At 47.8% G+C, this 72,089-nt stretch overlaps 1 pseudogene; it reads right to left on the minus strand.

The window, feature by feature from the left end:
- Positions 1–35,372: 35,372 nt before the first annotated feature.
- LOC138452860 (14-3-3 protein beta/alpha pseudogene) lies at positions 35,373–41,131 on the minus strand (annotated as a pseudogene).
- Between the last annotated feature and the right edge of the window lie 30,958 nt (positions 41,132–72,089).

Genomic DNA, 72,089 nt, shown 5'->3' on the forward strand with positions numbered 1-72,089 from the left:
AACTTTGGATCTCAACTGGGCTCCTTGGAATGAGTGAGAAAGACCCGTCACATTGCCAGCTCCTGTCAGGCCGCAGTTAACACAGGCCAGCCTTGTCAGCGCACACTTGTGTTCTTGCGCATCTCAGCCCAGATCGAGGACTGGGCCAAGCAGGGTGCTGTTTATTCGGTCATCTTGCATCATGTGCACTAGTGTGTTTCCCTGAAATGCATTTGAACGCTGTGGTGCTAACCACATCGCATAGCATCAACAGCCCATACTTGAGCCCTCCTTCCAAGAATAAGTATACCCTGGGTTAACACACCCTTAACCCTAGTGTCTACTTCTACCTCTTCCTAATGTTTGCATCCTACCGGCTCCCCCATCAAAAAAGCAGAGGGGCCACTTTGTTTGAGTGCAGGAGTGTATTTACAGGTGATTGATATCCACGTCATAGCCTCAGGTTGCACACTGTGCTGCCTTCCTAACTATCCGCATTGAAGGGAATCAATTGATTTATTGTGGGGACCCTCCTAATCACCGCTCTCTATATATTTACATTACATCTGATTTTACCCACAACTGTTGAACTTTTCTTGTTCAGCCGACTATCACCACATTCCTAACTTTTAAATTTACACTTAACTTCTTCAAACTCTACTTTTTCACACTTTTACTTCTTCACATTTCACACTTTGGTTCTCATTATGAGCTGTCTGGTCTGGAAATTATGCGCTGTAACAAAGTATTACAGCACCTTTCCAGACAGTCAGACTCCAATTCTGCTGGTCGATCAGACCCCTAAAGGCAGATAAATGCCTGAATCACTGACACCGGTAATAACAGTGACAGAGATTCGGGCTGCCCCATCCTATGGAGCACTATGGGAATTACCAGCTGGATAGAGGAACTCATAACGATCCCCTTTGTCTCCCTTTGTTTTATAACTCTTTACTCATCTTTTGATTCATCACATTTTAATTCCCTCTTTGCTTATCATGTTTTATTTCTTTGCATTTTATGTTTTTGCTTTACATCGCACCCGACCTTTTGGAACTGAAGGGGCATCCAATCCCCGTTTGCCCCTTGCCCTTATATGCCAGGGCCTCCCAAAGGGTGTTGCTCGATCTAAGCACTGATGTTTTAAACTTGGGGCTGAGCAGTACCCTTGTGTTTCCTGGCAGTACTTTCCTTGAGGGATGTACCATGTAACTCCACTGTGGCAAACCTCTATAATACAAAACAAGGAAATAACATGCATTTATTTATTTAGTTATGTATTGCATTTGTTAAATGCCCAAACACAGAGGTATCACAGCGTTAGTTACATAAGAATACTTGTTACAAACAGTTTGGTTACATGAATCAGAAAAACACATAAAACTGTATATCAGGTGCAAGGTGAAATTTGGACATTAGTCAAATTTGTCAAAGAGCCACATTTTCTTGAAGCGTCAGTCAGTATGCTCCCTTCGATTGTGTTCTGGCAGAGTGTTCCAAAATGATGGTGCGACTACGGGGAACCTGGAGCCACCCGCCCTTTTACTCTTATAGCGAGGAACATTCAAACATGTGCTGGTGCATGATCTTAGAATTCAAGGTAGGACATTTTGGGTCACACTGTTATTCAAGTAAGTCGGGGCATCCTTCTGGATGAACTTGTGAGTAGTGTTAAGGGTTTTAAAGAGGATCCTTGCTTTGACAGGGAGCCAATCTACTTATTTTCTGATGTGGGAGATGTGACCCTTGTGTTTTGGACTGAGTGCTGCACGTAACGCTTTGTTCTGGAGCAATTGCAATTTGGCAAGGTTTGTTTTCGTGGTGCCCAGCAAGAGAATGTTGCAGTAGTCTACTTTTGAAAGGATCAAGGATCGTGCTAGGGTTAAACAGTTCTGGGGTGAGAGGAATTGTCGGTTGAGTGATATACGTTTTGTGGTGTAGGCTGTGGAAGATGATGGGTGTCTATTTTTAGGAGAATTCTCCAAATGTGCTACTTTCCCTCACCTTTTGAGACCCCAAGCAACTTTGCTGGATTTCTAGGATTTTATTTTTTACCTGGAAAGAGTTTGAGCCTTTTTCCCCACTCTTTCATGTATTTTGATGTGTGTTTTACTTTTGTGTTCTTTGGTTGTTGTGTTTTAAACAAACTCCATGGCATCATCTTTGTCTGTGTGTCACACAGCACCTTCGGTGCAGTGGCACAGGGGGTGTCTTTCAGACTCCCCAAGGTTTACATACCTTCCCTGGGACTGACTACTGTCTCCCAGGGCATGTAAAGTTAAATTGGATTTACTAGCCTCTTTAAATTTACTGACCCAGCACACACTATCTTACTATTGAGTGTTGGAGGGGTTGCCTAGCTTCCCCTGAGTCAAAACACTCATGTAACAGTAAAATGTTACCCTTTCTTACTTTAAATGGCTGGTGGCAGTGCTTTAGATCAAATACCATGATTTTTCCCTACCGCAAACAACGTTAGCTTAAAATAGGGTCAGCCATGTTTTTCAATATGGCGCCCAAGACCTATCTGTAAAAACAGACTCCGGTCACCTTTTTTTGCCATTTCTTTTAGGAAAGGTCCTTCTTGTGTTTGTCTCTGCGCGCCAAACCAGGTTTGGGCCCTTTGTTCATTGGCCTTTGGCGGGCGTCAGTGCTGAAACCCTCCTCTGGCGCCAGGGTGTCTGGAGTGGACAGGATGTGAGGGAGGTGCCCGAAATTCCCGATGATTAGTCTCTTAGGAGACCTGAATGCACTCTGGCGTGATTGGCCGGCTGGCTGTCCGGCAAGGACAGCCACCCTGCTGTGTGAGTGACAGCCAGACTGGAATGATAGGGGGAAACTGATTAAGAGCAGGTCTCTGGGACTTGGAAAGCGGAGTCGACCACTGGAACAAAAGAACCGAAGAGGAGAGGAAGGAAGAGGATGACTGCAACACCTGGACGACCGCTGAAGCCCTGATGCAAGTCTGGATTGCCTGAAACTCTGACAACAGAAAAGCCCTTCAAGGATAACTTCTTCCCTTGAGTTTGGTGGGAACAACCAACTCGCAAGCCACCTGGACACCGTCCTATTCTGGTCGAATTTTCATCAGAGTGCTGTTGAAAACCAGATAGCCAGAGGGAAGGAAACCAGCTTGTGGAATTTAAGGTACTCACACCTTAAACTGACGTCTTGCTACAGCTTTTGGCTTCTTCCCTCGGCAGTGCAGGAACCTCCCGACGTCCTCCTTCTTGTGCCCACGACTGAAGATCAGGAACAGCGAGATTTGCTCGAACTACCAGGAACAACTGCCTCAGCTACAGCTTTCTTTTTTGACAAGGTACTGTGCAATTGCGGTCCGGAAATCTTTTCGGCCATCAAGAAAGTGCGCAAAACTTTCCTCAACTAAGAAGGCTTGTCCTTCCCTAAACATTCATCAACCTTTTTGCCTAGCCAAATCCTTTAAGAATCCGTGGCAAAGACTTTTTTTTTTTTTTAAATGTATTTTTATTTTATCTCAACCAAACAACATTACAACGAAACATAAATAAAAACACTTCAAACAACAAAACCAAACAAACAGAAAATAAGGCACTGCAATCCCCATCCCTCCCCCCTATGAGCCTGTAGAGTGTTCGCCATCAGTGTCCGTTCCGTGCGGTGGGGCCTCATCGCTCTCAAGTCCAGCCGAGGCCGAACCCGCACAAAACAGTTCAGCTAACAACAACTTCCATGCCATGAGAGAGCCTATTTCTTCCCCATCGCCTGCCATACTGCCATCTTGCCACGCTGTCGTTTCAGCCTCCGCCCATTTTTGGAGATCCCGCCACCAGACCTCCACTCGCGGCTTGTGACATTTCTTCCACTCCATGGCTATCCTACGTTTGGCAAGCACATAGGCCAGGTCTTTAAGTTTATCAACATGTCGAAGCTTGCGCGCCCTGGGATACCCTCCCAGCAGACAAGCCCACGCCGAATCCACCTTAAGTGTAACACCCCTTCCTGCCAGCTTCTGCGCCACTTCACCCCAATAAGTTGCAATCACTGGGCACGCCCAGAACATATGTATCATGTCCGCATTCTCTTCGTTACATTTGGGGCACGCCTGGCGCCCACTACCTAGAAATTTGGAAATTCTGAGGGGGGTCATATATGCCCTGTGCGTAATATAGAGCTGTATCTGCTTGAACCTGGCGTTCCTCGATACCTTTTTATGGTACCCCAGGGCACGCTCCCACATCCCATCCGACATCGGGGCCCCCACCTCTGCATCCCACTCCAGTCTCAGGTGCCCTAAATCCTTCCCAACCTTTGTCATCAACATCTCGTACAACCTAGAGACCTCGTGTCCGCCCTCTGATGCGTCATACACCGTCTCCAGCGTGGCATCCGGTTCATCGGCCAAAGTAGTTTTGGGCCACATGCTCCGGACCTCCCGGGCCACCCTGTGATATGTTACATATTGACCCCTGTGTAGTCCCGACCCTGCCTCCAGTTCATCGAACTCCATCAGGGTCCCCTCCTGCCAGATGTCGCCCATTGTAATCAATCCCACTGACTCCCAATACGTCCGGATAATAGTTCTCAGCTGCCCGTCCTCCTTTGCCAGGGCGATCAGAGGGAACTGCGGCATACACGGCGCGGGGTCACCCATCATTCGACAGGCACGCCGCCATATGTTCCTGCCAAGGGCCAGCATCTTAGGACGCTCTCTCATCCATGAGCCTGTCACCCAAATCACCTCTCGCAGATAGAAGGGGGAACAGTCTTTCCCTAGCAGCCTATGTTCGGGGGTCTCTTCATCTGAAAGCCACTTGGCCACATATTGCAGTTGCGCCGCGATATAATAGGCCTCAAAGTTCGGCAGCTTCACGCCACCTTTCTCGTAAGAGTTCTGCAATTTCCATAATGCGACCCTGTTGCGCGTGCCGTGCCACAGGAAATTCCTACACACGCTATGCAACCTGGCGAAAAACTTCCTAGGTATCATATACGGGATGTTATTAAAGTAATGCAGGAGCCTGGGCAACACCACCATTTTAAGCATGGCTCCGCGACCCATCATTGCTAAAGGCAATCTTTCCCAGAACCTCATGCACCTCTCAATCTTTCCCACAGCTAGTTCAGTATTATACTTGTGTTCTTCCTCAGTCGTGTGATACACGTCAATGCCCAAGTACCGGAAGGAGCTCGTTGCCCACGGAATCCGCAGCACCGGCAACCTCTCCGCCGGTATCCCCACATAACTGCCCAGCGGGAATAATACGGATTTCTGAGGGTTAACCGCTATGCCGGACAACCAGGCGTACCTCTCCAATACCTCCAAGATATACTGCAAGTTCTCTTCCGGGTGTTTCAGGTATAACAGCATATCGTCTGCATACAGGGATATAAGATGGCACTCTCCTCCCACCTCTATGCCCACCGGATCATACTGCTGCCGGAGGTAAACTGCTAAGGGTTCTAGGGCCAGTATGTACAACATTGGGGACCAAGGACATCCCTGCCTGGTACCTCTGCCTAACTGCCATCTGTCTGACACTACTGCACCCGTACGGACCCTAGCCAGAGGCGCACTATATAATAGCTCGGCCCACCTCATGTAGCATGGTCCCAGTCCGAACTGCCCCAAAGCCGCCAGGAGCCATGGCCATCGGACGGAGTCGAACGCTTTAACCGCGTCCAGCGCCACTATTGCCATTTCGCTGTCATCACTGCCCCCCTTTTCCACCACCCTGTGAAGGCGCCTGTGATTGTGGGTAATATTCCTGTTCGGGACATAGCCCGTCTGATCAGGATGGATCAGCTTGCCTATTACCCTCCGCATTCTGGCCGCCAGGACAGCTGTTAGGATCTTGCTGTCCTGGTTCAGCATCGACAGGGGCCGGTAGGAGCCACAATCATGTCCCGGTTTATTGGGTTTGGGGAGCGGTACTATAATCGCCTCCCTGAGTGATTCCGGCAACCGCCCCACCTCGAACGCTTCATTAAACATCTCCAGCATGGGCGGGAGCACCTCCTCTCCATACGCTTTATAAAATTCTCTGGGGAACCCATCTGCTCCTGGGACCTTGCAAGTGGGCAGCTGCCGCACAATCTCCTGCAGCTCCTCCAGAGTGATCGGAGCATCCATCTCCTCTCGCTCTTCATCACTTATCTTGGGCAGGCCTATGTCTTCAAGTACTACCTCTATATCCTCCCGGCTTCCCCCTCTCGATCCTCATATAATGCTTGATAATATTCTGCGAATGCTCCATTCACCCCTTCCTGGGTGTTCTGCTCCACTCCCTTTTCAGTGATAACTGATCGGATCGGGGATCTTGGGGTCTCGCTCTTATACAGCCAAGCAAGAAGTCTGCCCGTCTTGTCTCCCCCGGCATGCAACCTCTCAATATACTTCTTGTAATTCAGGTTACAAAGCCTGTCCCAATGTTCTGCGCACCTCTGTTGCAGTTTAATGACCTCCTCCATGTCCGTTCCCCCCTCCCCCAGCTCTCTCTCCAACTCAGTCTCGGCTCTACGCAGATCTGCCAGGACTCCTCCCATTAATCCTTTGGATTTAGCAATGGCAACCCCCCTCATTACAACCTTAAAGGCCTCCCACAAAGTACCAGCCGACTTGACGCTGCCTGTGTTCGTTTCAAAATAAGCAACAATCTCCTCCCTCACTTCTTCTCTGAAGACTGGATCCCTGAGCGCTTCCGCCCTGAGGCGCCATGTTGGAATACGCGCACGTGGGGGACAAAGCTGCCAACGCATGACCAGGGGCGGGTGGTCCGAAAGGACTCTCGCCCTATAGTCTATCTGGTCACACTCCGCAACAATGTCCGGAGTGGCGAAAAAGTAATCCAGCCTTGTGTGTAACTGGTGCGGGGCCGAGTAATGTGAATATTGCCTCACGCCAGGGTGTCTCGTCCTCCACACGTCTGCCAGGCCAAGGTCTACCAGCAACGCCTGCAGTACCCTAGCCGCCGGGCTGGGCCTGTCCACCCTGTCGTCTGACCTGTCCTCTTTGGGGTCTAGTACACAATTAAAATCCCCTCCCCAGATCACAGGACCCCCCATCCCCTCACCCAGTCTAGTGGTCAGTGTCCTGAAGTATGTCGCCGTGTCACGGTTGGGGGCATAGGTATTTATAACGCACACTACTTTATTTTCCACAAGCCCCCTTACCATGACCAGCCTCCCATCAGACTCCACAACCTCCCCAAGTAGCTTAAACGGGACATGTGGTGCAACCCAAATCAGCACACCTCTAGCATAGGCAGAATATGTGGATCCAACTACAGTCCCTCTCCACTTTCTCCCCACCAGTTCCAACTTATCCCGTGTCAGATGTGTCTCCTGTAACAGGGCGATGTCTATCCTTTGTCTTTTTAGGTACAACATGACCTTGTTACGCTTAAGATAGCTGTTGAGCCCTCTAACATTCCACGTTAGTATCCTAAGGTCCCCCATGACGCATCCGTAGCTCCCATCCCTCTCCCAGGACCACTCGCCTCCCCCCTACCGCAAGGGCCCCCATCCCCAGTTTCTCTCCCAGGCTCATATAAAAACTGACCCACCCCCCTAACCCCCTTAACCCAACCAACTGCCCAGCTCCATCCCTGGATCTCAGGCATCCCTGTGTTCGGTTCTCTCTGGAACCCAAGTAGAGAACCCGACAGGGTGTCACCCCACACACAGTGACTAAACTAAACTCAAACTGGGGTACAAAGACCAGCCCTCGGAGGCTCCCCTCCCGCACTTCCGTATCCGTGCACACGGACCATGTTTCAAAGTCCTAACGCATACACTACCAAACAGAGTCATACCGACTATATTCCAGTCCCAATGTTCATAGCCCAACCGGGCCCGCAGCATCACTTATCTCTTCCCGTTCCATCCGCCGTCCGCTCATCTGGCTCCTGAGGACAGTTTTGTGCATCGAGCCATTCCATGGCCTCCTCCGGAGTGTCAAAGAACAGCATCTTAGTCTTGAAGAAAACCTTCAATCTAGCCGGGTAAAGCAGCATATACTTGTACCCTGCTGCCCGCAATCGCCTCTTGACCGCCCCAAAGTTCATGCGACTGCGCTGCACTTGCAAAGTGTAATCGGGGTAAGCAGTAATGGTCGCCTCTCCTCGCTGTATGGTGCCCCCCTTACGAAAGTGCTCAAGGATCCTTTCCCGATCCCGATAATTGAGGATCTTGGCGATCACAGGCCTGGGTGGGTTCCCCGGCGGTGGTCTTCTACTCAAGGCCCTGTGCGCCCTCTCCACCGCAAACCCCTGCGACAGGGCTCCCCCAGTGATCTCCTGCAGCAGCAAGTTCTCAATAAACTCCGTGGGATTCTGGCCTTCAGCCCCCTCCGGCAGGCCCACGATGCGTACGTTGTTTCTCCGGGCACGTCCTTCCGCCTCTTCAGCCCTACTTTCCAAGTTGCCCACCCGCTGCACCAGGGCATGGATATCGCGCTTATGTGCAGTGCAGTCCGCTACAGTAGGGCCCATCTCCTTTTCCAGAGTTTCCGTGCGCTCAGCCAGGGCTCGCACATCCTGCCTCAGGAGGTTCACGTCCTCCTGCACCGCCCCAACTTGTAGCCTGGTCTCCCACGTCGCCTTCAGGTCCGCGATCGCAGCGAGAACCTCCTGGTTCGCACCACCGGCGGCCATCTCCTTGGTCTGAGCCTTATCCTTGCTCCTGGCACCCTCCAGGCCGGGCGACGTCTTGGCGTATTCGTCGAGCGTGGGCTGTTTATTCTTCGCCCTCAGAGACTTGTTCGACATATCTCCAGTCAGGAGCGTCCCTCCAGATGGGCAGGGTCGCGCTGCCCCCTTCGTACCGCTGAGAGGGCGCACGTATGTTGTGGTCCCGATCTACCGCTCCTTTGTCCCCTCATCAAGCAGCGGCGGCCATTTTGTCATCCGTCGAGGTCTGGCCGCCAGTGCTTTATTCGGCTCTTAAGTATCCGTGCGCACTACGAACCCATATAAAAATGTGTCCTCGCGTGCAGCCGGACTTCATGTACACAGTCTTCTAATTTTCGCCAAATCACAGCGGTCCTTGCGCGGTATCAGTCGGATTATGTACGGATCAGCGGGAGCTCCCGTACAGGCACGTCCTTTCACATGGCTACCAAGCCACGCCCCTATCCGTGGCAAAGACTTAACCATTACATACCAGAACTGTGCTATCCTATACAAAAGACTCTGAACCATTGACTTTGGCCCAGGGCTATTGAGAAGAATTGCTGGTTGTATTTAACTGAAACCCTTTGCCCTGTCTATGAATGTATTTGGGCTGTCTATTCTCATAACCTTGTCGTTTCCCTCCCTTATTAAGTATCTGAAGTGCCGTTTTGCTCACATTTCATTTTTGAGCTAAACTTGTTCAATTACTTACTGGTTGGATTTTTGTGGTGTATTAGTGTGTCATATTGAGCTGCTTATGCTAGTGTAATGTTTTAGACTGAGTAAATAAATGTATATTCTTTTACCAAGAAACCTTGAGTAAGTGTTTACTTGAATCACTGTATTGGTTGGTCCTTTGTGTAACTTGTTCTACTGCTCACTTAAACTCTTGAGCTAAGTCTGACTACTCAGCCATCGCTACCACTTTACTGTGTAGTGCAGGCTTGTACCAAAGGTGAAATTGTGCCTACACTTGTAGTCCTAATTACCTGTAGTGTTCCCAAAGGATACTGCAGGTGATTCTGCCTAACATTTATATGCCTAGTCATGGATAGGTTGGCCTTGAGGTAGACATCTAGCGTTTTTACCTGTTTCAGGACTGGGATGTGGTGCCATCAATGTATATGGCAGAATAGCTGATATCTCATGATTAAAGGTGGGCAGGGTGCCCACAATGAGAATTTTGGTTTTCTCATCATTAAGGCATAGGCTATGGGCGGCCATCCAGTTTTGGGTGATCACGTAGATCTTACTGATGGTGGTGGTGTCTTGTTTGTAGTCCCCTGTAATGGGTATCAGTATCTAGGTGCCATCTGTGAAATTTGTGTAGATAATTTCCATGGCGTCTAGGGCTCTGAATAATAGTTTTGTGTATATATTATAGAGAGTGGTGAGAGGCAAGAGCCGTGAGGGACCCCCAGTGGTACTGCAATAGGATCTGCCGCCTCGTCACCAATGAACACACTAGTGGTACCTTCACATGAGAACAATTTGATCCAGAGAATGGCTTCTGGGGAGAATTGGACATTTTGAGTGAGTGCAAGACAGAAATTGTCATGGTCTACCAAATCAAACGCAGCGCACAGGTCAAGTACGAGTAAGATACCTATGTTACCACAGTTTCGGATGCTATCGATCTGAATTTTTAGATCCAGTAGTGCTGTTTCCATGCTGTGTTTGGGGCAGAAGCCTGATTTTCGGGCTCCCGGAAGGTGGTTTCTTTCCAGATAATGTTGGATTTGTGTGTAAGCTACTCTGTCAATTATTTTAAGTAGAAAGGTAACAGTGGTGATGGGACGGTAGTTGGTAGGGGTGAGTGGGGTCAAGGGTGGGTTGCTTGAGTAGTGGAGTTACCCAAGCCGATTTGATGTTTGTGGAGATTGAATTGGAGGTAAATGAAGCGTTAATGAAGTCTGTGATAATGGGCACTAGGGCTGGTGCACAGAGATTAACCAGCCAGGCAGGGAAGCTGTCGCCTTTGAAGGGTTTGAGCATTAAACATTATGTATCCCCAACGCATGAATGCTCTGTCATGGGTGCATGGGTGGGTACATGCTAACTAGCAGTGGTGTACCCCGCATGTCATGTATATGGGACCGAGCACGCTATTTGTTCATGGAGCGTTCAGTCCAAGTGCAGCTTCAAGTACTGAACGTGTAGTGTGTGCCTTAAATATACTGTCATCATAAGCACTTCATTTATCAGTGCTTATGATGACAGTATTTGTAACCAAATAGAAATACCCAGAGTGGGTAGGTCCATGTGCCCTGATGGCTACAGCCAACTGGACATGTCTTAAAGGTACCTGCATCACATGCTCCACGATGAAAGTGCTGCGCCCGAATGTTCAGCTTCAGTTGCCTCTGCCTTTTATCTTCCAACCACGACCCAATCCTCTGAACTCTCCCAATGCACACACTTACCTCCCGCCAGCCTCCCACAACATCCACTCTTCCCTTCCCCTGCTGGCTCACCTTCTATGTGACAATGGCTGCCATTTAAAGGGAGAAGGGACAATGGGCCTCATTACACGGTAGGCGGTGAGCCATGGCGCTATTAGCGCCATGGCTCATGCCGGTAAAATACCGGCACCGCCTTGGCGGAAAGGGGATTTACCGCCCCATTCCAAGGTTGGAGGGGCGGTAAATCCCCTTTCCGCCATTGCCCTTCCCCATTCCCATTTCTGCCCCATAGGGCTCTATGGAAATGGGGAAGGCGCTAATTACGGCACCGCAATTTTGCGGTGCCGTAATTAGCTCCGAGGTCCCTTAGCAGTTTGGATTTTAACGCCTGCAAGAAGCAGGCGTTAAATCCTCCAACCCGCAAAGGGACCTCGTAGTACAGCGGTAAGGGTTAACGGTCACCGTTGCCATTAACGGTGACCGTTAACCCTTACCGCCGTCCGTGTAATGAGGCCCAATGAGTCTTCGCCCTTCGTCCATGGTGGCCATCTTGTTTTGCATTTCTTGAGAAAAGGAGCTCGGGACGTTGGGCAAAGCAGGCTCTGGGTGGCTTAGAAGGCTGAAAAAAATTGTCTGAATACTTGCCAAGAGCAATTCCAGCGGTCAAGATTCATTCAAAACCTTTCACCCTTTAGTTTTGCCTAAGTCACCCGAGTGAAACCTCTATCCCCAGACATGGGTTCCAAGTCTGCTGTGCCTCGAGAGCCAAGTTAGCACTCTCTAATGACACCCAATGAGGTACAAAACATGTTTGGGGAGGCAGATCAATTCCAGTGCTTATAGTTAATTCAAAACCTTACATACATCAACCTTTGGTTTTGCTTAAGTCACCCTACGTTAGATGGGTATGCCCAGATTTGGGTCATGAGCCTTTTGGGCATACAGAACCAAACTACACATCACTGATGATGCTAAACATGCATGGGGTTGGTTGTAGTCTTGTGCAGAAGAGCGGCCACTCAGCAGTTCAGACTAGACTGCCCCTTTTTTGCTGGGGCCATTTCTGATTTGCATTTGGTCTTTCCCCTTCTGTAATTGATTGGCAGGGCGAAGAATTATGGTCTAGAGGGTTCCCTAGATCATTAACAGTGTTTATTACTAGTTCAAAGCCTTCCAATTACTGACGTTTAGTTTTACTTAAGTCACCCTGAGTGGGACAGGTAGGTCTCTACACTGGTCCCGAGCTTGCTGGGCTTAGAAATGCAAGCAGCTTTATGCAAAAGGGATGTGACCTAGTAGTTTGTACTGAACTGCCCTTTTTGGGGTGGGGCTAAGCCTGATTTGTATAAAATCTTTCCTTTTCTGTAGTGGCGTGGCAGCGTGAAAAATGATGGCTGGAAGGTGTTGTATGTGGTTAAAAGGGACGCAGCCCCTTTAAGAAAATACACACACACCAAGGCGGGAATACGGCGGAAGGGGAGGGACAGGGGAAGGAAAAAGTTAGTTACGTTGTGAAGGAGAATAAAGAAGGTTGACAGAAACCATCGCTCTGTGCATCTGTCGTGTGTATGAATGCTAATGAGTGCTGACTAACCTCAACAACTGGCGACGAAGCCGACACGAACCCTCGTGTGACGGCGGCAGTGGAGGGCCAGTGAGCCCAGCAGATCAGGTGGGCCCGTGCGCCCGGCAGTGCGAGCGACCTCGCAGACCCAGTGAGGAGGGAGGGCCTGTGTGCCCAACGTATTGCGGGGGCCCGCATGCCCAGCAGACCAGATGGGCCCGTGTGCCCTGCAGGTGAAAAGGGCCTGCGTGCCCAACGTCTTTCGAGGGCCTGTGTGCCCAGCTGTCCAGGCGGGCCCGTGTGCCCTGCAGGTGGAAAGGGCCTGCGTGCCCGTAGAGCAATGCGGGCTCGAGCGCCCAACCTCACGGGCCCGTGTGCCCAATAGCAACCGGCAGCTGCAGCGCCACTTGGATCGGTGCGCAGGGGACCGCTGCTGCGACACTCCGACTGCGCAGCAGGCCCGACTGCTACATCCCGTCCGCAGGAAGGAAAGAAGAACAGACCGCTACGGACGCATCATCCACCAAGTAAGGAGTTCTGTCATGGGGCCGGAAAGGAAAACAAATAAGGGATTAAGTATTCCCCGCGCTTCTCACGCCATAACTGCAGCGCCATCAAGCACGGGGCCCAGCAGCATAAAACCCAGCGTCTCCCACTAGTGACGCTGGAAAAAGAAAACAAAGAGGAAAGGCAAAGACCCACGGCACCAACAAAACCCGGAGCCCAGTAGCTTAAACCCTGCGCCTCCCATTAAGTGGCACTCAAAAAAACAAAGGGTATAACGGTCAAGCAGTTGAATACGGTTGGCCCTACTCTGACCAACCAACAGGAAGGAAATAACGTGTGAGAGACACAAGCACCTAGTGCATGAAATAAATGGCCCCACAGTGCCCACACCCACGCCAGGCGCCACAAGCACACGGGAGAAAGCAGTATCCCTTGCTCCAAAGTACGAAACCCACCACCTCGCCCCATTTAGCCACTGTCACTGAAGAAAAACTAAGTCCAGTGCCCACGTGACACCAAAGACGGTGCCATCATGTCAGCTGCAGACCATTTGCACTGAACCCACATCACGACCAGGGTCAGCGATGGGAAGAGTGGGTAGAAGAATTTGAGGACTTCGTAGGTGCCATTGGCACACAAGAACCCCCTAATATACTAACCATTTTGCCAACGTCGCTGGGAGAGAAATAAAAAACATCATACGCACGATCCCTCCACAGGACCGCACCACTTACTCGAAGCTCCTACAAGCCATCAACAAGAAACTTGTCATATCACCCAATCGTGACTATGAGCGGTACGCTTTCAATGAATGTGGTCAACTCCCTCATGAATCCATAGGAGAATTTGTCATCCGCCATCAAAGAAAGATAACTAAGTGCGACTTCGGCAACTTTAGCGATGACGAAGCAATAAGACTACGCATAATAGAAGGGTGCATATCTTTGATGTTTTGGAAACACCTCCTGAAAAAGTCCCTTTCCCTAAAAGAAGTATTGGACTTGGCCAGAGTTTACGAAAGAGTTGACATCCAGGCCGCAGCTATTGAAAATCCAAAAAAGGGCGACATCATCGCAGCTGTAAGCCCTTATATCCGATACCCGAAGTCGCAAAACAGACCAACTCCCAGATACTCCGCTCAACAGACTCAGAGTGACCGTCAATGCTACTGCTGAGGGTTTGAGTGCCCACACAGGGGACTGTGCCCTGCCATCGGCCAGCGCTGCTTAAGATGCGGAATGGAAAACCACTTTCAAGTGATGTGCAAGGAACGACTCCCCGAAGGGAACTTCATTCGCCAACGAACAGCCAGCCGCACAACGGAGATGCACATGGAACAACAACGCCCTGTCGAGAGAAATGCAACACACCCCATTAACTCCATTAACTCCTACCAACGCCCGAACACTGTGAGGTCACAAGAAGGGCTACAGATTGAACCGGACAGGAAGGATCATGAACTGTATGACACCCGCCAACGAGACCCAAGGCAAACACCGGAACATGGAGCGACATACATGAGGGACCCCCTGCCACCTCATGAACAAGACATGGTCCCCTAAACCAACTCCCCACCAAGATATCAGCTAGGGGAAAGCGAACAAACTCAATACCTGCAAGACGGATATGATAGGGAATACGTCTGACTCCTCAGCGTCGACGTTGAAGACACCTCAGCCCCCAGGGTAACGATACAAATGGGGAACACCAGTAACAAATTTGTTGTGGACACTGGAGCGACGGTAAACGTCATGAATGAAGACCTGTACCTTGACATCGCCCCTCTATACTCTTTACGAGAATCCAGAACACACATCTTCCAATGGGGAGCGGCCCTGCCAATGACCTCCAAGGGGCAATTTCAATGTGACCTGACACATTGCGACCTCACGGTGACATCCACGATCCATGTCATAAAGAGCCTGTCCATAGATCGCTGCCTCCTCAGCTACCGAACGGCCAGTGCCCTGGCACTGATTGACCTCCAATATGACCAATCGGAAGTAATAAAGGGACACCCCTCAACACGAGAAACCATCATGGCAATAACATGCTGAGCCCTGAGGAAAGGAGACCTCAAAGACCAGTTCCCCCAAACTATTTGAGGGAGTAGGAATGCTCAAAAACTCGGCCATCAAACTACACATCAACCCCGACGTCACACCAGTGCCACAGCACCCCCGTAAAGTGGGCTTCCACCGCCAGGAACAAGAGTCAAAGGAGATCCAGCTCCTCCTCCTCAATGACATCATAGAGAAGGCAGAAGGACCAACGCCATGGGTATCCCCTATAGTGATAGTGCCCAAAGACAACGGACGTCTGCGCATATGCGTTGACATGCGCATCCCAAACACCGCCATCCAAAGGGAGAGACACCCAGGCCCAAGCCTGGAAGACATGCTTATCAGGCTGAATCAGGCGAGACACTTTTCAAAACTAGACCTTAATCAGGGCTACCACCAGCTCGTCCTGGACCCAAACTCAAGACCCATCACCACCTTTGCGACGCATGACGGGCTGTTTAGATACAAGCGACTACATTTTGGTATATCATCCACTGCAGAGATCTTTCAAGAGAAAATCAGACGCCTGATATCGTCTGAAAGTAATGCCCTAAACTACAGTGATGATATCCTGATCTTTGGGAAGGACCAAGAACAGCACGACAAAGCCCTAATAGCCATTTGCAAGAACCTCCAGGAAGCGGGATTGACACTAAACAAACTCAAATGTGACATCAACAAGACCAGCCTCAGATTCTTCGGGCACATATTCTCAAACAAAGGAATAACAGCTGACCCAGACAAGATAAAGGCCATTACCAACCTCCAAGCACCCATGACAACGGCGGAACTACGCTCCTTCTTAGGAATGCGCTACCTCCCGAACTATGCTACGATCACCGACCCACTCCGCATGCTCCTGAAAAAAGACCAACCTTTTGTCTGGGACACACATTGCCAAGCTGCGTTCACAACCATAAAGGAAAGTGTCACCAACAACCGCCAGCTGGCATACTTTCATCCAGAGTGGCACACCATCATTGCGGTAGATGCTAGTCCAGTGGGACTCGGAGCCATCTTCGCCCAGAGTGACGCTGAAGACAACGCTCGACATGCGGTGGTAGCATATGCCAGCCGCGCACTATCACACACAGAAAGGGCTTATTCGCAAGCCGAGAATGAAAGCCTCGCTGCAGTATGGGCCTGTGAAAAATATCACCACTTTGTCATTGGCCGGAAATTCACCCTCGTGACGGACCATCAGGCACGCCTCTCGATATTCGGCAATCCCAAAACCAAAATGCCGCCCCGAATAGAACGCTGGGGAATAAGATTACAAGAATATGATTACGTGATCATCCACAAACCCGGGGGCGAAGCCAATCCAGCGGACTACCTGTCTAGACACCCCATGTTAAACAAAGACGACGCCCTGGCCCACGAGGCCGAAGAATACATTTCCTATCTGTCCTCAAATGCTGTGCCACTGACGATCTCAACAGCAGTATTTGAGGAAAGAAGCAAGGCTGACCAAACGATCACAGCCGTCGTTTCACTCACCGGCTCCAACCAATGGAGACAGCGCCAAAAAAGAGGAAACCGAGGGGAGGAAGCAGACAAGAAAAATCTCGACCGGCTAGCCAAAATACACCGAGAACTGATAGCCACAGACCAAGGCATACTACTCCGAGGAAACAGACTAGTAGCTCCGAGAGACCTAAGGAAGACCCTAGTAACACTAGCCCATGAGGGCCACAGGGGGATTGACAACACAAAAAAGATCCTCAGGGATCACGTCTGGTTTCCATACATGGACGCAGTGGTTGAAGACATGCTGATGCACTGCAGACCATGCCAACTAGCAGCAAAGGGGTCAACCCCGAACCCCCTCCAACCAACCACACTTCCAGCAAGGCCCTGGCAAAAAGTTGCGATGGACTTCTATGGACCCCTAGAAGAAGGTGGATACCTGTTGGTAATCATCGACGAATACTCAAGATTCCCATTTGTGAAACAAATACCATCAACATTATTCAATGAAACAACACCCATAGTAGATGAACTATTCAGTGAGTGTGGCATCCCCAACATTGTCAAGACAGATAATGGATCCCCGAGTTTGCTAGGTTTGCAGGCCACCTAGGGTTCCAACACCAGAGGGTCACACCGCTCTGGCCCCAAGCCAATGGGATGGTGGAGCGGTTCATGGCCACCATCAAATTAACCAGACAGAAAGCTGCAGTGGAGCAGATACCGCAGTATGCTCAGAAGCTACAGGAATACTCAGCACGACGGGAAAGCCGCCAGCCGAGCTCATGGTGAGATACCAACCCCGAACACGCATTCCACGGTGGGAAGACTACACACCAGAAGAAGACACAGCCATCAGAGAACGAGGCGCCGAGAAGAAGAGGAAGGCCAAAGAGTGGGCCGACAAAAAGAGGAGGGTGAAAGAACCCCAACTAGAGGTAGGACAGACTGTTCTAGTCCGGCAAACTCAGCGTAAGAAAACAGACACGCGCTACAGCCCAGAACCCCGGATCATCACAGCCATCAAAGGACCCATGATCACGGCGACGGGAGGACCAGGGGACATCACCAGAAACTCCTCATTCTTTAAATGACTATGGGCCTCATCACGAGTTGGGCTGTATTAGCGGCTGTGATACCGCCAACTGTAATAGCCCTAGAACCGACCGGTCCGGTGGTATTACCACCGGATCACGGGTTGGGCCTTAACGGTAAATCCCCATTCCTGATTGGGTCCATTGGATCCAATGGGCAATTTCCGGTGCTAATACTGCGGGCTAATACAGCCGGCTGTAATACCGCCGAAAAAGGGGATTTTCACCTCCAGAAAAAAGCTGGAGGTAAAACAGCCGATTTAGCGCCCAACTCATGATAGGGCCAGCCCTTAAATGCGGTGGTAATACCGTTACCACCGCATTTAAGGGCTACAGCCCAACTCGTGATGAGGCCCTATATCTTGAAGAGCCAGAGACCCAGGAGACAGCGATCGAAAACCCAAGCGAGGAAGACGAAGTAGAACCCCCAGTTGAAGCAATTGGTGAAAACAGGGAATCTCCGGGCAGATCTCACCGAACAGTGAGGAGACCAGCGAGACTCATCGAACAGATATAACCTGGCTTTCATGTTAAGCACGGGGGAGGTGTTGTATGTGGTTAAAAGGGATGCAGCCCCTTTAAGAAAATACACACACACCAAGGCGGGAAGAGGGCAGAAGGGGAGGGACAGGGGAAGGAAAAAGTTAGTTATGTTGTGAAGGAGAATAAAGAAGGTTGACAGAAACCATGGCTCTGTGCATCTGTCGTGTGTATGAATGCTGATGAGTGCTGACTAACCCCAACAGAAGGTTGCGTAGAGCAATGCTAGCATCAAGCAGTTTTTCTCACTTGCTCCGTGTACCTGGTGTTTCTCAGACGTCCATGATGGCCGCTCTCTAGGCGTCTCTCTGAAGCGTGAACTGATACAGGGAGTAACCACCTCATGGATCTGAGAGGGCAGCACTACACCGCAGAGGGAGTAGACTCCCTGCAACACGGCCTGTAGTACACCCCTGTTTTACATGGTACAGGAACAGTGTGAAAACTGGCAAGGGGCACTGAAGAGATGGTGTGCAGCAGGAAGGCTTAGGAACCAACAGGAGGTCAGAGGTAGTGGTTCAGGAAGAAAATTAAGGACTGAGTACTGCGTAGCAGATACTGAGAAGCAGGCAAGGGCAGCAAGAGGAGGGTTAGCACTGGGCACAAGGTGAATAGAGTGCCCATACTAACAGGCAGGAGCAGGTAGTAGGAGGGAGCAAGCAGAAATGAGGCAAGGCACAAGAGAGGGAGAACAAGGAGGGAAAAAACACAGCCAGTCGGCAAGGAAACAAACAGCCTAACCAAAGTGTTAAGACGCTCTGAATGGATGGAGAGAATCGCTTAAATAGCGGCAGCCAATGGGAAGTCACGGTCGACTTCGAGCGTCTCCATCGTTATGGGGACACCCAATGCACGGCTACCGCACATACATGAAGCGCCCCTAAGGGGCCGCCCAGTTTAATGAAGTTGGGTGCGTTCCCATCACATCAAGGTGACGGAGTGTGAGCAGTCCTCCCAGAGCCCCAGCACCAGAATGAGACCATGGGCAACCACTTCCATCGTGGGTACAGTCTCCAGGTAAGGCGTCATGAGCAGTGCTGATATCTGGGTCCCGCCCATGTCTGCGTGACAGCTAGTGGTTATTATTAATTCAAAAACGTCAAGCCATCACCCTTTAATTTTGCTTAACATGAATCAGGTACATTTAGTATCCTCATCACACAGTGTTAATTACTTCATCATAAGAGCAAACATATGTTATAATGGTTAATCAGGATTACTGAATTCCAACACAGATATTAAAGTATAGGCAAATGCTGAATTTTATGATTGTCATTTGATCAGGCTTGGTCCCACTCCAAAAGGGCCAGTCCAGGGGATGCTTGTGGTCTTGTGCAGAAGGGATTGATTGATTGATTGATTTTGTTATTTATTATGCGCCTATACACAAGTATAGGTCCGATAGCACAGCGAGTAGAATTCGAATCCAGGCAGGGCCAAACTCAGCCGTTCATCCTTCCGAGGTCGATAAATGAGCGCCACACCGTGGGTAATAATAAGCAGCGCTCAGGTACCTGAGGGTTTGTAGTGCTATATAAATGCTAAATTATTATTATTATTAAGTGTTTCAAGGCACAACAAGGCAAGGGAAGGGGAACAAGGGGAGGACAAGACAATGATCTTACTAGGCCTTGTGTCTTTGAGATCGTGCAAGTGTGCAACAAGAAGTGCAGGGGAGAGGGTACAGGGAGAAGTGCAAACAGAGCAGCAGGGCCCTGAGTTAAGTGCTGAGAGGCTGGGACCCCAAGGGGCAATCCCAGCCCAGTAGTGTAAGATTAGCCAGGAGGCAGTGCAAGTAAGGCCAGGTGGTAAGTGCAGGGGGACTGGTCAGGGGGTGGAGGGGTCTTGTGTCCTGTAAGACTCGGAAGACAACCAGACAGCCAGTCACCAGATGGAGCAGGAGCAAGGGAAGGCTAGGAGTTTCTGGAATTTAAGGCGGCAAGGCAGAGAGAGGCAGGGAGGCCATTCCAAAGGGAGGCACCTGCAGAGGAGAGAGTTATAGCCCAAATCTCTGCTTGGAGATGCGACTCACCTGCAGATAGTTAGAGGTAGATAAGAAAAGGGCTCTAGGAGGAAGGTATTTAGGAAGAGAGAGTTGAAGGTAGAGCAGACCACTGCCCCAAAAAACCTTGTGGACGATGCAGAGGATCTTAAACTTGATCCTTGCAGCAACCGAGAGCCAGGGGAGGGATTTCAGAGCCGGAGAGATTTGGTCCCTGGCTTGAGGCCAAGGATCAGTCTTGCAGTGCTGTTCTGGATGAGTTCAAGATGGCGAAGAGTAGAGGTAGGCAGACTGAGAAAGAGGCTGGTACAGTAGTCCAGCCTAGAGAGAACCAGAGCTCTGGAGACAGTGAGCTTCTGGGGGAGACCCACTTCCAGCTGTACCTTTGAGGATGTACTGATCACTCCAAGGCTTTTTGCCGCAATAAAGGGTGATGGCAGGGGGCCCAAGCAGGGCAGCCAGAGTGAGAGAGGGAAAGCGGGAGAAGGGGTCCCAATGAGAAGGACCTCATTCTTGCTGTCATTGAGGCAGAGATCGTTAGAGGCTCACCATGACTGAATATCAGATAGACAGTCAGGGATGAGCGAGGAGGAGGAGGCTGAGGGTAGCCTGAAAGAGAGATGCGTGTCATCCACATAACACTGAAAGTTATAGATGAAGGTAGAGATCCGGAGGGACAAAGGGGCCAGATAGATGTTGAAGAGCCATGGGGAGAGGATAGAGCCCTGAGGAACACCACATGCAAAGAGAGAGGTGGTAGAAAGGAGCCAAGATGGACCTGGGAGGGTCGATCCAGGAGGAAGGAGGTCAGCCAAGCCAGAGCCTGATCCGAGATGCCAAGGGTTTTGAGGAGATGAGTAATCAGGATGTTGTGGGTGACCGTGTCAAAAGCCGAGAAAATGTAGAGGAGAAAGAGGACTGAAGGAGAGCTAGAGTCGAGATCTGAGAGAAGACCTTCACGGGTGCTCAGGAGTCCAGTTTCTGTGCCTTTGGCTGCTCTGAAGCCAGACTGATGGTTATGAAGACAACAAACAGATTCAGTGTGGAGGGTTAGCTGGGAGAATAGCCAACCTCTCCAGGAGTTTCCCCAGGAAAGGAGTGATAGACATCAGGCAATAGTTTGCCGGAATGGAGGGGTTGGGAAAGGGCTTTTTTAGTGGGGGGTGCACAAGGGAGTGCTTGGAAAGAGAGCGGAAAGTGCCAGTGGTGAAGGAGTGATTATAGAAATCGGCCAAGGCTGGAGCGAGAGAACCAATGTTGTCCTTGATGGTTCTGGATGAGCAGGGGGTAACCTATTTAGATGAGACTTTCATCGACCTGACTTGTCTGGAAACATCTTCAAGTGTTACAGGAGAGAAGGAGAGGAGGGGGCGGAGGCCTGATAGGGGTGGAGAGTGCGGACAGGATGCCCATAGTTTTAGTGAAATGAGAAGCCACTGCCATTCAGAGGGCCTTGGTGGGTTCAGAGGAGGAGGATACTCCAGTATGATTGGCCAGCTCCTTGTAGATTTTGAAAGGTTCTTCCCTGTTGTTAGAGGCCACAGAGATGTGGGCTTGAATGTGAACCCTCTTCTTAGAGAATATGGAGAGTCTGTATGCCCTTTGGAGCAGACGACCGGCCAGTTTGTCAGAGGGTGCACCCGAAGCTCTGCACTTCCACTCAGCTACTCTGCACTTGAGTTTCAGAGCAGCCAAATCGGAGTCGTAACAACAGTTGCACTTTGGGGCGGCTTCAAGTGGATCCTTATAACAGGGGCAAGGATATCCAGAGTTTTAGAGATGGAGATGTGAAGGTTGGAAATGAGTGTGTTAGGATCGACGTCAGCCGCAGGAGTAGGTGGAGGGGAGAAGGTGGAGACAAAGGTGGCCGCTGACACTCGCTTCATAGGTCAAATTACTACGAAAAAGGATGGCAGTGCTGGGAGGGCCTTTGACAAAGGGACAGAAAGTTTCAAGTGAGAAGAGAGAAGAAAGTGGTCAGTCCAGTAGAGAGGAGAAGTGAGAGGATTAGAGAGGGGGACGCCTGAAGAGATGAGAGCATCCAAGGTGTGGCTGGCAGAATGAGTCAGACCAGAGGGAAGAATGGAGAGGGAAAGAGAGTCGCATATGTTGCGAAAGAGCCAAGAAGAGTCTGGGGAGTACAAGTGGATATTTCTTTTTTCAACCTTTATTTTAGATTTTTAGCAATAACCAAACACAGTACATCAAAGCACAATGTGGTACATAATCCGCCCCCCTCCTCGCCCTACAATTGAAAAGAAAGTTTCTCATCAGCAATGCAGTCACTCTTGATCTGTAGTTAGCATTCAAAAAGAGGTCTGGAAACAAAGAGGAAAACACAGAAATATCCCACCAAGTTTTAGTCCGTTGATGATGGCAAATGTTTAATATAAGGTCCCCTTATATCCGGAGGTCGCGCATGCAGTGGTAGAGTTCTGATGAAAGTTGTCTCCATATTGTGGCAATACGCCACATCTTGGAGCCACAGCTGTATTGTGGGTGGGCAACCTTTCCCCCAGGTTATGGCTATCCGTCTACGTGTAAGTACCAGCAGTAACCCAGCAAGTCTCCCTACTGGGGACCGCAGATTCTTAGTGTATCTCAGCATTGCTACTCTTGGACTATGTTCTAGTTGTTCTCCTACAATTATTGAGACCTTGTCTACCACTTCTCTCCAGAATCGACAAATTGTCGGGCACTGCCAGGCCAGATGAAGAAAGCCTGCTGTGGATTCGCCACATCTCCCACATGCTGCTGATATGGCCGGGTGTTGTCTGTGAAGTCTGGCTGGTGTATGGTACACTTGGTGAACAAAATTAAAGTGAATTAGTTTATACCTGAAATTTAGGGAAATCCTCTGTGTCTGCCCCAGTATGTATGCCCAATCTTCCTCCGCAATCAGACTCCGAGTGCCACCTCTCACCTTTCATTGGGGCCATCAGCCTATTTGCGGTGTTCGTTAGTAGGTCTTTATAGATATTAGATATCAGCATGCCTTCACCTTGCGTTTGAATTACCCTGTGTAGGAGTTGCCATGTGGGTGGTTGTGCCGGAAATGATGGGAAGATTGATCTAAGTATATGCCGGAGTTGGAAATATATGAATACGTTGAGGGCTGAGTCTGCACCCCATTCCCGTACTTGTTGGATCATTAGAAACCTTCCCTCTATAAACAGATTACCTAGCGTTAATATCTTCAATTTACCTGTCCACTGAAAATATACTCTCTCAGTTGTGAGTGGCACCCCCGGGATAAATCTTGCTGGGAGAAGGGGTGAGTATATATCTGTGACATTACCTTTCTCTGCAATTCTTTTCCATATCCCATACGTGATCAGAACTACATTTGGTGTCCTGGTTGGTATTCAGAGTTCACCAATGATTGCTGCCTGCAGGATATTGGGGGTTATCAGGGCATGTTCAATTTGGACATGGGGATGAATGAGGCATATGGCATACCAGTGTCCTAGGAATTGTGCCTGTGCGACCCAATAGTAGCAGTCTAGGTCAGGCAGTGCCAGTTCACCCATTTTTATTGGTTCAACAAGGATCACCTGGGCCACTCTGGCTGGTTTACCTGCCCATATGAGCTCTAGGATTAGGCTGCGTAAGCGCTGGAAGAAACTTCCGAACAGTAGTATCGGGATGTTGACGAATAAATACAAAGTTTTGAGCAGTATAACCATTTTCACTATGGAAACCTGACCCCACAGTGTGAGTGGAAGGTGTCACCACCTTGATATTTTGTTGCATATTGTTTCTATCGTCCTTCCGTAGTTGTCTTGGAAAAGTTCCTCACGATTCCTTGACAGCATCACTCCCAAGTACCGGACTCCTGTGGACTTCCATCGGAACTCAAATTCGCCTCTAACTTCTACAGTTCCTGCTGTCAAAGTGAATACCACTGATTTATTATGATTGATTTTTAGCCTCGAGAAGATCCCAAACCTGAGTACCTGTCTCATCACTGGGTTCAGGTTCGTTGCCAGGTCGCTAATGAAGAGGGCCACATCATCAGCATATAATGACAAAATTAGTTTATGGGGTTCCAAAGTAAGTCCTCTTTCTATTTGTCTATCTCTGAGGCCCGCGTCGAGTGGTTCCATTGCAAGGGCGAACAGCAGGGCCGACAAAGGGCAGCCCTGTCTGGTCCCTCTTTTTAGGTCGATGTGTGCCGACTGCGTTTTACCCAATACGATTATAACTACTGGGTTCTTGTAAAGGAGTGAGATTCATTTCAAGAAGTATTCCCCGAGGCCCAGCTTCCGGAGTACTGCGAAAAGATATGGCCATTCAACCGAGTCGAAGGCTTTTTCTGCATCCAAAAGGACCGCCACTGCCTGGGTCGAGGGGTCTAGAGCCTCCATGATGCTGAAGAGACGTCAGATACCGAATGTTGTATTCAGTCCAGGTATGACTCCTGCCTGGTCAGCTAGTACCAGTCCCCGCATCAATGGAAGCAGTCTATTGGTTAGGATCTTGGCAAAAGCTTTATCGACATTTATCAATGAAACCGGCCTGTAAGAGGCGCACTCCTCAGGCGGTTTCCCAGGCTTGGGCAGTAAAATTACATTTTCTTTGCGTAATGTAGGGGGTAGACTCTCTTTCTCTAGTGCTTCCTCATATACCAATGGTAGAATCTGTGCCAGGGTCGAGGCAAATGCATTGTAAAATTCCCTGGTCAGTCCGTCGGGCCCAGTGATTTGGACCCCAGCAATTCTTTTATTGCCACTAGTATTTCTTTGACAGAAATCGGTTTATTAAGGGACTCTCTCATGTCACCATCTACCCAGTACAACTCTGTTTCCTCTAGGTAATCTCGTACAGCTATGGGGTCCTTTAGGGACTTGGAGCTATTGTAACGCTTACCTCTGGGGCCCCGCAGGAGTGCCTGGTCCGGATCGACGGGTCTGTTCTCGAGTATGATTGGGAGGTTCCAGGAACAAGACGCTTACCCAAGCAACTCCCTTCCCATTGTTTTCGCTGACTGGCTATTGCCCAGCGTGCAGTGCAGTTGGGAGTGGTTTGGTGATATGACTTCTGTTGAGGTCTAAGGATAAACAAGGAAAGTGTGTTACTGTCTGCCGTCTACATCTATTCCCCTTATACCACCCTTCCTCTACCTCTTAGATTATTCACTCGTGGAGAACCAGGGCTCACCTTCAGTGTTTTAGCAGAAGATCCAGTTTTGTTACAAGATTAGTCATGGCCCAGTCCTGCTGCAGCGCATAAGATGCTCTCTGTAAGATCCATTCAGAAAGGTGAGTTCTTTGTGGTCTTTCAATGTCCTCACTGTCTCTTTACAATGTCCTCAAATGTCATTTAGCAATGACCCAATATAGGGCTTAGCATATGCTGAAATGCGCGAGGCGCGCATTCAAAATGTGTAATGACTGATTTGTGGTTCCCCTGCAGCAACCGCGATGAAGAAATGCTGCTGTCAGCTGTGTGGAAGCAAAGCCGTGAAGAAAATGCGGCAAACAGCTGTGAAGCGGCCGTGAAGAAAATGCTGGTGTCAGCTGTGCGGCGGGATAGCAATGTGAGGTAGCAAGTTTGTTGGGGATTCGGGTGTTGGATGCAGTGGCCGCACGATTTACAGTTCTGTTTTCTCCGTTGCTGGTGCAGAGAACGTTTCGATGGCTCTGACGTGTTGAATTGAAGTTGGGCGCTGCTTGCTGGAATAAGCGTGTGCCGGGTAAGTAATAAGGCCAGATGATGTTCCGGGGAGCTGGCGGACCGCAGCTTTGCAGATAACAGGAAGGGTTGAAGAAACTGCAGACTCAGGAAGGCAAGCGGGTTGCAGAAAAGCTGGAAGCAGGATGCAGATGACTCCAGCAGGTGTAACTGGAGAGCGGCGAGCGTTACACTGCTTTCACTTTAGCTGGAAGGAACGCTAAGCACTGGGTGTAGCCCAGGACGGGGGTTTATAACCCTGGGCTACACCCAGCCACTAGACCACCATGGATCAGGCTATATGGGATGCGTGGGGGCCATCTTGGTTTCCAGGCAAAGTCCCAACCTGGAGGCCATTTTGGTGGGGGCATCCACATTGTGAAAGGGAAAACAGTTGCTCACGCCAAGCAGCCACCCTCATATTCCACTGCTGGCCCACACTGTTGAAACGTTCCTGAATGGGATATGAATGGGTGCTTGCCGTTCTGTTAGGGGCCATGACAGCTATAGAGTTCTTGGTCAAAAGTGTGGAACACTTCAACAATCTCCCCTTCGGTGTGAACAAAATTCCCCTGGGGGTCTCGGATGCATACTAAGTGTGAGGGGTGTCTGTCAGCGGCTAACAGCCTTGCCAAAAGAGCCCCTGGTTTCTGGCCCTCACCATATTGCCGAATTTCATGGCCTCGTACCAGGAACCGGGCTTCGCATTCGGCGTTTGCCCTGAATTTATCTAATTCTTCCATGAGTAGGGCTAAGGTTTGTGGTTCCTGGTGTTCAGTGTATGCCCTCTCCAGTTCTTTGAGCCGGGTCATGTTTTCTGCGAGCTCCCTTCTAATAATTTCCAGGATCCCATTTTCTTTGTCAGTGCAAATCCAGCAGGTGTAGTATTTTAGAGTTTCCCAAGGGTTCCACTCGATTAAACTGATTCTTGGTTAGTTATGAACAATGAGTTAATCTCGGTTAGCAGTGCTTGGGCAAACACTGAATCTTGGAGTGCTCCTGCTTTGAATCTCCAACTCTATCCCCCTCTCTCGCTCGCTATGGGTATATACTCCAGGGTGAGTGGGGTGTGATCTGAGAGTGTTCTTGGGAGAATTTGACTGCCATCCCAGTGGAATCCCCCCCCTCTCGGGACACCAGTATATACTCTAGCCTGGAGCTGGTGCCATGAACCCAGGAGTGATAGGTGAATTCCTGAGTTTCCATGTGACTGTGTCTCCATGCATCAGTTAAGTTGTAGGCTCTACAGATTTCTTGCATTTGAAGGCTTGCCTTGGTGAGTGGGCTCGTGGTCGTGTGCGATCTGTCCCATTTGGGGTCTAGGGTATTTTTTAGGTGTCCGCCCCAGATGATTGTGGCTGTGTTAAACTCTGTTAAATGTATCATCACCCAATCAATGGCATTGGTGCTATCTACTTTCGGGCCGTATGTGTTTACTAAGACAACCAGTCTCCCTTCAAGTACCCCATGCACCAGTAGCGCTCTACCCTCTTCATCTATTGCCACTGACAGCAGATGAAACTTCACTCTCCTACTTATTAGTAGTGCCACCCCCCTGGCATAGGATGAGATGGAGGAATAGTATCTTTGGCAGCCCCGCCCAGTGGCCCATCTTGCTTCACATGAGGGGAGAGGTTTTTGTCTCTTGCATTAAGGCAATGTCGACATTATGTCTTTTAAGGTATTGAGATATTGAGTTTTAGTTGGGTTGTTCCCTCCTCTAATGTTTCATGTTGCTACTTTGAATCTCTTTGGCACTCAATATGTCTATACAGAATGTGTTCAACTTTCTTAGTTACTATTCTACTTGTGTATGCATGTTTTATCCATCTTTTGGGGTCTAACAGTGGATATTGTCCGCGGGGACCAGGCTCTCGACTGCCATATCCACTTGTAAAATTCCTTTTCCCAACTCGATGCAATCTGCTTGTGCTAACTTGCAGTGAAGCTTCCCCCCCTTTCCCTCCCACACAGGCAAACCTCAACCCACCCATCAGCCGTTCCCCCACCTTAAACCAATAACTTTTAAACAGTGCTGAGCTCGGTGTGCTAGTGCCCAGCCAAGTCTGGTGGCTCCCTTCCAGAGTTATATGTAGTTACATCCAGGTGTGTTACCCAAATGTTTGTAGTGTTATTAATATATTTGCGATGGAACTATCTTTCCTTCCCATGTTTGAGTGCCACTATATCAGCTTTGTTTATGAGGTGTACAGTTTGTCCCTTAGTTCGTCACATACCAGGAGATCTCAGGTCAGGTCTCTGCGGCTTTGGTCTTCCCTCGCTGGTCTCGGGTTGTTGTTAGAAGGTCAGCATCCAATCTCATCTAAGAAGCTGCTTGCTTTCTCAGGTGAGTTGAAGAACGGTGTCTTCCCGGCATGTTGAACACAGACCTTTGCAGGGAAGAGCATAGAGTATGGTATTTGACTGTCTCTCAGGCGTCTTTTCACTCCTGTGAAGGACTTGCGCAATGCTTGGACTGCAGATGAAAAGTCCGGGTATATTTGGATTTTGTCTCCGTCATAGTGCAGTTCTCCCTTCTCCCTGGCAAGTCGCAGGATTGTATCACAGTCTCTGTAGTTGAGCAGCCGGGCAATGATGGGGTACATGGCTGCTCCTCGGAGTGGCCGAGTGGTGGATACCCGGTGGGCCCTATCAACTACAAAGAGATGGGATAGAGAGGGTTCTCCAAACAGCTCTTTACACGTGACTTCTACAAATTCTTCCATCTTCTCTGGGATTTGTCTCTCTCACCCCGACCAGGTGGATATTATTGTGGCGTGTCCTTCCTTCTAGGTCCTCATTCTTTGCTAGCACCGCTTTTACTTGGACTTCTAATGCTTTCACTCTGGCTATTAATGCAATATTTCCATCTTCCAGGTCTGACACCCTCTATTCAACAGAATCCGATCTGTCGCTGTGTTTATCTAGTCGGTGCTGTAGCAGATCTACTTTTGAGGATACAGAGTCAAGTTTAGAGTCCAGATTCACGATGCCTGCTTTGAGTTCCAACAGAATCTTATGTATGTCAATGCTCGGAGTCTGGGCCATGGAGTCATGACGGAGGATCCGCACTCGAAGTTCAAGAGGTCCTGGCAATTGACTGGCCGGAAACTGTGCTGATTGCCACTTTGCAGGTCGGAACCATATTGTTTTCCTCGATTAGCTGCGCTAGTTGTGGGATCCTCATTATCACTAGTGATGCTCTTCTCAATTTTGTCAATTAGTATCCCTCACCCACCTTTCGCTCAGGTGACCATGTAAGGTGGCTCGTTGTCGCTTAGTTTTAAATTGCCGGAATGTTACTGCAGTGTCTATGTTTCTTTGCCCATCTCGCTTGATTTAACCAGGCCTGGTGTTGAGTGCCGATCTCTTGGAGAGCTATTTGTACGGGGGATGATCTTTTGCTGACGCCATGAGTTATTTGATTGCAGTGCTTCCCAGGAGTACCTGAGCCTCTCTTTCTAGTTCATTTCACTATGGACGTATGAGGCGTCAGGTAGGTGAGTATGTGCTGGTCAGGAGAGCGTCTTTCGCTCGCTATCATTCAAGTGATTAATCGGCTGAGTATAATGCCCAAATTTACTTGCTGTGTGTGTGGTGTTGTTAATCCTAATACTAATCCCTACCATGGTCTAGCCCCGAGTGGGCGACCATGCATCAGTCTTAGACAACCATAGACAATCTCCTAGGGAGGGTGTGGATCACTATGCTCCCCCCTGCTTTCGTATCTCAGGGCCTATGTGCACTGTGTTACTTCTAGATTACTTCTAACAACATACTCCTATCTTACTCCTATGGACACAATAACATAAGACACAAAGAAAACACATGAATCGATTCAATTATAACAAGAAAATACATGTATTCATACATAACAATGCATGATGCAAACACTAATAAAACTATGCAAATCTCGAATTTGCACCTTTTATGCTTTTGGTGCAAATCTACCTTGCAGTGTAATTACTGTAAGCCTTACAGGCTTCTAATGCAAGCCTGTCATTATCTGGATCTATCGTGTCTAATGCAATATACATATGGCAAGTGCCAGCATTCAGCATTCCTCTCCATTCGACACCATACTTCACTCTCTCTCTCTCTAAGACAATCCCTGTCTGATTTCCCCTTTCTCAAACCCAAAGCTCTTTGTGAGTGTCTGTTCTAATTCTTCATGCACGTGTCTTATCAATACTCCCTTCTTGCTCTGTGCAAGCTCTCCACTCTGCAACCAGCCAGTCAGTGTCAGGGCCAGGCCTCCCTCTCTCAAGATCTGGTCACTCGAACTGCCTCAAACCTCTACCAAGCTCATCGATCTCTGCCAAGCTGGTCTGCCAAGGCTGCATCAATCCCCCACCAAACGCCTCTCCATCTCATGCCAACCAGACGTCTCTCTCTCATCGAACTCGAACTCCATCTACATCTCAAAACTCCAATCTCCTCACCTCTGGTTATACTGTGCAATGATGTATATAAATCCCTATGGCTACATTCATTCTCTAAGCTAAAATGCCTCTTTCTGTCTGTCAGCAAATTCTATATTTGAGCAGTGCCTGAAAGTCTGTGTTGCAATGTACTTTCATTTGCAATCACTCCGTGTTCTGGTCGTGTTCTTTGTCAATGTGACATTGGTCATCATATCACCTAGCATAGCCTTCTTCTGTCTGCCCGCAATACACCATCTTACCATCTATTCCTCCATTCACTGTCATGAAATCCCTCTCTCCTCCTGTATGCAAAGCTCTCCCTGCTGCTCATGGCACTGCCTCCCACCTTTTCTGTCTCTGCGAAGCACACAAGCCATGCTGATAAGACCTCCTTCTCTGTGTCTCTACTAAGGCAAAGGTGACTTCTTAACAACCAAACTGTTTACGAATTCCTTCTTCACACTGTACCACAACAACTTCGCACAGAACCAAGTGGCACTCTGTGTCTCCATTGAGTGAAATGGCTTTATAATGCCATAGGCCTCATTCTTTCTAGCGTTTACTCTCTCATTCACCCAAACCCAAGGGCTACATAATGCAAACTCATTGCATATTCTAAGTGCGCACTCAATGCGTGTCTCTCTACATACATACAGAATACATAACAGTCTCTACATGTATACTGTGTCTCTAAATGGCACTACATGGCACTTTAAACACAACAGTGTGTCATTCTATAAGCAAATACAAATGCCATCTATATGTGGCAGAATAATGTCGATAGTCTAATGTTACTATTTCAAATACTCCTAATCAGAATGTATGATGGATAACTAAACAGGATACAATGATAGAATGATAGGTAATGATGGGCAATGATTCTGTAATGATAACAAATCAGGCCTCTCCATTCTATCAGGTTCTACAGTGTTTCAGTTCCCCATCTGCTAAGGTGGTCGGGTTGAATTTGCAGATAAATTTTGCCTCTTAGCAGGCCCCCTTGATGTGACTGCTGCTATGGCGTTTAGTGGCATTTTTCAGCACCTGATTCCTGGCTGCGCTGTGCGTGTATTCGTTAAAGTGGCTAAGCCCACAGAGTTGCGCTGTTAAGGGGCCGGGTGACAAGGGGCAACCAGACCGACCCACCTTCCCTTCAGAGCTGGGTTCCCCTTAAGGACCTTTGTGTGGGCTCCAAACTGCCTCCAACTTCAGGTCTATTGCCAACGTGGTCTCTGCAGCCAGCTGGGTGTTTCTACTGTCTTGCATGTTAGGGGGGTGCCGCGGGGGTCTGGATACTTGGATTACACCGGGCCTGGCCAGTAGTGGGCTGATCTTCAGCCGGGGCTCTCGCTATACATGGTCGTTTGAGGGCCGTTGTTGCCCCATGGGGCACGGTGCCCCTGGCCCTGCGGTCTGCACCGGGAGAGGGATGAAAGAGGGGAGCTCACCTCTCCTGTCGTGCCGCAGCAGCGTCCGGTGGGCCGTTGAATTTAAAGCTCTCCTGGCTGTTGATTGGGCTCAGCGTGTTCCCCAAGTTGCATGCCTTGTGTGTGCCCCAGAGTCCAGGTTGGCTATATGGGGGCATCGATTCTCCGTCACTCGGGTGGGCGCTATGATTGGCATCAGATGCCTGTCGTGTTTGTATTACTTGCTCACCAGTTCTAAGCAGGTTGACTGTTCCCGACCGTCGGCTGACTAGAATGTCCTGTGGGGGGTTCAGTCAGCTCTGGCGCTGCTCTCCCTGTCTGTCTGCTCTCCCCCTTCGCTCGCCATCACAGCGCCTGCACCGGCGATGGCACCTGTAACATTTACAGTCGCAGCGTCTCGGCGGCGCGCTCCTCATGGACAGCCTTAGCGTCGCTGCGCTCCGCCAGGTGAATCTCCCCGTCTCTCCCTTTCTCGGTCACCTGCCAGGTTCGGGGTGCACGTCAGGTTTCACAGGGGAATTCCCTGTGCCACTGCTGCCCTCAGGTCTGCCGTTGGTTCTTCCCCAGAGCTGAGACCACGTTCCCGCTCCGACACCGTTGCTGTGCTCCTGCTGCCAGGGAGTCTCTCACGCCAACTCACACAGCATGGGATCAGGGGAGCTACGGGAAGCTTTTGCCAGTATTATTGTGTTGTCTTTGTCACCTTAGATGGAATATTTTCAGGATATTCGGGAGCCCCGTGTGGACCTCACAGTAGAGCCGCCATCTTGGTTGGGCTCTCTGAGTACAGGTGGATGTTGAGATCCCCAAGGTGGAGAAGCTGAGAGGTGGAGAGGAGCAGAGATCAGGCCATTCAGAAAGGAAGAGGGTGACCGGGCCAGGCGACCTGTAGATGGTGGTCAAGGTAAGAGAGAGGCCAGGAGAGATAAAGAGTCTGCAGATCAGGCATTCAAAGGAGGAGTAGGTCTGAGTGGGGATGATGGAAGCAGGGATCCACTCAGGAAAGATCAGGGACACTCCGCCTCCGGGCCTGATGGGCCGGGCTCGGAGAGGATCTTGTAGCCCTCAGGGAGGAGTGTGTCAAATCTCGTGACAGAGCAGGCCTTGAACCATGTCTCGGTAAGAGCGAGAACATCATGGTCCAGAAGTTCAAGGAGGTGGCAGATGTCAGAGCAGTGTTTGCTACTATTGAAAGAGACTGCTGTGGGCTGGGGGATGCAGGGGAGAGTAGTCCCAACGGAAGTGGCAGAGGAGCCAGAGAGTTAGTGGAAGGCAAGGGAGCCTGAGAGGTGGAGGACGAGTCTGAGAGGTGGAGGACAGGGGTTGCAGAGGAGCCAGAAAGGTGGAAGGAGGAAGCGGCAAAGTAGCTAGAGATGTAGTGAATGGCAAGGGAGCCAGAGCGGTAATTGCAATTGTAATTGTAATTTCTTATTTATAACACGTATAATACCCAGAGGTATCTAAGCAGGGACCTGGGGATCGAACCTGTGTGGGTCTGTGTCGTCTTGCTTCCAAGGCGAACACATTGCCCCTGAGCTATCCTCCTGAGACAAATGGTAGAAGGAGGAAGACACAGAATAGCCTGAGAGGTGGTAGAAGGAATAGCAGGAGAAGGAATGAAGTTGATGAAGTAGGGGAGGCGCCTATCAAATAGAAGGAGATTGGTCTTCGGGTCTCTGGCCCACGACAATGCCATTTAGATATACATTAATGATGATTCTGGAAGACTGGAAGGGGGCCATACGGACCTCCCACCGGGTGCCACTATTAATGTGAGAGAAGTGCAACCATGTGAAGGGTCTATTGGTTGGATGAAGGAATGACAAAGAGGATGTCGTGAGAGTTTGGAAGAGGCGCTGACAAAGGTGTCAGCGATGGGAAAGCCTGGATTAGAGACTAGGGTGTCCTTCTTGAGCTTCTTCCAGAAGAGAAGGATAGGAGATAGAAAACCAATTAGAGAATATGGGGGAAATTGTGAGCCCCATAGTAGGTGTGATAGAGGGAGGCGAAGGAGACGCGAGAGGTGGAGAAGAGAAGGAAATCACTGCAAAGAGCTATGCCTCACAGGGTGCACAAGGCGGTGGGTCAGGGAACAAGGGGGGGGTATCGGGCAATTACAGAGCGCAGACAGAGATAAGCGGCACAGGAAGCAACAGGCATTGCATGTATATTGCGATGGGAGCCAACCAGGCTCAGCTCAACCGAGAGAGGAACACTAGAGATGACAGCATAAGAGTAATAGAGGCCAATACATTCACCCAGAGGGGAAAAAGCCTGAAAGCAGAGGAATACAGAGAAACAGTGATTGAGGCCTAAACAATACTTAGATGGGGATAAAATGCAGCTGATGCAACAGAAAATAAAGAAACAGCTGGCAAGAACACCAGAAAAACAAAAGTATAACTACCAGGGAGTGAGATAGACTAATAAATGCATAGAAACATTGCAGGGTGAGATACGCATTCAAATGGAGAAAAGCGCAAGGTACGGTGGTTTAGTAGGACACAATAATGGATGCGCCCCCCAACCTGCACCTGTTTTACCTTGCAGTCGCCGCTGGTCCACGGCTGTGCTGCATGCTCGCAAACCTGCGTTGCACAACACTGCAGTCTTGTCCTGCATGGGCTTTGCCGCAGAGGGTCAGATCCTCTGTTTTTAAAGGTTTGGATGTGACCTAACAGTTCGAGGTTGGACTGCTCCTTTTGTGGTGGGACCAAGCCTGATTTGCATATGGTCTTCCCCCTTTTTGTAGTAGCTTGGCAGGTGAAGAATGATGGTCTGGAGGGTTACCCAGAGCGATGCCAGAGGTTAAGATTAATTCTAAACCTTCCAGCCATCACCACTTTTGTTTTGCTTTAGTCACCCCGAGTGAGACGGATGTGCCCAGATGTAGGCCCTGTGACTGCTGGGCCTAGACACCCAAACTACTCCTCACTGAATAAGCCCAATGAGGCCGAAACATGTCTGGGGATGCTTGTGGACTCATGCAGAAGGGATGTGATCCAGCCGTTTGGGTTGTACTGCCCCTTTTGGGGTGGGATTAGGCCTGATTTGAATATGGTTTTTCCCCTTTTTGTAATGGCTTGGCAGGTGAAGAACAATGGTCTGGAGTGTTACTCAGAGCAATGCCAGGGGTCAAGATTAATTCTAAACCTTCCAGCCATCACCTCTTTTTTGTTTTGCTTTAGTCACCCCAAGTGAGACGGTTATGCCCAGACGTAGGTCCTGTGACTTCTGGGCCTAGACACCCAAACTACTCCTCACTGATTAAGCCCAATGAGGCCGAAACATATCTGAGGATGCTTGTGTTCTCATGCAGAATGGATTTGACCTAGCCGTTCGGGTGGACTTCCCCTTTTGGGTTGGGATCAGGCCATATTTGAATATGGTTTTTCCCCTTTTTGTAATGGCTTGGCAGGTGAAGAACAATGGTCTGGAGTGTTTCCCAGAGCGATGCCAGGGTTCAAGATAAATGATAAACATTCCAGCCATCACCTCTTTTGTTTTGCTCGTCACTTCTTGCACTAGTGCAATACATGTTTAGGAAATTGAGTGCCAGGGAACAGATGGTGGATTTCAAGCTAATCCACATGTAATTGGATGGGTTGGCTGTATTTCCTACATGCTGATCTCAAATGCTGCCTTCTAGGCCTCCCGGGAGCATGCTACAATAACTTTCTTTTTATTTCCCGCTGCTTCTTCATATCATAAATAATGCCCTTTCATTTTCAAATAAAAGACTTTGCTTTCCACCTTCGTAGCATCAGAAATAAGGTGCGCGCCAATTTGCTGAAAACGCGGTTTCAGAATTCCATGCAATTCACCTTTATTTTCTGTCATGGAACTCCTTAGACATCTGCTGCGTTTTCTCATTCCCCTCGGATTTCTTGCTCAATGCCACAAACAGCAATCTTATAAGCTACTGAGAAGAGATTCCATTCTTCGTTCATAAGCATGAATATCCTCCTTGATGCTGCAGGTGCTGTCTGTGGCATTCTCTCCGGCCTCTACCACTCCAGTGTTCTCCTGTGTGCTCTCCTGAGCTGGTGCCTCCTTCCCAAATTCAGTACCTGCCTCATTGCAGCAGCCACCTCACAGTAATGCTCTGCCTGTTCAGCTAGCTTGGCCTACTAATTGCGTCCATATTGATATGGGGGCAGAGGACTTAACAATCCTCACTGTAAGTCACTAAACACAGCCTTAACCTTCCCACACTCCGACACCCTTGCAGTCATTTTCTAACTTCTGTTAGGCTTGCCACTTCTGTTCGAGGCCCAATTAATTAAATCAACCAGTATCAAGTGAACTACAGGGGTCTGCAACCTGCAAATGTCCAGATTTTTGGATTGCAACTCCCATGATCCCTCACTATTGACTTTGCTGGCTAAGGCTGATGAGAGATGCAGTCCAAAACATCCAGAGAGCCAAAGGTTGCAGACCATGTTTGACATGACAACAAATGATGGACCGGGCAGTTTGGTGTTGATCAGAGATAGTGATGTTTTTACACTCAACTTGCATGGTGTGTTGTGAGTTCTGTGTATGTCTAGGTAATAAGGTCTCCCAAGGGAAGCAGTACTTAATGGCCATATGTATTGCATGCCTGTAGGAGATTAGCAATCTATCTATAAATTAAAGTTACATTTTAACCAAAGCCATAGAAGCATACAACACATAAATATATCATAAATATCAATTACCAAAATAATCGTAAAATACAGAACGGAAAATATATAATAGTATACAAATACATTTACTAAAATCGTGAAACAACTATTCACAAGAATATATGAAAAAAACATGTATAAAAGGAATCTTTACCACAGAATGCGCCTTTAAATTCTTAAAATAGAAATATGTTTGTTCTAGCTTTATAAGCCAGTTGGTGAACACATGTTATTGGTAGCCAGTCGGTAGTGAATGCAGCATCTCAGGGAAAGGTGAAAGTAAGTCATGAGAACCAAGCATCACTTGTTGGGTCTGCCTTCAGTAGGAAAAGCGTGGCTTTATTCAACAGGCACCTGGTCTCTGTATTGATGTGTTTCCAGTCACTGGAAGAGAAATCGCATGAATGTCCCGAGCAAACACCCCCACTTGTGGTGGAGACCAGCAGATCCTGACATATGCACTGGTACAAGGCCTTATCCTAGCAGGAGGGGACCATTTTAAAATGGTGGCTCTTTCATGATTTTCCTCATACCCTGCTTCACAGTGCATACCCTTCACCCTAAAGGCAATCAAAATGCCCATCTGGGGCTGTGACAGGTTTTGCAGCAGAGAATAATGCTGTACCCAATGCAAGGCTCTGGAGATAGCTGCACCTCTGTCCTTTGTGCAAACAGAAACACTTGCCCAGCACACGGTTTTACTAAGAGACAGTAATATTGTTGTGGAGCTACATGTCAACAGTAACTTTCCTTTAGAGTTTAATTGAAAAAATAGCAATCAAGTACACTTGTAATTTAGTGCCTCAATGTGCTGATAAATAGAAAACGGCTAAGAATGTTTTCACTTTGTTTAGCATAAAAGCATATCTATTTCTTTAGAGATAATATTTTAGCAGTAAACATAATATAGCCAAACAATATGCAATTCCCAATATTAGCAATGGTGTAGCTGAATACTCTTAGCATCCCACTCTTATCTTATTCACTTCTGGGCAATATAAAACCTACAGCCAATCAATAGTGCGTATGGCCATCTAAAATGTGCCAGAACCTAAAATTGTACTCTCAGTAATCCCAAAGCCATTAAATGAAATGATATATACAAATAATGTATCACAAACGGATGGCTTCCAAGGGAATGTAACTAAAAATAATCCAGGTCATGGATGCAAATTGAACCATTGAATCCACCTGCAGGATTTCTCCTTTCCTTCCACCAATGCAGGGGTCTGCATCCGTCAGGGTCGGACTGGGACAAGAAATAGGCCCGGTCACCCAAAGAAAAGTGGCCCACCCTCGCCTCAAAAAAGTGGCCCACCCCTCGCCTCACGACCCTTGACCTCTAATGACATCACCAGAAGGTATGTCCCGGGAAGCGATGAAACACGACCTTTCACCCAATGACAAAACAGGAAGTGGCATCAAATAGCATGGTTCCTAAGTACACTAAATTACTGTGAATCCAAGCAGACGTCCAAGGCCAAATGATAAAATGTTATTGTATAGCACTTACGCTTAAGCTCTTTTTTATAGAACAAATATACATACAATATCACCCAACCTGTGTTGGTACTCATTTATTGACCTAAGAAGGATGAAAGGCTTTTTGAATAAAAAAAAAGAAAAATTGAAAACATTTCTTTTTCTTCTATTATTTTTCTCCAAACCGGCCTAGGCATCGGCAGAAACCGGCTCCCACTCCCCAGGAACGATTTCGGCCCAGCCACGGGGCGAAAGGCTGAAGGTCCAATTCAACCCTGGCACCCGTGGCTCTCCCTGTCTTTTGCAGTAGGATTTCCATAATCCTTCTCTACTGACTGTGCTGGCTACAGCTAATGAGAGTTGTAGGCCAAAACATCTGGAGAGCCAAATGTAGCAGACCCCTGCTCTAATGCATATGGTAGTCACTTATTTGGGCCGTAGAAATGCTTGTAGGAGCAGAGGCTTTTATATGTGCTTTGCTCAGTCGTCTCGCACTCCAAAATCAGTGTCTTCCCACACTAAAAAAAACAGTCGCAAGCTGGTGTCAGATAGCCCACATCGTTGTGTGGGCGGGCCGCCTTTGCGGCCCTAGGACACGACGTCCCGGACGTGACGTCAGGGGATGGGGAGGGACGGGGACAGGGTTGCGACAGTTGCCGCCAGTCAGTTAATAAAGAAGGTTATGTGCGCCTCCGGCTCCTGCATATCATTTGGCGCGGTGGCTTACGCGCAAGGTAACCCATGAGGGTTGAGCTCAACAATGGCGACGAGCGGACATGGGCCCTAGCAACGTCGTGCCGAGGTCTGCAGCCGAGCAGTGCAGCGCGTCGGTGCACCTCGGACACGGCCCCAACAGCAGAAGCCTTACGCCACCTCCCGTGTGACACCAGGCCCCAGATAAGGAGCCCAGGCGACTTGAGCTCATCTCCCGGACTGCGGAGAAAAGCACCCGCACCCGGAAGAGGCAGCGAAAAAGCACAAAGCCCGAGGGAAGGGCTCTGACGCATCCCGCCCGCAACTCTTCAGCGGGGAGTGGAACGTTCACTCCCCAGCGCGACGCAGCGCCCTGCAGGCCGCAAGAGAAAGGTGCCGGTCCAAGGTGAGGGCAAGCGCCGCTTTGCCCTGTTCTCGTTCGGCGCACCTACTCCACAGGCAAGTCGCCCCACGTGTTTTGTGCCTAAGGTGGAAATAAACCTCGGGCGCCAGGTGCCAAAATCACACGCTTCACGTGCCTGCACACAAGCCCGCGATATCACGAGCCGACATGTCGGACTCAGCGAGCACCCCGGCCTCATCTTCAGGACGGACGGGAGCGGCGGCACCAGCATCATCAGGTATAGATGCAGCACAAGTCAACAACCAACACGCGCAAAGCGAGGGAGGTGCATCCCAGGTCATGCAAATGCCAAACCCCTTTGAAATACGTGATACGTCGGATCTAGGACCTCGCTGGACCATAGGGCTCCGGGACTTCAAGTTCTACACCGTGCCATAGGACTAACCGACGATACAAGGCTGAAAAATACATGATTTATGGCTGTGGGACCAGCAGTAAGAGACATTGCGGGGGAATTACTAAATGTGGACACGGTCACATATGGAGAACTGCACGCCAAACTGTTGGACAATTTTGCCCCGCACACCAATGTCGACTATGAACGACACATGTTTCATACGACCAGACAAGAAAAGGGTGAGTCAATAGACAATTTTGTACTGCGCCTCCGCATCAAACTAAAACATTGTGAATTCCATAGATACTCCAATGAAGAGGCGCTCAGATCACAAGTAATTGCGGGATGCCTCTCACAACCATTTTGCAAGCAACTCTTACAGAAACAAAGATCCCTGGAGGAAATCCTAGCACTGGCTCGCATGGAAGCGGCTGTGGACTCCCAACTGGACAATCTCGGAAAAGTATCCATACAACAGCATAGTGAAAACACTGATTCAGTCAACAAATTGTATTCACACCCCAACCAAGGAAACAAACGTCCTGAAGCCACGTGGTACAAATGTGGATATGAGTACCCACACACAGGGGAATGCCCTGCCATAGGACAAAAATGCGCCGCATGCGGAGGAATGGATCATTACAGGGCCATGTGCAAGAACGTGCCGACATACACGCCAACCAAGCACCGCAATCAAGACAGGCGCCGATACAGTCGCTAGAATCCACCCAGGTCTCTAGGGGAAAGTGAAAGGAAACCCACTAGAAAAGAGGACGGTGACCGCAAAAGCCGATACACTCGTGAGGACAGACGCTCGTCAGAAGATACGAGACGCTCACACAGAAGACGGTTTGTGAGGTACGTTGAAACTCGCTCACCCACCAGCAGCGACACCCCGTCCTCAGAGGAAGATCAAAGGAGGAAAGGCTACGTGTGGGCCTTGAAAGACAATACTGCAGCCACCCAACACAGTCCCATACTAACACTTCAGTTAAATGACACCCCATTAAAATTTCTGATATACACCGGTGCGACGGTCAATATCATCAGCGAACACGCATACGAGTCCCTGGCCCTGCAGCCCAAAATCAAGAAAGCCACGGTAGACATATATCCCTATGGCTCCACGACCCCTCTGCCGTGCAGAGGCATGATCACAGCATGGTGCACCCATAAGGAACACACGGAAAAAGTCCCTCTACATATTCTGAAAACTGAAGCTAACAGCGGATGCATACTAAGGTTCCGGACCGCGGTAGACATGGGACTGGTGCACGTCTTATACCAGCTGATGGTGCATAAATACTTTGCCAAACCGGACGCAATAGAACAATCATTCCCAAAGCTCTTCACCGGCCTAGGCAAGTTGCGAAACAGAAAGGTCCATCTCCACATAAACCCTCACATCAAACCTGTGGCCCAGCATTATTGAGGGATTCCATTCAATATACAGAGACAGGTGGAAGAGGAACTTGATAAACTCATCAAAATGAACGTCATTGAACCTGTGTCGGGTCCCACACCATGGGTATCCCCCATCGTCCCCGTCCCCAAGAAGTCACCGGATGGGTCTATACGCCCATGCATAGACATGCGCAGGGCCAACACCGCCATTGAAAGAGAGAGGCACCAGGCACCCAGGATCACTGACATGATCCATCTCCTTCACGGTGCAAGAATCTTCTCGAAACTGGACCTCACAAAAGGTTATCACCAGATTGAGATTGCGCATGAATCCCGCTATATTACCACGTTTGTCACCCACCTCAGTCTTTTTCACTACAAAAGACTCCGTTTTGGCATTTCCTCCGCCGCCGAAATTTTTCAAGAGGAGATTCACAAGGTAATCAGACACGTCCCTAACTGTTTGAACTATTCAGACGATGTCTTAGTATACGGCAAGTCACAGGAGGAACACGACATAGCACTCCACAGAGTGTGTCAGGCACTGGACGAAACAGGGTTGACACTGAACAAATGAAAGTGTGAATTTTCGAAAGGTTCTCTGAGGTTCGTCAGGCACTTTTTCTCGGACAAAGGAATGAGACCCGATCCGGAGAAAGTCGAGGCACTCAATTCAGCCACTCCCCCCATAAACACCACGGACTTGAGATCATTTCTGGGCCTAGCTAGTTACTGCCTCAGATACCTAAAAGACTACGCCACCGTCAGTAACCCGCTGCGCCTACTCACACGCAAGGACACACCGTTCATATGGTCAAAAGAGTGTCAAGAGGCATTTGAGGCCATACAGAAAGCCATATCGCAAGCTGAGGACATGGCATACTTCGATGCCAGCCACAACACCGAGCTGATCGTGGATGCCAGTCCCGTGGAACTCGGCGCCATACTGACACAAAAGGACCCCAAGGAACCACGCAACACCCACATAGAGGAGTATGCCAGCCGAAGCCTGACAATCACAGAACAGGCATACTCACAGGCGGAAAAGGAAAGCTTAGCGGTCGTCTGGGCTTGCGAATATTTCCATCTGTTTCTGTTCGGTAAGGGATTCACCATCATCACTGATCACCAAGCACTGCTTACCATATACGGAAGCCCGAAAGCCAGAATGCCGCCGAGAATAGCCCGATGGGGTCTGCGCCTACAGGACTACAGATTTGAAATACAACACCGACCCGGGAAGGAGGAAAACCTGCAGATTACCTCTCCCGCCACCCAATAACCACAACCGCGTCTCAACCATCCATAGCGGATGCATACATAAACTACATCATACGCCACTTACAACCAATGCCAGTAGGATGGACGGAGCTATTGGTACAGTCGGAGGCGAACACTGCGCTCTGAATCGCGAGACACTGTCTGCAAACAGACAAGATGGCCCGCATGAGACAACAGGCGAGGGGAGAGTCAGAGACAACACGAGAGGAGGTCAAGTGGCTTGACCAAGTCCGGGAAGAACTAACCATAGTAGAGAACAATGTACTACTGAAGGGCTGCAAAGTCGTCATCCCGAGAACCCTCCGGGAGAGGATAGCACACTTGGCCCACGAAGGACATTGAGGCGTAGTCGCCACGAAGCGCCTCCTTCGACAGAAAGCATGGTTCCCATAGCTCCACCGCCTACTAGAGACCATCGTAGGAAACTGCCACGTCTGCGCCCAAGTGGCGCCGCCACCACACCCAAACCCCTTACAGACATCACCCTTGCCGAGCAAGATGTGGGAGGAGCTAGCGGTAGACCTGTTTGGACCCCTGAGCAACGGGACTCAGGTGGTCGTACTCATGGATGAACATTCGAGATACCCGGATGCCCAGATAGTGGAAAGCAGTGCGACATCAAGTGGCATCCCAGCACTTGACAGAATGCTCTCAGCTTATGGGATCCCCAAGGTCATAAAGTCGGACAATGGTCCCACATTCATAAGCCATGACTTCCAGAAGTTTACAAAATACATGGGGTTCCAACATCGACGAATAACCCCCCGGTGGCCCCAGGCCCACGGCATGGTCGAAAAGTTTATGGCCAATATCAAGAGAACCCTACAAATTGCACATGTGCAAAACAAGCCCTTTGAGCAGGCCCTCAACCAGCTACTCAGGGAATACCGCCACACAGCACGACGGGAGTATGCCCAGCAGACCTGCTATTCCGGAGGCCGGTCACCACGAGACTACCGGAAGATCTATACCACAAGAACCGACGCTGCTGGAACAAGTGGCGAAAGCAAACGACACTGCGAGGAAAGCAATGTCAAAGGAAGTCACAGACAGGAAAAGAAGAGCCCGCGAAAGCATAATGCAGCCAGGTGACGAAGTGTGGCTCCGACAACCAAAAAATCGAAAGGAAGAAGCCACCTTCGCATCCACCCCCCTCATCATAACCCACAAGAAAGGCACCATGGTCACTGGACAAAGAAATGACTGTTCGTTAGTGACCAGAAAAAGCTCACATTTTAAACGCGTCACACCAGCCCCAAGAGGTCAGTCGACGATGAACAGAGACAGCGAGGATGACAGACCACAAGAAGAAGCATATCAAGGAGATGGGGAAGAGTCAGGTGGTGAAGCAAGCACCCCACCGCCCGCTAAGGAAAGACTAACCACGAGCAGGGTGAGGCGCCCCCAGAGGAGCCGCATGAAGCCAACCCGACTCATAGAGGAGATGGGGTGAGGAAACCTACGGGACTTGCATGCTCAAAAGGGGGGCGATGTCAGATAGCCCACATCGTTGTGTGGGCGGGCTGCCGTTGCGGCCCTAGGACACAATGTCCCAGACGTGACGTCAGGGGAAGGGGAGGGACGGGCACAGGGTTGCGGCAGTTGCCGCCAGTCAGTTAATAAAGAAGGTTATGTGCACCTCCGGCTCCTGCGTATCATTTGGCGCGCTGGCTTACACGCGAGGTAACCCATGAGGGTTGAGCTCAACAGCTGGCTTAACATAACTACATCACATCTCTCGTGTTTATGGAGGACCATGGAAAGAAAAATATTTGGGCAAATGGGCCTTAATCCATCCACCACAACAACGGACCTCATTACAAGTTTGGATGTAGCCATGCCATTTTTTGTGGCATGGCTACCTCCAAACTCGGGTCCGGGTCTGGACCTCGCAAAAGGGGGCATATCGGGCCATTCCAACATTGGAGGCCCGGTAATTCCCTTTCCCGGGTCCTGGACCCGGTACATCCCCATTCCCATTTGAGCCCCTATAGGGCTCAAGGGGAATGGGGAGGATGCTAAGAACGGTCCCGTTATGATGGGCCCGTTGTTAGCATCCTGGTCTGCTAGCGGGTCCCACTCTGCACGTCTGGTCTGACCAGGCGTGCAGAGCGGGACCCCCTGCAGACCTTGTAATGTGGCGGCCCGGAATGAACGCTGCCGGTCCCTTACCAGCACCGTTCATTCCGTGGCTGCCTACCTCGTAATGAGGCCCATAGAAACAGGCGAAAATTAACATTTGAAAACAAATGGCAAAGTGCCAATTTTAGGCCCACTGGCAGATTTCCACTGCTAAAGCAACTGCATTAAAATATCTGCTTGCTGCTCATTGGTGAAGGCAGTCCAACGTTTATCCATCTCTGCGGTGCAGCTCTGCCTCCGAACTCTGCCCTGTATGGAATCTGCTCACTGGGACAACTCACACATTCTATGTCTTAACTCTGCTCTGCTTTACAAGCTGAAATAGAGTTTTTCTAAGCCCCACCTATTCCCTTGCCAGCCAATCCTGAACTCGGGGTGTCGATGCCTTAATCTCAGTTCCTATCTTTGAAATTGCTGGCAGGTCCTTGTCCCACTGACTTGCCATTGATTTCAAGAAGAATCATGGCCTGTAATATGGAACTTCTCCCCACAACTGTAATTTTCTCTGCTCCCAAAATTGAGCCAACCCACAGCAAACCTTAGACTGCCCACCAACTGCCCAGAAGGTTTATTTCTCATATATCTTCTATAGATTTGCAAAAATGGATAGCTCAAATGTCTATCATTATGATGTCAGAGGCTAATCGAGGGTTTCTTCCATGAGAACTCCCATAATAATGTATGCTTTTATAGCGGAAGCCTAACATTATTTTGGATAATAATAATAATATTAATAATAATAATATTCATAGCAAAGTTGATGTTTTCTTCAAATGATTTAATTTGTGAATCAGTCTATTTCCTTCTCCATGAAGTAAAATGTACAAAAGGGTAGAAATTCAAATTGGAGCTTAACATGCATCTGTATAATGGAGAGTTCCAACTGAGTTTTGCTCTTTTCTCAAGGGCATGTACTTGCAAGAAATATAATTAACGACTTTTTAAATTGTATTAAAATCTGAAGTCACAGCATGCATTTAAATTCTTCTCTATTTACAATGACTTCATTAAAACCGAATTGCTTTGCTTTGTAAATGGGGGAGACAGTGCATGACGAACGCATGTGCTGCTGACAAACATGAATTACATCTCCAATCGTATAAAACAGTTTAAAAATATGTCTAAATATTTGTGTGTGTGCATTTGTACACCTTCATTCATGCAGCTAAGGAACTGGTGCTGCTCACGTTTATAAACTGCAAAGACAAAGCAATATGTAAATGACACTTTCAAATTCATGGATACGCTCGGGGAAGCTTGTTTCAAATAAATGCATTTTGAACTTAATAGAGCTTTTAAATATCTATGTGTATGTGTGTCTCAAAGTGTTAAATTCAATAGTGTTCAAAGCAATGGCAAGTAGATTACATACATTTAGACTAGCAGCTTGCCTTAGTTTGTAAAGCATTCAGAGCTACTTAAAATTAAAACATGCAATTGCTCCAATGTGCACTGGTTAGTTGTTTGTTGCAGTCATTCAACGGGTAGTTTAAATCAATGTGGCAGATCTCCAGCACCCTTGGGGGGCAGACCTCTGGATCCTGACCCATACACCAATGCCTGGTTTGACCGAGCGATTGGAAGCCATTTTAAGATGGCAGGCAGAATTCATGCTTTGTAGAAGTGGATGAAGCAGGCACATGAAGCTCTAGCGGCATCTGAGCCCTATTGGTAAAGCAAGTACATGTGACCGGAACGCTCAGATACATCATTTGAAGATCTGAGGCAGCCTGGCTTGGTTGCCCCAAAATTGCATACGGCAAAGGGTTAAACCTGTTCCCTGTTCCACAGGCTCACTCTTTGCCGATCCAATGAACACAAAGTGCAACTTGGGTCTCCAAGTAGACCCTGTGCAGGGGGTGACTAAACCCCTCCCTCACATTCAGCCCACCTAGACACCCAGACGCCAAAGGAGGGCTTCTTCGTAGAAGCCCGCCAAAGGACGGCGAACATGGAAACCAAACCTAGTTTGGCGCGAAAAGCAAACAACAAGAAAGACTTGAACAAAAAGAAATGGCAACTAAACCCAAAATAAAACATAAATGGTCAAGCGGGTTTTATGTTCGAGGCTACTACAAAAGCCTAAAACATTACCGCGTTATACACAATAAGCGCCATAGAAATGTTAGTGTAGGTACCACTGCCACCAGCCAAGTCTTACTTTTAAGGGAGCGAAACAAAGGAGTTAACCCTCTCCAATACTCCATGTAAGATGGTGTGTACTGGGTCTGTGGTTTAAAAAGTGACTATATAAAGTTAATGGCAACTTTACATGTTTCTGGGGGGCAGTAGTCATCCCCAGAAATGGAGTCCACACAGGAAGTCGAAAAGCCATCCCTGTGTAACTGCACTAAAGGTGCTGTGTGACACACAAGTAAAAAGATGATGCCTAGGGAGTTGGTGGCACTCCATAGCCCATGAGCACAAAAAGTACAACACACATAAAAGAATACACTGTAAGAGTGGGAAAAAGGATCCCACCCTTACTGGGTGGAAAAAATAAACCCCAGAAATCCAGCAAAGCTGCTGAGGGACTCACTAGGTAAGGGAAATTAGCCATAAATGCGAATGCTCTGTAAAACTCGCCCCCCAGATTAAGGGACAGGAGGATTTAATCCATTCCTGGATGGATCTCTTACATCTAGTCGGTTATAAACACCCTAGAGAGACCATCCGCATTTTGGTGGTGACATCCTGACCTGTGCTCAATGGTAAAATCAAAGGTTTTCCTTTGTAAGCCATATGACCTACACACCCTTTGAGAAACATCTTTCTTTTTAAATCTATAGGGGATCTGGTTGACCAGTCCCTCAGAAGTTGGTACAACTCCTGAACCTGTTATGGTCTTTTTCAGGGGGTCTGTATAAAGGATTCCCTTAGATCTAGAGGGGCCTCCAGGTTTCCTCACAACCTCTATTTTGGGAGCAGGTTGGGTCTCAGGCATCTTGGTTGGAGGGGTAGGGGATAAGCAAGGTGCAGGCTTTCCCTTCTTCTTAGATCTAGCCTTACCTATTTTAGGAGTTTTTCTCCTAACATTAGGATTTGAGTTGGAGTCTTCTGTAGAAGGTCCAACAGTCTGAAGGTTTTTGGCCTTAGACTTGTCCTTTCTGGTTTTCCACCAGCACTGAGAATTACCAGTTCTCTTAGGCCTAGAGAGGGGTCCAGTTGGCCTATCCACCTCTTCCTCAGAAGCAGGGGGAGTCAGAGACTTTAAAATCTGGGGGAACAATGATGGAGCTTGGTTTGGGCTCCCATTTCCCTAACATACTAGCCTGAAATTCACCTGGGTTAGAGGTCAACTGACTAACACCAGGGCGTGTAGTGGGTTTCTCTGTAGAGGTTCCCACAGGCTCAGAATGGTCCCTTAAAATGGCCTCTGTAGCCAATTTGGTTTGGTTCTGCTTCTCCATACTGGGAGGCCTGGGGGTACTGGATACTACTCCTAGAGTTTTTAGATCATTCCCTAACAGGACTCTCCCAGGCACCTCACTCTGAATACTGACAGAGATCCTCACTGTCATTTTGTTATACTGAATGAGAGCTGGTAGAATAGGAACCATTTGGACAGGGTGCCTTAACGACATCCTCAGGCCTGAAAAGTCCTTCGTCCAAAACTGTTCTGCTGGCCCCATTGTCTCTCATGGCAGGGGTGTACTGGTCATTGAAAAGAACACTGTCCACATAATAGAGTTTTCAGGAATGGAGTCATGCACATCACTATGTTGTTTCTTACCCAGATCCTTGGACTTTAAGGATACAGTTGCTTGAAGAGCCAAAGGTTCTTCAGCAAATAAGTGAAAGTGAGCACTAGTCATCTGTACTTCTCCCTCTGGGGAGAAGGCTAAGGAGGTAGTGCTGACCTCTGCAAGGTTACCCTTGCATCTGGGATCTCCTCTCACATGGTCAGTGGATCCACAGCTAAAGCATTTACCAAATGCTCTCTGGGATTTGGGTCTGTCCTGACCTCCCACTGGTTTTGCATCAGGAGGTACATTAGCCCTATTTGATTTCCCTTGTGGCTTACCCTGGTTATGTTTGGGGACATCTTCTGGATGGGAGGTATTGGAATTCTCCGTGTTATCTTTCTTTGGCTGCTTTCCCTCATCCTTCTTCTGAGTTGCCCCAGAATCCTTGTGAGTAGCCCTGTTGGCAACCCACAAGTCAGCAGCCTTAGCTAACTTCTTAGGATCTATCTCCTTTGAATCAGCCAAGTGCTGTCTAAGCTCAGAAGAGCAGGTATCATACATTGACTCCAACATAACAAGGTTCCTCAAACCTTCATAAGTGTTCACTTTGTAACCCTTAACCCAACCATCTAAGTTTTTCAAACAGTCACACACCCAGGTAGCCCAAGGGGTATCAATAAAAACGTTGATTGGTTAATTAAAATGAACCATATCTCTAAACACTGTTGCAAATACTGGTCTATACCTTTGGTCTATTGAATTACATGCTTGACAGTGAAGGTACCATTGAAAACAGTATTGTACAACCTTTACTAATTTAGTAAAAGACTGTTTTAAGTTACTTGCATTTATCTAAACCCCGCAGGGTATAAAATCCACTTAAAAGTCATTAATCGAATATCTGAACTTAGGTTCCTTTAGGCGTGCAATTGGGTTTACTGCTTAGCAATACACAGTTCTGTTTTTGGTTGCAGGGGTGTCCCCGCAGGCTCAATGGGTTAATATTGGCACAAAAATACAGTGCCATTATTGTATGGCAATATTTTTGCGGGGATATTAACACATGGAACTGAAAGAACATGGCATGATAACCTGTTCTGTCGAAATATAGCCACTCCGAGTCCGCAGCCACATGTTTTAGTTCACTGTACCTTTTACAAAGGAGGATATCCATTTGCATATCAGTCTTTGTCCCGCACACGTGAGCAGTCTGGCAATCCTCCTTCGAACAAGAGTATTTGTTCTAATTAGCAAGACAAAAGCAGGCAAGCAGTAATTTAAAGTTGCATTTATTGCAATCAAAATGTATTTCTAGTGTGAATTATGAGTTAGGATGTCCTTCTAGCACACAGCAACACCATGCACCGGAACAGGTAACTAGTTAATCAACAACCACTCACCTCTAAAGCACATGTGTGCACACTCAACCCTCAAGTATATGTGTGCATGCATCTAGATCATAGGTCCACACAAACCATGGTTAGGGCCACCCATGACTGCATGCAGCTGCCTCACCCGCCGGAGTAACTTCCACAAATGTTGTGATGGTGTCTGGGTGGTACATCTGGTGCTGCTGGGCCTTCTTCACTGCCTTCTCACCACCCTGAGAACCCTAGCTCTCGAGGAGCTGCACCACGCTGGCCAGGTCCAGTGCTCAATCCTGTCCCCTGTTGCCAGGCACCTTATTCTTGCATCAGGGCAAATGCCAATGCCCCCACCGTCAAAATCCCCAAATGCTGATTGTCCCAAAGGTGTGGCCAAGCAAGGAGTGCTCCCTCTGGCATCCTGCCATGGCACCACTAGCTATCAGCTGGCTCTCCTGCTGTTGCAATTGTACAACAAGGAGGCTGGGGGGCTGGGGAGGACCACTTACATCTAAATACTGCTGCAGGTGGTGGCTGCTAAACAATCACAAAGAACAGGGCTACTGCAGTCCCCACCTCCACCAGCCTCTGGAACCCCACTGTGCTGTAACACAGATTAAAACATACCACGCAGGGGAACACCGACACATGCTCTCGTCCGCCTTGGAGTCCTGCTTATCAGCTCAGTCGCTCCCCAAGGGCTGCTCGCCAGCACCTTTGCCTGCACCCAAGGACCCGCTGTGAGCCTCCAGTCCAGAGAGCACTCCCCACGCTCGACTGTGTTGTCAGCCCCTCAAAGTCGGGTCTCCCACAGTGCCTTGCCAGTGCAGCAATGTCTGGGATTTACCACTGGCACTCCTGAAGGGACCCTGCTTGACCTCTGGCAGGGGCCTGCTGCATGGGTGTGGTTAGCCCACTCATTAGAGGAGGCCCACTATACGGAGCCCACGGCTTCACATATTCACTAGACCAGGCGCCAATTTGTAATCCAATCAATGGTACTTTTAAAGCATTTGGAAGTTCATTCTTTAATACTCTGTTCAAATTTACGGTACAGCACAACTAGTTGGGAAGTGTGAAGGGAATATTCTTATGGGTTGTGCAAATTAAACATTCTCAGATAATAATTGAATCAGAAAAAGAATGCTTTTATTCAGGGTTTGGTGTTTAGGTTGAGAATGATGAATGGGAAATGCAAAGAGGCACTTGTTTATTTGGAATGAGGGCTAGTAAATAGATCAATTTTGATGTGGTACAATTGAAATCTGTATCAGAATCGTTTTGGATTCAGCACTTTGAGAGAACTTATAAGAGGGGTGATTTATAACCATGTACTGTTCATTAGGAGCACTTTGTGTGAATGGTCCTTAAGTTTTGCTGGTGAGAATATTTACGATCTGATTATTGCATCTAGTTCAACAAGAGCAGCCAGACCTAACAATTTAATTAAGCATATATTTAAGGCGGCACCCAAAAAGTGGGCCAATATTTTATATATTTTAGTCACTCATATTGTTGAGTCCAACAGGGTTCCCATTTCCTGGCAAACATCTTCAGCCTACCCATCTTTAAACGAGGTGACCATAGTAATCCTAACCATAAACCCTTCATTTTATTTTCTTTTTTCTTATATTCTTGATTTAACTGTATCTTAAAGTTTTTACAAGGTATGTCTATCCTTAGCATTTGTATCCTCAAGTCCATTAAAAGTCTTCTTGAGGCTCCTTCCTTCACTGACCCTTAATGATTATGGATGTTGATAGCAAGCTATATGCATCATTGTTAAAGTACCTACAAGCTTGGCCAATGGAAGCTGGAATATTGAAGAAACCACAGGTAGGATTTAGGAGAGAGCAAGGCACCTTGATGAATAAACATCAGACAAGGAACCCCTACCACAATTGCGCTGGGTTAAAGTACTGTTTGAACTATATTCCCTATCGATAATCTATTAAATAGCCAAATGCAAATATTTCCTGTCAAACCATTTTTTATTCTGTTGCCAACACATGTTTCAACCTGCCTGGGTCTTCTCAGTGCCAAATGTGTCAATGTTGATGCCTGGTTGGCCAATGGAGATTTTATTGGATATAGTTTAGCCAGTGATTCGGTCCTGATGCAAAAAGCAGTGCTGTTGTGAAGTAGTGACAGCAGGATGGATATCCATGTTGAGAGTCTGATTGAGAGTGAAACCCCAGTTCAATTAAAGCTGGAGGATTATTAATGTTCAGAATTGTAGTCCATAGCAAAGAATTAATACCACAAGTGGATATGGGTCCCTGCACCTGGGTCAGGCTAGGTAGGACCTGTCCAGTTGGAGCCTTTTGGTGTCTACAAACATTTTACATTATATAACCCAACAGCACTGCTGATTCTTTGTTCTAGTGCCCCACCATTGCCTTTGAATCACCTCAATTAATGGTTTCCTCTTGAGGTGCCTCCAAGGTCTTGGCTGGGGGAAGAAATATGAGCATGTGTTTGTTGTATCCATTGACTTAGCCGCTGCATTTGACTCTGTAAATAGGAATTTGCTATGGTCCAAATTGGCTAAATGTGGCAACCCTTCGGTACTATTTAGATTACTTATTGTGGTCCACAAGAAAACAAATATACAGGCTAGGCTAGATTAGCAAGGTGCACTATTAAACAAACCATATACCGATACAGGGTTGAGGCAGGGCTCTATTCTGGCCCGCTGCCTCTTTAAGCTGTATATGGCAGACATTGAGGAGGTGTTGTCCACATGCACTTTTGCATTCCCGAAAAGATTGTTTAAAAATATATTATTGGATTGCTTACACAGATGATTTTATTTTATTCGATTGCACAGAGCGCGGCTTCCAGCGCCTCCTTTCTGCATTCACACTTTATTATTAAAAACATTTTTTTGTGATCAACCCCACTAAAACAAAGATAATGCTCTTTAGTTCCACAAGAAGTATGACTAGTTATACTTGGTTTTTAAATAAGGAGAAAGTAGGTGTTATCGGAAATTGTATTTTTTTGGGGTTCCCAATTTTTAATAAACCCAGTGAGACTTATCTTTTAGAATTTTTAAAACAAAAAGTGGTGCAAGTTGCTTGGCAAATGTGTGCAAAAAATAACATATTTGGTAAATGTTCATTGTTGCCAGTTATTCGATTGTATTAAGGTAAAGTAGTACCTAAATTATTATATGGTGTTGATGTAATGCACTTGTGGGTGTGTGACAAATTAGATTATTTGCAAGCTAAAGTATGGAGGAAAAGTCTTAAAATTACCAACTTTCTTAACAATATCCGCAATAAGATACAAATTGGTTCTGAAGTCTTTATTGGCTAGGGCCCACTGGAAATATCTGTCCTTATTGTACAAATGTCTTTGTCCACCAAAGAACTATCTATATTGTGAGCATAACCATCAATAGTTTTGACATTTTATTCTGATATATTAAGGAAATTGAGATTTTCAGCTGATGATCTTCCTGCTGATATATAATGAATGCTAAACTGTCACTTTATGTGGACTATTGGAGGCTTACAGTTGATATGATGTATTGTTCTGAGTCCTTGGCACACTTCAAAAATGACTATAAGAAATGTGGATCTATACCTGAATATAAGTCATTTTCATAACAAGATAGATCTTGAAGGCTTTATGCGATTTTGATTCAATTAATGGCCTACCTTTGAACTCTTAGTTAGAAGAAAGTTGTGGCCAAGAGACAATATCAGTTGTAGGTTCTGTAAAGGTCTTACCTCCATTGTAACTTTGAGACATGTTATATAATGTATTGCCCAGCCTTAACATATAAGTGCCTGTTATATGCTAGAGGTTTTATCGATAAAAAAGATTGTATTGACTGTGAAGTTTTATGGACACACTTATTGAATGAGCATATGAATACAGTAGTTATAGCTGTCCTGGGCTACTTTAATTCCTTGAAACTGGCTGATACATGATGTATTAAATTATATATATATATATATATATATATATATATATATATATATATATATATATATATATATATATATATATAATGTTTTACTAACAATATTTTATAATTTATATGGATGTAATCGTTGTATGAATTGTATGATTTTTCTTAATTGTAATTTGTATACTGTCAAGGTTTTGACAAACGATATGCAATAAAAAACAAATATACAAATATATTCTCCTTCTGGAAATTAATTATTGACTAACACTGCTACATAGCATCAGGTCTTTTAATCCCTTTGTCAAATTGGTGAAGTCACGGAAACAAATTCCAGGAAACCCTTCACATTCTGAAACAAACTCTGGAACTGTCATTTTAACTTAGCTGGAGAGAGAAATAGCACCCCCTTCTGGGGCAACATTTATTTTATTTTATTGTCTAAATGTGACTGTTTATGCTTCTGAACCCCCTTGTCCTCCCGTACCTCCACACTCTCCTCACCTGAACTTCCTGAGTTGTCTGTATCCTGTAGGTTCCGCCGGCTTAGGTAGTCTCTTCCCTTTTTTGGTAGCACTTGCCTGTCTCGGAGCGAAGCCACAGTGACCGCTGACTGGACAGCCGTCCCGGGACTCCTCTTCCGGGAGCAGGCTGGAAAATCAGGGAAAAACCCACACGGGGGAAAAAACCCTTAGCGAGGAGATTGTAGGCAGGCGAAAGTCCAAGGCAGAACTTGCCAGTGTGAACACGGCCCAGAGAGAAGGAGGAAGTGAGAAAGGGAAAACTGGAGAACCACTAACGGAGAGGGTAGCGGCAAAGGAGAAAAACAGGACCCGCCGCCGAAGCAGCGACTGAGAGGGGAAAGAGAGAACACAGGGATCACCGAAAGGTCAGTGACGGAAAAAGGAAGAGGGGAGATATACTGCCTGAGGAGAAGGTAGAGAGACAGAAGAAAAGAAGGTAAACAGATTCGCTAGGAGAGCGAAAACCAGCCGGCACCAAGATCCGCTGCAGAAGCTGAAGCGGGCAGAGGATAACAGGAGGAGCCACAAACAGAGCGAAGGAACCAGGGTAGCTGCAGCGAGAACCAGCGAGGTTGAAACGCAGCGACTCCCGGGAGGAAGGAGAATTTAACTCCCGGCAGCCCTGCGCACGGCCCATGGGCCTATACCAGAAACAAAGAAGGGACTGCAATCCCTATCTGCCGGTTCGCAGTCTCCAACGTGGAAGGAACCGCCAACCGCGGTGGCGATTGCAGATGACAGTATGCCCTCCTCCCCACCTTGCCGCCCCGGGCTTCCCTGGGTAACGGCGGTGAAATTGGGCTAGCAGTCTTGGTGCGTGAACCTGAGAAGCCCTTTCCCAAGAGTCTTCCGACTCAGGGTAGCCCTTCCAGGACAAAAGGTATTCAAGACGCCCACGATAAAACCTGGAATCGCGGACACGAGATACCTCATACTCATCCGACTCCGGAAAACATGCCGGAGCAGACTTAGGAATGGGTCTGTGGTGAAGATCAGGATAGTAGGGCTTGAGAAGAGAAGAATGAAAAACAGGGTGAATGCGGCGGAGAGTGAACAGAAGTCGGAGACGATAAGCCACTGGATTCACCTTTGAGAGAATGGGAAAAGGACCCAGAAATCGAGGAGATAATTTAGAAGGGCGTGTCCATCTAGGCAAAAACCGGGTGGATAGCCACACCAGATCACCGGGCTCCCAGGCCGGACAATCTTTGCGGTGTCGATCGGCACAGGATTTTGTCCGTTGACGGCTGGCCTCCAGACTCCGGATAGCGGAAGAATGGGCATCCTTGATGTTTCCTAAGACTTCTTCCGCTGCCGGGGAGTTGGTGTACTCGGGAACATCTGGAAAGACAGAACAGGGGTGAACCCCATAAGTACAGAAGAAAGGAGAGAGTCCGGTGGCAGAATGCCTGGTGTTGTTATAAGAGAATTCCGCAGTAGGAAGTAATGAGACCCAGTTGTCTTGATGTTGGGTGACGTAGCACCGTAAGTATTGCTCCAGAGTAGCGTTGAGGCGTTCCGTCTGACCATTAGATTCCGGGTGAAAACCTGAAGACAGAGCCCTTTCAATGCCCAACCGGTTGCATAAAGCAGTCCAAAATTTGGAGTTGTACTGGCTACCCCGATCGGAAATTATCTTATCGGGAAGACCATGCAGCTTGAAAACATCCCGAGAAAAAAACCTCTGCCATTTTGGCAGCAGTGGGCAGACTTGGAAGAAGGGAGAAATGCGTCAGCTTAGAAAAGGCATCCACTGTAACCATGATGCAGGTACAGGCTTCAGAGACTGGTAGGTCGCCGATGAAATCCGTGGAGATCAATCCCCATGGACGAACAGGGAGTTCGACCTGAGTCAACAGACCCAATGGTTTCCCCAGGCGATACTTGGCTCAGGCACAAATCGGACAGGCTTTGACATACTCAAAGGTCTCCTTCTTCGCGTTAGGCCAAAGAAATTCCTAGAGAGGAGCTCAAGAGTGTTATCGGCTCCTCTGTCCGGCAGAGCGAGAGTCATGACTCCACTTCAGGATCTTAGTGCGTAGGGGACCCGCCGGAATGTACAATCTTCTTTTGTAGAAAAGCCAACCACCTTTTTGTTGAAAAGGAGAGGTGGGGCGTAAGGACATTCGAGGCATTTCTTGGACTAGGGCTGTCTTAACCTCTTGAAGGAAAGAACCGATGAAAGCCAAAATCTGATTGCGGTTAAACATGGACTCCTTCCTGATGGCAGTGTGCTCTTTAGTAGAGTCCTTGCGGGACAAGGCATCTGCCAAACTTTTCTGGGATCCAGGGATATACGTGACTTGGAACTCAAACTGTGCAAAAAGGTGTGCCCACCTAGCCTGCCTGGAATTAGAACACTCCAATTCATGTAGAACCTTGAAATTCTTGTGATCGGTTCTGATCAGAAATTGATGTCTGGCTCCTAGTAGCAGATGTCGCCACTCTTCACAGGCAAGCTTCATGGCCAATAGCTCCTTTTCTAGCACAGAATAGTTGAGTTGACTGGAAGAAGGAGTTTTTGATAAATACGCCACTGGATGTTCTATACCCTGCATGGTCTGAAGAAGAACGGCTCCAACCGCGACCGCCGAAGCGTCTGTTTCCAGGATAAATGGTCGTGTTTGATCTGGGTGCTGGAGAATGGGAGCAGAACAAAAAAGGCTTTTAAGATAACAGAAACTCTTTCCGGCCTCATCCGACCAGGAAAACGGGAATGCCTCTTTCTTGAGCAGTCGCGTAATGGGGTACACCACATCAGAAAAATTAGCGATGAATCGTCGGTAGTAGTTAGCTAGTCCCAAGAATCCTTGGACCTCCCGAACAGAAGTAGGGGCCGGCCAGTCGAGAATGGCTTCCACCTTGGTCTGATCCATGGCGGCTCCTTCTTCAGAAAGGACGAATCAGAGATAATGTAGTGAGGATACTGCGAATTTGCATTTTTCGGCCTTGACAAGCAACTGGTTCTCCTGGAGCCGAGACAACACCTGGTTGACGTATTTGACATGTTCCTTCATGTTGGGGGAGAAAACTAGGATATCGTCAAGGAAGATTATGACTGAGACCGACAGTAAATCTGAGAACATCCTGTCCATGAATCTTTTGAACGCCGCCAGTGCGTTCACCAATCCGAACGGCATCACCCTATACTCATAAAGACCGTATGGGGTGCGAAAGGCCATCTTCCATTCGTCCCCTTCGGTTATGCGGAGCAGATGGTAGGCATTTCTGAGATCTAACTTGGTGAAAATCCGAGCTCCTTGCACGGCTTCGATGATGTCGGTTATGAGTGGCATGGGATACCGATCACGAACGGTCACCTTGTTGAGACCCCGGTAATCAATACAGGGTCGGAGATCGGTGGTGTCTTTCTTTTTGATGATGAATAGAGATGCACCGGAGGGAGACTTTGAAGGGCGGATAAGCCCATTCTCTAAATTTGTGTCCAAATAGCTGCTTAGTACCTTCTTTTCTGACTGGGTAAGCGAGAACATTCACCCAAATGGAACCAGAGCATTAGGTTCGAGATCAATCGAACAGTCCTCTGGCCGATGGGGGGGTAGTCGAGCGTGAAGGTTTTCTTGGAATACCTTAGAGTGCAGAGGATAACAGGAGGAGCCACAAACAGAGCGAAGGAACCAGGGTAGCGGGAGCAAGAACCAGCAAGGTTGAAACGCAGCGACTGAATTGAATTCGATTTTTGAGTGGGTTATGTTCAAGGTAGGCAGTCGATATCCAGGAGTGGATGATGGTTAGGCAATCACGGAAGCGTCTGATGTTCTGTGGGCTTTTCACTCTCATGTACAGCTGAGTATCAGCCACATATTGGATGGATCCCTATATTGGGATCTTTAAGGAGTGTTCCAAGATGCTCCATGTTAAGGTTAAAAAGGCCTGGTGAGAGGATGGAGCTTTGGGAGACTGCGGGAGACACTGCGTTGGTTAGAACGCAACATGTTCATCTGGATGCCTGGTGTCTGCTGAGAGGTAAACCAATTTAGGACAGTGTTAGAGAATCCCATCCTGTCAGCATGGAGGGTGAGGATGCAGTGGTCGAGGGTGTCCAGTGCAGCTGCGAGATCAAGGAGGACAAGCACATCATCTACCACCCAGATGGTGGCTATCTTGATGCTGCACTTTGGGCAGAACCCTCAATGATTGCCATGGAGGAGGTGTAGTTGTTCAATTCTGGCGAGTAGTTGTGTAGCGACTATTATTTCCAAGATTTTGCCAATAAACGTGAGGTTTGTAATGGACCGGTAGTTGGTCAGGTCATCTGGGTATAGCGTCAATTGTTTTCAAAAGAGGTCATATGAGACCAATCTTGAAGGTGTCCGGGAATGACCCTCCTGTGAGGGAGGCATTAATGCGTTGAGGGCCGGATCCATCAATTGTTTAATGATGGAGGCCGGGATATCATCAGAGTAGGGAGTAGGTTTGAGGAAAGCAATTGTTTTTAGGAGGTCTGGGGGAGTGAGGGGAGAGAATTCGGTCCTCAGGGGCAGTGTGTATGAAGGAATATAGTGGGGGGCTTATGCTATGGGAGGTAGATTTGATGATCTGTTGGATTTTGTCTCTAAATCTAATAAAACAATTGTTGATTCTGTCACATTTTTCCCTAGTTGCTGGCACCTCGGGTCAGGTGAGTATTTGGTACAATGTTTTGCTACTTCAAAGAGGGCTTTGCTCCTGTTAGAGGCGCCCACAATGCTGGTGGAGTAGTAAGCAGTTCTGGCCTCAGTAATCACCATCCTACAGTTGGTGCCGAGGGATTTGAAGTTGTTAGAGCTATGGTTTTTGCGCCACCGTTTCTCTAGGCCTCTGATTGAGCGTTTGTTGGAGGCGAGCTCCAGGTAGTAACAGGGTGGATGGTTTGGTCTTAGTATAGCTGTTTTTTAGGGGGGCATGAATGTCAACCAGTTTCATAGCAGAGCTATTGAATAATTCTAGGACGATGGAGGCCTTCCCTGTCCCTGGAAAGTCTGCAAAGGTTTCTTCTAGCTCATAGGTCAGAAAGGTTTTGAATGAGCGGTGCTGAGTGAGGGAGACTTTAGCCTGACCTTTGTTAGCAGTGGTTGAGTGGGTAATCGACAGTGGGATGGCAGCATGGTCAGACCAGTCGAATGGGATAGGGTCTGCACAAGTGAAGAGGGGAAGGTGGCACTAGGGTGCTACCTTTGTGTTACCTTTGTTGTGCATGGGGGAGATCACAATTTGCTTAAGGTCCATGGATCTGGTCAGTGTGATAAGCATGCTTCAAGTGTGGCTGTCATAGTGAGACTCGGGGGCATTGAAATATCAAAGAAAGACACTATTACTGTATGCTAATTTGGCAGAGGAGAGTAGTTGGGGATGGCAGCAATGAAAGACTCGCTCCTGTGAAGTGGTCTCTAGATCAGATGCAAGGATATGGATTCCTTGTGGGATAAAGGGAACTGGCAGAACTGGGCCTGGTCTCACTAAATGCAATCTATCTCTGGAAAATATTGAGTCTGTATCGTAAATATGTGATGGCCTCTGAAGATGATGGTGTGATGTATTTGATGGGAAAACACATGTTGAATACTGATAATTTGAATATTGCCAAATGGCGCAAGTGGTGTCTCTTGGCTATGATAGATGCAGGTATTGATGATGAGCTACTGGTAAATAATCCAGAAAGAGCCAAAAAAAAACTATGGATGTGGGATTGGATCGAGACTAGAAATGCACGTGCTAAATTGAAAACCTTCAGATGTCATTCATTTGCTGTGAAAGAAGTCCACAAAATAGAGCAATATCTCATCAAATTTCCCGATCCTAAAAGCAGATTCAATTATCTGAGATTAAGATTGAATGTTTTTCCTTCAAATGAAATACGATTTATGCGAAGGTTGACTACTAATGCGGATTGTAGATTTTGCAAGGAGTCGGGACAAGTTGAATCCTTAAAACATCTAATTGCTGTATGTCCTGCACTTATTGAAAAGAGATGTACCTTCTTTAAACATTTGTTTATCAACCAGGTCATCACTGACCACGAGGTGTTATGGGATAAATTATATCATAGCCAATTGGTCAAAATAAATTTAGCTATACTAATGTTTGTGGAGGCGCTAAAGCTGAAAGATGGTACTAACATATGTTTGCTGGAAAATGTGTAACTGTGTAGGAAAAGATGGTTTAAAACATATCTCCAGACATCGAATATATTAATGGACGAGAACTTGAGATGAGAATGGGTAAGGTGAAATATGGTTGAGATCTCCTAAAATGCAGAATTTAGTGTGATTACTACAGGGAGCATGTAAATCAGGCAGTCTAAAATCAAATGAAATTTTAATATTCATTAAGGTTTATGTTGCAATTTTTATTCTTCTAATGTAACAAATTCATATGTAATGATTGATTTCCTTGCTATGTTCCATTCTGTGCAACGTGTCAACGTTTATAATGTATATTTTATTGTGTGACTTCTTTTTGAAAGGCTGTTTTTTTTTGTACAGCTAAATCAAAAATAAAAAAAAAAAGAACTGGCAGACAAGTGATTTAAATGAGCTTGCCCTGGGAGATGGAGCATTGCCAATCGCTCCTGTGGATAATTTCCACAATGCCTCCTGCCCTTGCAGGCAGGTTGGCATGTTGGATTTAGTAGCAGGACCATCTTAAACACTTTAGGGGCATGGAGCACAGGCACTTTTAGGGCCTCCCTCCACCAAAGCAAAGAAAGTAAAGGATACAGAATATATCTGGCCACGCCCCCCCTCATCTCGATCACAACCCATAGCTTGATATGCTGCCTCGAAGCAATCAAAATAAGTATGGTTACTCCCTTCGAGTCCCCCTAACCTCTTCATTCTTGCTGTAATCATAATGATAAATAAGTGGCATTTCAAGGACAAGAACAATGGTATATGTGTTCTAGCATAGATAAAGGACACTTTTAATCAATAGCATCGATTAGGAAGGTATGTGGCTGTTGTATTAATGCAGAATCATATCAAAAAGGTACACGTAACGCACAATAAACAGGACTCAGATTAGCTGCCTCACATAATGGAAAAGTGCTCCATGGATACAAGAGACCAATTGGAAGCAAGGACAAAACTACACATACTATATCAGAGATAATGGATGAAGATTAGAAATTTCCAGGAAGGTGTTCATATCCAGACAGAATAAGATTAGAAGAGGCACATGGGTTTCATGTAGTGTTGCCATTGGAGAACAAAGAAACAAGTGGCTGTGGGTTGCAATATTTAATGCTCACTGTTATTAAGATGATGATGCACTGTAGTCAGTGAAACCAGGAGTGAGGCGTTTTTGAAGATCACACCCTGAGAATGACATCACTATGAAGGGCGACAATTTTGAAAGCTAATACGAGATTAAATGAGATGCAAAAGTTGCATTTTACAACAACAACAAAAAACGTATTTTGTGTCAAATGAGCTGAACGTAAAATATGCTTGCCAGAGGCCTGTGATATATGGTCCACTCTCTTCGGTGCAGAACCCCTTTCACTCAAATGGCCGACAAAAAAAGAAAGATCCTGTAATGGGCTAAACAATGCCACCAGCATGTGAGAAGGCAAACGTATTCAAAGAAGACAGCACAGGAAAGTAAGTGATATAAGATGGTTTGACCAGGATCAGTGTATTGTTTGCTGGCATAGCCAGGATACAAGCATGAATGCATTAATTCCACATTATTGAATTTGGATACCTAGTTACCGCTCAAACTAACATTTTATGGCTACTAAGTAAAAATATTGTTTTTAAAAAAAGATTTATAAATTTACCGATTTAGAAAGACTGCTCAGATACCACACGAGTGCGCGCAGGGGCTGTTGGTGCAGCCGGGCCGGTAGAGGAAGACACGGGTACCAACCAAGTTAAGTGTTTTGAGGATTTTCATGTGTGTGCGCGTGTGTATGTATGTATGTGTGTGAGTGTATGTGTGTGAGTGTCTGCGCGGGCAGGGAGAATGTGGCGTGTAGAAGTGATGGGTTTGGGAGTGGATAAACCTCAGTGTGTCTATGGTGGGGGTTGAGTGAAAATATTTTAGGGGTGGAAGGGAGGTGAGCGGAAGGAAAGAGGGGCTTACTGGGTGAGTTAGAGATGATTGCCTATGCTTTACAACCCTCCATCTGACCAAACCAATTTCTAGAGCTTCAACATATTGATGTTATGTTAATTTTGATAGCAATCGCTATCCGGGGCAGGTACATTGCTGATGATAGCACCTGTAGGATTGCAAACCAAAGTACATATACATGCATGTCTTCCAACTTCAGACATAAGAAAGTCTATATCAGCCTTGCTGGAATTTGCAATTTTAACCTTGCAGATGAACATAGATCTCTGCACACTGAGCTAACTTCCGAACCATCGCGGCACTAAAATTTATCAATATGCATTTCAATTTTGGCTTTTGCACATGATCAATATAATTCCCACAGAAAGGTGAGAATGCTTCTGAGTTGTGACATAGTGAACGCACAAACTATGTATACCATAGTGAACACGGAAAGCGTTACAGGATGAATTGATCAGAGGAGAATATACTTGTTAACAGAAGACAGGCAATTGGTTTAGAGCCTCACCAGCCCGCCATAAAATATACTTGCGTGTGCTATTGAAGTCTGGTGAACAATGGGAACTTACTTCTTTAGTTCAGGTAGCCCTGTGGGGTCCCCCACCACGGTAGGGGCCTGGCAAGTGACTCTTTTGCCCTCCCATAAAGACTTATATGTTCCATAGCCTGGCATTAGGAGGATGTTGAAAACATGGGGGGAGAAAGGGGTAAACCATGTACGAGATGATGTCAGCAATCTCTGCAACATGAGCGACTGCTGAGTGAGCATTGATCAGCATGATGAGGCATGTGCTTGTGGTCCATCGGTATTGGATGCAGCAAGGGCCATATTGATGAGGTTCTCTGGGGTAGCTTGCCAGGGCTTCCCAGAGCACACAGCCATTCAAACCCTAGAAATGGTGGTAATAGGCTGTGGATGGAGGAGACACATAGTGATGTCTTTTGGAGAGTTTTAGTAGTAGTAGTAGTGACTAATTTGTAGATGAAATACAGAATAGCGGGTCTGACCCTTGGCACTATCAGACCCGAACAGGCACAAACAGGTGAGGTCCTTGCCTTTGTCCATCCTTCGCTGAGGACACCAGCGATGATGACGCATAAGGAGGATTGGTGAAATAGGTGGTGGGAGGAACAAATGAGCGGCAGGGACTGGTCCCGTGTTCAGCACTCTGCACAATGCGGTCTGCCTAGAAGGCAGGAAACCTGGTGGTGGGATGAGCAGCTAGGGAGCAGGACCTGGTCATGTATCCAGCAGCCTCCACAATGCTGTCTGCCTGAAAGACGCAAACCCTGGTGTTGGGCATATCAGCTGAGTGCCAGGAACTGATCAAGTGACCAGCAGCCTCTTCAATGCTGTCTGCCTGGAGCTAGCCTGGGGTACTTAAGTAATTGCATGGAATGCAGGGCCTGGTCAAGTGACCATCAGCCTTCTCAATGCTGTTTGCCTGGAAAGCCTGAAACATGATGGTGGTGGGTGGAGCAACTGAATGGTAGGGCCTGTTCACATTACCAGCAGCATCCTCAATGCTCTCTGCCTGGAGCTGGCCTGGAGTACTTAAGTAGCTGCTTGGAAGGCACAAAACCTATTGTTGGGCGAAGCAACTGAGTGGCAGAACCTGGTCACATGTCCAACAGCCTCCTCAAGGCTGTCTGCCTGGAAGGTATGAAAATGTGTAGAGGACGGAGCAACTGAGTGGCAAGACCTGTTCACGTGACCAGCAGCCTCCTCAATGCTGTCTGCCTGGAGTTGGCTTGGAGTCCTTAAGTAGCTGTCTGGATGGCGCGAAACCTGGTGGTGGGTGAAGCAACTGAGTGGCAGGGCTAGGTCACGTGACCAGCAACCTCTGCAATGCTGTCTGCCTAGAAGGTGTGAAACCTGGTGGTCGGTAGAGCAGCTGAGTGACAGGGCCTGCTCATGTATCCATCAGCATCCTCAATGTTGTCTGCCTGAAGCTGGCCTGGAGTCCTTAAGTAGCTGACTGGAAGGCACAAAACCTGGTGGTGGGCGGAGCAAATGAGTGCCAGGACCTGGTCACATCAGCCTGTTCAATGCTGTCTACCTGCAAGACGAGAAACCTGGTGTGGGCAGAGAAACTGGGTGGTAAGGCCTGGTTACATGGCCAGCAGGCTCCTCAATGTGATCTGCCTCAAAGGCTTGAAACATGGTGGTGAGTGGAGCAACTAAGTGTCTGAGCCAGGTCACATGACCTGCAGTCTCCTCAATGCTGTCTCCCTGGAAGGTATGAAACCTGGTGGTGGGGGTAGTAACTGGGTGGTTGTTTGGGAGAATTCTCATTCTATGGCTAATTTCCCTCACCTAGAGTCCCCCAGCAGTTCTGCTGGATTTCTGGAGTTTACTTTTTCCACTTGGTAAGAGTGTGAGACTTTTTCCCACTGTTACATGTGTTTTGCCATGTGTATTTCTACTTTTTGTGTGATTGTGGACTCTGGAGGACACCACTGCATGAACCCCACGTTTATGTGTGTTACACAACACATTCAGTGCAGTGACAAGGGGTTGTCTTGGAGACTTCCCACTGACTCCATTTTTCTGGGGCTGACTACTATCCCCCAGAAAACGGGTAAAGTTGCCATTTACTTTACATAGTCATTTAAAACTACAGACCCAGTACACCCCATCTTACATGGAGTACTGGAAAGGGTTAACTCCTATCCCTTTTTTCTGTGCCGCTCTGAGCTTTGTTTAGCTCTTTTAACATTTAGACTTGGCTGGTGGCAGTGGTATCTACCCTAATTTTTCTACAGCGATTATACTATATAAACGTGGTACTGTTCCAGGCTATTTTATTAGCCTCGAACATAAACCCGCTTCACCAAATACTCTTTCTTTTGGCTCCAGTCGCGTTTATTCGCCATTTCTTTTTGTTAAAGTTCTTCTTGTGTTTTACTTTGCGTGGCAAACCAGGTTTGCCTTCTTTGTTCACCGTCTTTTGGCGGGCTTCTCTCAAGAAGCCCTCCTTTTGGCGCCTGGGTGTCTAGGTGGGCTGAATGTGAGGGAGGGGTGTGTCACCCCTGCACAGGGTATCCTTGGAAACCCAAGTCACACTTTGTCGTGATTGGCCGAGGTGGTTGTCCGGGCCGGACAACCCGCCTGCTGTGTGATTGACAGCCAGGCTGTGTGAATGGGGGATTTTCACATAAAAGGCAGGACTCTTGGGCTGGAAGTGAGAATTGCCACTGGAACTGCAATGAGCCGAAGAGAAGCGGAGAAGAAGACGGCTGCTGCAACTACCGAGTCCCGGTGGAGCCCTGCTGCAGTCCTGAGCTATCTACCCTTCAATGACAAGAGAAGATCCAGTCCGGAGTCTTCTTCCCTTGAGCCTGGTGGGATCAACCAGCTCATCTTCCACAGGCAGAGGATCCTCTTCTTGGTCAAAATCGCTGCACACTGCTGTAGTGGTCTGCATAGCCATCTGAAGAGCCTGTCCTGTTTTTAAAGGAGCGCACCTTTTATTCACTGTTGCTTTTGCTACTGCTAGCCTCAGCCCTGGGTAGTGCAGATCGCTCCAGACATCCTCCTTCTTGTCCCCACGACTGAAGCTTCAGGAACCGTCTGCAGGAACTACCAGGAACAACTGCCGTGGCACCAGCTTTTCTTCACTTGAATAAGGTACTGTGTCCGACCTCGAGGAACTGTGGTGAACCCTTTCTCCTCCTTAAAGGCTTGTCCTTATCTTCCTTCCCTCTTATAACTTTTGCTTCCTCTTTTGACAATATCCAAGTACTCTTGGCAATCTTGAATCATGCACTGTACTAACCATGTGATCCTCGACAACAGGAACCCTGTTCCAATTGACACTGGCGCAGGCCTATTGACTTTTATTCACTTGTAGGAAAGTGTCCTCTGATTCTATCTGCCTCAACAAAAGTATTGCCTATGATTTTTATCCCCAACTCTCTTGTGTTGATTCATGTGCTAAGTGTGTTTTAACTCTGGAAACATTTCTTCCTGCTGGTACGCGTATCTTTAGTAAGACCGAACTGTCATTACTGTCAAAAAGTGATTGCATCTGGCCCCCCGGTAACATCTTTGTTTCCCAACACCGGTCTGTCAAAACCAACGGTACTTACCTTGAATTGTATTGCACAAAGTGACTTGGTTGTGTGTAGTGTATTTTTCGTGTGATTTTAAACTAATAGAAGTGAAGTGTTTTACGAACAGATGGTCTAGAAATAAATGTACTTTTACTTTTCAACCAAAAACCTTGAGTCAGTGTTTGCTTGAGTCATCGTAATTGTGGTCCTTTGTGTAATCTCTACTACTGCTCATTTGCTCTTGAGATAAATCTGGCTGCTCCGCTACTGTTACCACTTTAACAATGTAGTACAGGCTTGTACCAAAGGTGAACTTGTATAGCGACTTGTAGTCTTAATTGTGTGGTGGTCCCTAAGGGCACTGCACAGGATTCTGCCTAGCAGTGGTAAGGCCTGGTTATTTGGTCAGCAGGCTCCTCGATGCTGTCTGCCTGGAAGGTGTGAAACCTGGTGGTGGGTGGAGTAACTGAGGGGCAGAGCCTAGTCAAGTGACCAGCAGCCTCCCCAATGCTGTCTGCCTGCAAGGCACTAAACCTGCTGGTGGGTCGAGCAACTGCGTGGCAAGGCATGATCATGTGACCAGCACCCTCCTCAATTTGGTCTTCCTGTAAGGTGCTAAACCTGGTGGGTGGCAGAGTAATTGACTTGCATGGCCTGTTCACATGACCAGAAGCCTTACCAATGCTGTCTGCCTGGATGGTGTGCAATCTGGAGGTGGGCAGAGCAACTGATAGCAAGGCCTGGTCGCCTGACCAGCATCCTCCTCAATGCTGTCTGCCTGGAAGGCGTGCAACCAGGTGGTTGGCAGAGCAACTGAGTGGCAAGGCCTGATCACATGACCAACATCATCCTCAATGCTAGCTGTCTGGAAGGGGTAAAACATGTTGATGGGCGGAGCAACTGAGTGGAAGGACCTGTTCACGTGACCAGCAGCCTCCTCGATGCAGTGTTCCTGGAAGGCGCAAAACCTGGTGGGGGGGACAGAGTAATTGACTTGCAGGACCTGGTCACATGACCAGCAGCATCCTCATTGCTGGCTGCCTGGAAGGCATGAAGCCTGGTGGTGGGCAGAGCAACTAAGTGGCAAGGCCTGGTCACGTGCACAGCAGCCTCCTCAATGCTAGCTGTTTGGAAGGGGAAAATTATATTGGTGGGTGGAGCAACTGAGTGGCAGGCCCTGGTCGGTTAACCAGTAGCCTCCTCAATGCTGCCTGCCTGGAAAGGTGCAAAGCATGGTGGTGGGCAGAGCAAATTAGTTTCAGGACCTAGTCAGGTGACCAGCAGCCTCCTTGATGCTGTCTGCCCCGAAGGTGCTAAGCCTGGTGGTGGACAGAGAAAACCGAGTGGCAAGAACTGGTCATGTGACCAGCAGCTTTCTCAATGCTGCTTCGCTGGAGCTGGCCTGGAGTCCTTAAGTAGCTGCCTTTAAGTAACAAAACCTGTTGCTGGGTGGAGAAAATGAGTGGCAAGACCTGATCATGTGACCAGCAGCCTCCTTAGCAAAACCTGATAGTGGGTGGAGCAACTGAGTGGCAAAACCTGGCCATGTGACCAGCAGCTCCCTCAATGCTGTCTAACTGGAGCTGTCGTGGAATGCATAAGTAGCTGCCTGGAAGGCACAAAACGTTGTGATGCGCAAAGATACTAAGGAGCAGTACCTGGTCATGTAACTAGTAGCCTCTTCAATGCCTCATGTAACCAGTAGCCTCTTCAATGCCGTCTACCTGGAAGGCTCAAAACATGGTGGTGAGTGGTGCAACAGAGTGCCGGGATCTTGTCACCTGCCTGGAATGCGTAAAACCCAGTGGTGTATTGTTTTGTAAGGTGACGTAACCTGCCATCTTGTATCTGAAAGCTTCCATCTTTTGCCACTTACTCTGTCTGCTTCTTCTTGATTATCTCTGCCTTGCAGCACTTACCCTCCTTTCCCTCTGTGCCACTCACTGCTCAACATGACACTTATTTGCTTCCCATTTTCGGATCGAAGACCATGTTCCTTTGATTTCATAGTACAGTCCTGGGAAAGCTTCTTGTGCTCTCCTTGCACAGTACATTACCTTGAAAAGCCCAGCCTGGGATAATGTACAGACTGAGATGATGTCTTGGGAACTTGTGGTACTCTGGCGTGTAGTCTGAAAGTGGTTGAGGGCAACAAGCTCCATTGCATTTGGTCTTCTATGAATTTGTATGAATTTTGAATACATCTGGAGGTGCTGAAAGGTTCAGCAGTTTTCTCTGCGTGGATTTGCCTCCTGGATCTTTCTCACATAACATTGGGCTGCAGCCTGGGAAGGGGCAGATGGAAGATGTCTGGCCTCGTCAGCTGGTGCCAAGACTCAGATTGCAGACTCTTAAATGAACTGTGGCTGACACCTCTGCTGTCTCACATGTACGCTATAGGCCCATTTGTTTTTTGTTTTCCTGGGCGATCAAGAATTGGAGTCCTATTATTCATCGTAATCTTTATCATCGTTCTGCAGGTCCGAAAAGGCTGGATCTTTTGAAAGGAGTGCACCATTTTAAATCAACTCTGTTTTCAATTAAGTGCCTTTTATTAATGATAATAATGTATTTCTTTAGATAGCACTGAAATAACAGAAGACCTTACTATCAAACAGAGTGGTATTCAATGTATCCACCTCGGAAGAATGAAAGGCTGAGTTGACCAGGCCAGGATTCGAACCTGCCACAGCAGGCTGTGCACAGATATTCAGGACAAGTGCTTAGCTCACTCTGCTATCTCACCAGCTAAGATGAGCAGCTTTCATGTGTCAGGTTACTTTTAGATGAACTGATTTTACTGGTTTCATTTGACGTCAATGGACGTCTGTATCTATATCATGGGCGACTCACAAAGTGGGAAAAGGTTGGATACTGATATCCCACTGGGATACAAGTCAAGTTTGGCCATACCGATGCTAGGTACACAGGGGCCTCACAGACTAGGTTATTAAATGTTCCCAGTGGAAGGTATTTTTTTGTTGTTGTGAGAATTGCATTGATTGGTCACAGCAGTTGCTTTAAATGAGAATTAAAATGTCCCAATTGCAAAAGGAAAGCGTATTCTATGTGAGCCAAACAGTGTGCACAGAGGAAGATTAATCGTTTGAATGATCTCCTGATAACTTTGGATGTTTTACAGCCATGACCACTAGAAGTCAAAACTGTGTGACTGGTGCAACACCAGCCAACAGGTTGGAAATTATACACTTTTTAGATACATCAGCCCTACGGAGAAGCCTCTAAAGTCGCCCCGACTTAACGTGTTTCCCATTCCTCGAGAAAAAAGGTGATGTCGGGTTTGTAAAGATGAATCTAGTGCAGAGATTCCTAATCACTTATTAGTTAAATGTGAGAAAATTAAACATTTTGAGCTCGCTGTACATGACAAACGTTTCTTAACTGCAAGGGAAGTTCATAATAGAATTTGTAATTTTAACCAAATATCTTTGATTTTAGCTGCAATCAGATTCTTAAGGATGTTTTGTATACCTTAATTATAACATTTGATCATATTGTTTTACTATTATGTTTGAAATTGATGATTTGTTTTATAAAAGGTATTTGTGCAAGGTTTGCTGTAAACCATGTGTAAGGTGTTTCTCCCTATGTGTGGGTTAGAAAGGGGGAACACAGCAACCTGTCATAGATCTGAGTGTGAGGGATACTACACCGTACTGCACAAATGTGCAAATGAAACCCCGGGGGATGAATGATGGACCCTCCTAACGAAGGCCTATGGCAGACCTCCTTATTTGCGGGCTGGCCTGAGGAAGAATTGGCCCTCACCTAAGGCAGGTCAGCCCTAATGGCTGACAGGTACAGGGACCCCTGGTTAAATAGACACATTATTGCTTCACTTGAATAGCTTGAACAACTTTTGTTTATATAAAAGAATTTGCAAAACCAATCCTCAGCATACACAAGTAGTATTGCATCACAGGGCCCCTAGGGGAGGCGCTCTCAGTTAGTACATGAAATAAATACTTAAATGTCCTCCTTCCCTTTCCTCCAGTATTGAATAATTCAATAACATCAGTTGGGTCACCTGGGAACAAGTTCCTTCACATTGGGTAAATAAATAGTTAAACAGCTTCAATTGGGTCACCTGGGAGCAAGTGCATTCACATTTGGTAAATAAATAATTCAATAGCATCAATTAGGTCTACAGGGAGCAAGTGCATTCACATTTGGTAAATGAATAATTAAATCGATTCAATTGGGTCACCTGGGAGCAAGTTCCTTCACATTGGGTAAATAAATAATTAAATTGCTTCAATTGTGCCACCTGGGAGCAAGTGCATTCACATTTGGAAAAAAAATAATTAAATATTTTCATTTCCTAGTTAACTTCTTATGGTAACACATAAACCGTACTTTCAACACTGCTGCTTCAGAAACCCTGGGCTCCCTTCATAATGGTAGCTGCAGACTACCACAAGGCTCTCCACACATCAGACCCCAACCAATCACACAGGCGGCCTAACGTGGTGTACTTAACCTGATCACTAGCCGCCCAACCTCCCCATAAAGGCGGGGGAAGACTGGGAGAGGGATATCCCCTAAATAAATCGTACTGTCCCTGGGCCAGGCTGGGTCTCTGGAAAGAACATGAATAGATCAGACAGCCAAGGTCCCTGGCCACCCGTGCTCTCTCTTCTCTTGTTCTTATCCGCTACGGCTGTTCACTAAACCAGTACCACCGCAGGAGCACACCATATGATTTTCTGAGATAAAACTTCCTCAGCAACCATTCAGGCGAGGGGCACCCACCAAATCAGGCCGCTCCGTGCTCCACCCAGATGGGGGAAAAAGAGGGGGAGAGAAGAACACACCCGGGAGAAAAAAACAAACCCAGGTCTACGATGGGCCTCTGGAGGAGCACCCGACACTTGCCTGAGGGCGAAATCACCTCAGAAATGCCTACACAGGCACTGCCTGAAAGTAGGGCCTCTCCGCATTCCTTGTGACGGGCACTGTACCAATGTCATTCAGGCCTGTCTACACACAAACACCATGCGCACTATACTCCAGCGCCCGCTGTATACTGGGCCCCTTCCCCACACTTTCCCACTCTTACCTTACAGCTACACCCGGCAACAAATAAGCGATGCTGCTCTGTCCCTCACAGAGCGGTGCTGGCACTTAATGACAGCACCAGCCAACTTTTGGCTTACGTCTCCCGACCCCCAGCACACCCTCTCCATCCTGGGTAGGGAGAGGGAAATGCCGGTCAGGACAGTGGATGGCCTCGGGGGACGTTTCGTCATAGCTGAGGGCCTGGCTGCCGTCTACGGTTCTCTGGAGTTACTCTCTGCCTCTGGTCTCTACCGGCGCACTCCCTACACGAGGATCCACTTAGGGCTTTATGCTCCCCGGGGAGCTTCTACCTCCTTTTCCCGGGAGGGTAGCTCATATCACAGCTGAGGTGAAAACACCTGAAAGAACAGCCCACTCCCCCTGCTGGCGGATCATACCATGTCGGCTTGAACAACTTCTTCGCACTGGGTGGGAGCGCAAAGCTAGATGAATGAGAAAAGGGAAAAACAAAAACGCCTGCCAAACAGGGACACAGCACCCACTCACACACAGAGACCCACAGGAAATGCGGGTTTACACTTGGCACAACAATTAAATGATTAAATCATTCATTAAAAGTGGAAGACTTCAGCAGGGCAGGAATGGAATAATAGACTAGAAAATAAATTATGTGATAGAAAACAAGATAAAGTAGCGTGCCTGTGCCCATTCATTAGCAGTCCTACCGCAAATGCACCCTAGTATGAGGGTAGTCTTGACTTATGTCCCCCACCGTATGCATCCCCCTTCAAGCTGTAGGTCAGGCCCAGGTTTCTCGGTTGTGGCCCTCAAGAGCATGCACCTTGCCACTCCTTTCCCCAGACCTCCAACCCTGTCACCTCTGTCTTTAACCCTGGAGTTTTTCCCATGTTCCCCTTCTCCTGATCCACTGCCAGGCCAGGCTGTAGCCCCTGAAGCACCTATGCCCCTAACTTGGGATCTCTAATACATACAAAGCCAATTCATTTTCACCTCATCAAGAAAGCAGCCAGAGCCTAAAACAGGTTACACTATTATGGGGAAGCTAATAAGGTTCCTCAGACCATGATCAGATTTGCAGAGGATACAGACTTTGATTTCAACCCGAGACGCAGACTGGAATCCTCACCTCATGGCCTGCACCCTTCCAGGTGGCTAGTTAAGTCCACAGATTCAGGTT

Source organism: Ambystoma mexicanum, chromosome 4p (genome assembly GCF_040938575.1).
Source record: "Ambystoma mexicanum isolate Mex_15411 chromosome 4p, UKY_AmexF1_1, whole genome shotgun sequence".
NCBI classification, from domain to species: Eukaryota; Metazoa; Chordata; class Amphibia; order Caudata; family Ambystomatidae; genus Ambystoma; species Ambystoma mexicanum.